Source organism: Benincasa hispida, chromosome 4 (assembly GCF_027475165.1).
Source record: "Benincasa hispida cultivar pf3 chromosome 4, pf3_genome.v1.1, whole genome shotgun sequence".
Classification (NCBI taxonomy): Eukaryota; Viridiplantae; Streptophyta; class Magnoliopsida; order Cucurbitales; family Cucurbitaceae; genus Benincasa; species Benincasa hispida.
In genome coordinates, this window is record NC_143481.1 from 43,915,640 (window position 1) to 43,987,728 (window position 72,089).

The window sequence follows — 72,089 nt, forward strand, 5'->3', positions numbered from 1 at the left end:
TATTATATATTAGATAATTTGACTAAATTAAAAGAAGTTTATGTAATTTTTCATATAATTACCTCTTTTTCAACTCTTTATTGTATACTTTGTGAACCACATGTGTGATGTACATTCAATTTAGAACGGCTCTTTTGGTTTTTTTTCACACATCTCCTGTAATTTAAAAGTAGAGTATGAGCATCAATAAAAAAAAATAACAATAAGTACAATTTTTTTTATGTACAAGAAAAAGATATTAGAATACAATCTGATATTCAGTTGACTTCCACAACTTTGAAAGATATTTTGCATCTTCTATTGTAATTCTTGGTGGAATATTTACTAAAGCTTCTGCAACTGTATCATGTTTGTACAACCATTTTTTCTTTAGACTGTCTCTCTAGGTATTATATGATCGGTGAATTTGAAGCAATACTAAAGCTTCATGACCTTCAATTTTAAATTGTTCCTACAAAAAAAAAAAAAAATGGTAGTTGTAATCTAATTATTTAGGAAGTAAATTAAAGGGGGAAAAAATATTATTTTTTCACATACCAATTTAAGTTCAAATAGTTTCCTTTTTGTTGTTGTATCAATATCTCTCGAACTTTTTACTTGTAAAGAAGTAAAGTTGACTTGTCTAGCTAAGATGGTGCTCGACTTTTAAAGACATCAACATTATCTCCAACGAGTCGTTTCTTCCTCCATTATTCTTCAAATCTAATCTCATGAGGTAGTTTAACTAGTTTGAGATTACGTGTGGGACCACGTACTTTTCTTACTCTAAAAGAAGATTCTAAAGTAAAAAGAAAGAAAAGAAGTAAGTTACTAACAAATCAAAAACAAATAATATATATTATAAAAAACATATTACCTCTATTAAGAAAATTTTCATGACTAGTAGTTGATCTAATTTCTCCTGTAAACGATGATGAAGCTTCTAAACCAACTTTAGATTTTGTTGAAGATTGTTAACCTTCAACTATTTGGTTAGATGTAGATGCAATTGTAGTATTCTCGTGACTATCTATACTATTATTGTTGTTGAATCTGCTTCTTACTTTTTTCATCCTTTACATAAATAATGAACTTGTTGGAAAAAAACAAGTTAGATAAATAACATAATAAAAATTGAGTATTAGTTTAAGAAATAAGAGACATATATTATAAAGTTAAAAAGAGATTACCTAACAGAAATGATAGACAAAAAAATTAAGAATTAAATTGCTCTATTTATGTCTTCTTCGTCATCTTCTTCTTTACAATCTTCATCTATGCAAAGGGATATTGTAATAATCACAAAATACCAAATCGGGTTTCTTCTATCTTCAAGGTAAAAAACTTGTTCAGATTGGCATGCTAATACAAATGGCTTATTTGTAGCCAATGTGTACATTATATTCACACTAGTTAGTCCATGATAATCAATTCTAATTCCTTTACCAAGACCGTTGATATTCCACCATTTGCATTTAAACAAAACGACCTTGTTTCCACCCATATATTGCAATTCAATAATATCAGGCAATACGCCAAAGTACTCTTGATCATCAGTTCCTCTCATTACTATCCCACTATTTTGTGTTTTTCTTAAATCATCACCATCCTTGATACGAAATCTAAATTCATTAACAATGTACCCTTTGTAGCATGTTTCTTCTTGTTATAGACCTCGAGATAAATCTAATAACTGTTTGTCAATTTTGTTGCTTCCATTGATATATAATTTAGTAACCTACATTGAAAATATTATCAAATTTTAAATCTAATTGTGTAGCTCAATCGTTTAGTAAACGATCTCACTCTCAACAATCTCGCGCATAGTCTATCGTATAGCTACCACGCCCATCATTTATCTCCATCATTTAGCGTTGATGCCTTATCGTCTAACACATCCGCCTATCATTTAGCTACCACGCCCATAAAAACTATAGATTAAAATCAATATGAATATGATTCATATTAAAACTATAGGTTATATGAGAGAATATAAAGTTAGTTTATATTATATATGATATAGTATAAACTATTGGTTATATTATATATGATATAATATATGGTTTGTTTTAGTTATATTGATTTTAATATAATTAAAATTAAAAAATAAAATATCTCCGAGGGAGTTATGGAAATAACTCCCACTATCTCGCATATACAGGACAATTGATAGAGGAAAAAAAAAAAGTTAGTTCATATGTGAAAAACAGAATTGAGAATTCAGTGTGCATCTTTTTCTGAAACTCTCCAAAAAATATTTTCCTTCTCCCTCACCCGAAATTAACAAGGAAATCCCACAACCCTACCTTGATTCTTACCTTGAGAGTAGTGAGGAATGCTTGATGGTAGTGTCCAAGAGAAGCACTTATATTGCTGTGTTCGTGGAAGAAGTGTTATTGAGGAAGTTCCCTGTTCGTGATCACTAGAAGAGATATACGTGAAGACTGTTTTTCCTTAAGGGTAAGTGTTCTCTCTTTCCCTTTCCTCTATGTACTAGCATGCTTAGTTTTAATGTTTATCATACCGTTCTTCTCTATTTTAACAAGTTCCAAAATCAAATACACAGATACAAAGGCGATCATTCGCTTCGGCAACGGGAATTCCATTCCTTCACATAACTCACTCAAGATTAAGGTCGAGTCACCTATGGTCATCTTGTGAAATATTAATCTCTTCTTCAATTAATGGTGTTAGAATAATCATTTTGCGGTCCGATCTTCTACAAACTCTTTGTTTATGATACCCCTACTTGCGTGTCTCCACATGAATGATTAGATCACATCGTTTGTAACACTTTATACAACTTTTTTAACAATTACAAAGTAAGTCATATCCGTAGTGTCACTAGAATAAGACACTTAACCTTGTCCATATACTACAAACCAATTAAGTTATTACTTAAACATGATCTATATGTATGTCAACCACATACATGTTTAAGTTACATAAAATAACTTCGGATTTTAATTTATTGGATTGAATTAATGCAATCTAAATATCCAATAAAATAACTAATTATTTTATTAAATAAATAATTCATATACAGATTACAAATTATGAGAACCACGAGATAGGACACCAACCCCAACACGGATTGCTTGTAAGGGCATAAAATCGGGGAGCTTTGTTGTATAAAGAACCATGAGGGGTCTAGTTATGAAACCAGAATAAGGTACTACTACTACCATTCTTTACTGTCCACTGAATGTGGTTGCTGATAAGATTTTATTGCTTGGCAGTATGAAACCAAGGAGATTTAGAGCTGTTCAAAGTACAGTTTGTGAGGATCTTATCCAGGGAAGTAGAGACATATTTAGAGCTGATCAATTTGCATAGAAGGGTTATGTTAGTAGTTTTAACTTTGTCAAGACCCAAGCCACCTCTTTCTTTGGGGAGAGTAATATAATCCCATCTAATCAAATGGAAGCTGCCATTCTTTTTGGATCCTTCTCAAAAGAAGTCGCACATCATCTTTTCGATACACTTGCAAATGGAGATAGGAGCTTTGTATATGGATAGATAATAAGTACGTAGATTACTTAGCACTACTTGGACTAAAGTGAGTCTGCCACATTTAGAAATGTACGAGTATTTCCAGCTTTCAAGTTTCCTTTCAATGTTGTCAAGTACGGGAGTCTAGAAGAAATAGGACTTGGGATTCCCTCCCAAATGCAGACCAAGTTAATGGATGGGTAGAGGAGAGCTGGTGCAACCCCATATTGATTCAGCTTGAGCCATAAAGGATTGATCGACATTAATACTCGAGATTGAGGACTTGCTTCTATTAATCTTTAGATCGGATGTTCGTTCGAATTGTAGCAAAGATCCTCAACTTTTGTGTGTCAGCAACAGAGAAGAGAAGAAGATCATCAGCAAATAGTAAATGAGTGATCTGTAGCTGATTGTCATGAAGCTTAACCATGTATAAGATTCTTATGTTGAGCTTCATTGAGAAGGCTAGGAATGGAGATAAAGGATCTCCTTGGCGGACCGCCTTTTAGCCTGAATGAGACCTCCGGGTTTGCCATTAATGAGGTTTTGGTAGTTGTCTGTAGAAATGCATGCACCAATCCATTTGATCTATGTTCATGGGAACCTTTGAGTTTTAGAATCGATAGCAGAAAATTCCAATGTACTTTATTGTAGGCTTCCTGATGTCGAGTTTGATGATTAACCCTTTTTGTTTGCTGCTCCTCCAGTGATCAACAATTTCGTTGAAAATTAAAATAGGATCAAATATCTATCTACCAAAAACAAAAGCTGCTTGTTGCATAGTAATAGTTGAAGGAAGAACATTCTTTAACCTCTCAGCAAGGATTTTTGCCAAGATTTTGTAAATATTGGTAGTTAGGCTTATAGGCTTGTAATCCTTAACACTTTGGCAATGTATCTTCTTGGGAATGAGGGTTATGTATGCAGCGTTAACGGCCTTGTTCATGATATTTTTCGAGAAAAAATCTTGGAACAAATACTTGATATCGCTTTTAAAAATGTGCCAGTATTTTTTTTAAAAAAGAAAAAAACTCCTTTGAGAAACCACTAGGGCCTGGTGTTTTCTTATTGCCCATATGCTTCATATTGCCATATAATTCTTGATCAGTGAATGGATTGAGAATGGGAATTGAATTCTCTGAGACCTAATTTACCATTGTTTCTCAATAGTTTCAAGATGTTGTCGGAGTAAAGGATCGTCAACAAGGGCATTCTAATGCGTTGTTGATTGTTATCCAAGACTTACTTTTATCTGTAAATACTGCATATTTGATTCCATCCATAAATTTTCTTTCCTATGAGTTCGAGTCAGAATGAGATTTTGCGCTTGTTGAACAGATATATCTCTCCAATCAAGATTACCAATCATCCATGAGCACACTGAGTCTCTCTGCTATCTTCTTGTGGTAGGTCCATAATTCATGGTTGATAGCAGCAAACTTGGCTTCAATAATGATTACAAAATCTAGACTATGCCAAAAGATTCCAGACCTCTAACATTCCAGGAAAGGATCTTCATTTGCAATTCAAAGTCCCCTGGTTAATCCTCTGGGGATCAGTATATGAGTAATTCTGAGGGGATATTGGAATGACGCATAAAATTTTCTCCCTGAGCCATTTAACCAATTGATCTTCAAAGTTGGAACTATCTTTCTTTGCATTAGTATTAGCCATGCTCAAAGCATTAGTATCCAATACTATTTCGTCAAATAGAACTTCCAAATTTGGTTCTATCGCTGCGTTGTGGTCTTCGGAGGAAATTCCTCCCTCAGCATCCAATTGGTTTGGGGTAGCCTCTAGGCATGATATCAGGTTATCTGCAACTTGTGGAAGGTCGCTGAGGTCGCTAATGATATCAGCTTTCATAGGATTTTAGACCGACATTTAATATCTTTATTTATTTTACAGAATTTCAATTTTTAAAATTTAGGATATTATTATGTAAGGAACTTCAAAACATATGTGTTTTTTAATACCCTACAATAGTGTGGAATTTTTATATCTGAAAAAGGACCGGTAAACATATAGTTTAATTAATTAATAAATTATTATCAATTACTCATTATTACTAATTTTAATTAATTATTAAATAGAAATATATCAATTAGACTTAATAAATTCTAACTAATATTTTTACGATTAATATTTTATGCTATCTAACCTATTTAAAATAAATTATTATTATTATGTTGATGATCAATATTCTAATTAATTTATAATAATTTAATTATTTATAGTAATTAATTTAAATTAATTAATTATGTTTAATAAATATTTAATATAAAAATATTCATTTATTTTTATTTTTATTGATTAAATAATTCTACATTTATTTGATGACTATAATAATTGGTCTCTTGTATTTAACTAAGTAATTAGTTAATTTTCGTTTCTATATACAAAATTGGTAAATTGAACATATATATTTAACTTTCAGATATTAATTGTCCTACACATCCAAACACATAACATTAATTATCCCAGACACTTAAAACCCAAACATTCAAATCTTAGATATTAATATCTATACCCATAAATAATGTCTGCGATCCAAACGAACCCTTAGGCTAGATGTGATTTGTTAGATACGTATTCCCCTGCTTAAATCCATGATCTGGGCATGTAGAGATGTTGTTTGATCAAATTTCATTATTGTCGTGGGCTAGCCCTATTTCACTTTGTTTACTAGCATTTTGAGCCGTTTAGGCTTTATCAATATTGGGTTTATCTGCCAAGACAAGACCAGGGGCTATTGTGGTATTATATAATAAAGTATGAGTTTTAAGAGAAAGAAAGTTGATATATTTCTTAGTTAGGATTTTCTTTTGTGGAGTTTCCAGGGTTTTTTTGTACGGATGACCTCATTTGGGAGGCCCAAATGAAAAATGGTCACATATAGAGAAAGTAATGGAAAGTGGCCTCCTGCTTATGTCATAAGCATGTGATTTTATTGATTCACCCCTGAGATGCACCCTACGTGCCTGCCAATACGGATTTACTCGATCCTCATGGCCCATCAATCGTTACCTGATGGCTCGTCACTAGTTCCTCGATGCATAATGAGTCGATACCCAGCTTCATGGTCACTCGATACGACTGCAATCGACACGTGTATACTCGATCTTATCCACGTCATACATAATACTCGATTACTTTATTCTCGATTCTTTTGAATTCTTCGTGTCGTCGGAACCTACTCTATAGTTAATGCTCATGTGCGAACATACATAAATTAGAAAATTTTCTGATAATATACATGATTCTTTCAAATCAATTTCTTACAATGTTAAGTAATTTTTTTTATGAACTAAGGATAAACAGAATTGAAACAAAAAAGCGAAAATCAGGATCATTTTCCCTTAAAAAAACATGGTTTCTTGACGGAGATCAAGTTATAAAGGCATTGAGATCATTTCACTATATTGTCTTACACCTCAAGTAATTAAATGTGTTTTTTCTTGCTCAATTTTTTTTTTTTTTTACTTTTCTGACGATGTACGAAACCTATGAATGTAGTAAAAAGAACGAGTGAGTGTAAGTTTGGCGCACTGAAACATGCCAGTAGCTCCCAGTAGAGCGAGCATGAGGGGAGAGAGCTATAAAACAATAAATATCGAGTTGAGAAGACTGAGTATCGAGTGACGAGCATTGAGCGTTGAGTAGCGAGTATAACGAGTATTTAACAGTTACCTATTTTCCTAACTACTCACTTTCTATATTGTTTTTCTTGAAGGATGGAGAAGTATATATTCTTATGTTATGGTGGTATATTGGATGACATAGAAGAACGCTATACTGGAGGCCGTTTTGAAGGATTTGCTAGTTCCAAGCACATTCATATATAATGAGCTGGTAAGTCTTGTATATGATATCATGCAAGCTAGTTCGACAGAGTTCAAGATTATAATGAGGGTGACATATATGATGGATATTGATTCTCCTCCAGTATGCTTAACGAACGATGCTAATGTTAAATTTCTCCTCTCAGAGTATGAAGGTACTAAACCGCAGGTATTTATAAGTCTTGAGGAAATCGAAGAAATTCATCACAGGGCAACATCTTATTACCCAGAGAGATCAGACCAACCCATGTGTGGAGGTGATGTCAATGACCATGAGTTTTGTCCATCGGGTGTCTCACTGGAAAATGACAACATCGACGTTAATATAGCGAATGTATTGCATCCGAATTTGATAATACAAGATGTTGGGATACATGTAAATGAGAATGTGATGATAGAAGAAAAAGAGGTTAGGAATGAAAAATAGACGACTCTGATTGTTTTAGGGAGTAATCCTTTTGATGTGAATGAAGAACACCCAACCAAGGTGTTTTTTAGGGAGTGGTCCTTCTATTGTGAATGAAGAACAACCAAGTCCAATTTTGTCAAATGATTTTGCCCATTTTTTTGGGAGATTGCCTCGCCAAAATCTGACCAATGTGCCATCTTGTAATAATGCCAGAACAAGGGCCTTGATCATGCAACCACAGTCGTCTATAGGGTTGGTCGATACCGTTTAAGAAGGTCAAATTTTATTCAGTAAGAATGATATGAAGATGAGGTTAAGAACAACTTTGAGTTGTGGGTTAAAAAATAAAACAAAAAATTTTATAGTGTTTGGTGTTTTACACCAGACTTGTAAGTGGGTCGTTCGAGCAATTAAAATGGACAGATATGATATTTTGAAGATCACAAAATGCATGCCTAATCACACATGCTTGATTGACGTATTGAATCATGACCAAAGGAAAGCCAGCGCATTCGTTATTAGTCACCAAATCAAGGACAAGTTCAGAATTGGTAGGGGGACAAACTGCACCATATTATTGAGGATATGCGAAATCAGTACGGTGTCAATATTAGTTATGACAAGGCATGGCGTGTGAGAGAAACTGCTTTTGCTTTTGCAATGGGGACGTGAAAGGAATCATAAGTCATATTGCATGCATATGGTCAGGCTTTGAAGATAGAAAATCCTTTAATTGTATTTGAGATCGAGCTTGAAGAATCAAAATATTTTGAATACGTGTACATGGCACTAGGTGCGAGTTTAAGAGGTATCAAGAGTTTTTGACCTGTGATCATTGTAGATGGCATTTCTTTAAAGGGTAAGTATAAGGAAACAATGATAGTTGGCATTGCAATGGACAGTAATAACCAATTGTACCCACTAGCATATGCAATTGTTGATAGTGAGAATGACCGAGCCCTGACGAACCTGAAAAAAATAATTGAAGAATGCACTAACCTCATATTCGTCTCAGACCGTGGACCAAGTATAGCTAATGTCATAGATATCATATTCCCTAATTCTTACCATGGACTTTGTACCTTCCATTTGAAAAGGAACGTGGAGAAATACTTCAAAGACGAGTCTGTTGGAAAATTGTTTCACGAAGCTTGTAGAATGTATCGAGAATCAGAGTTCAAGCGTTAGGGTCCAAATAATGAAGTATAAGAATGACTCGCTTGCTAGATATTTAAAGGATGTTGATATTCAGCGATGGGCACGCTGTTACCAGTCTGGAAACCGATATGATAACATGACCAGTAATAGTATCGATTGCTTCAATGCTATTACCAAAGAAGCAAGAGTGTTGCCAATACCTTCGTTGTTAGAATATATAAGTGGTCTACTTCAAGGTTTGTTTCATGAGTGGCAAACAATGTGGTCTAATAGTATATCGATACACTTAATGTATGCATAAGAAATAATGGGTTGAGTGTGACAAAGTTAGACGATATCGAGTAAATCTAATCGATTGTTATAGATTTCATGCCAAGGACGTTGGATTAGATGGTATAGTCAACCTTAACACTCGAGAATGTAGTTGCAAGCAATTTCAGTGATTGGAGATTCCGTATTCGCACGCTATTACTGCAGCTAGAGAGCGCAATATCAACTCGTTTGCTCTATGCAACAGATTGTATAGTGTTGATTCTCTAAAACTAGCATCTGCAGAATCAATAAACCCACCTGGTCATGTATTCGAATGGAAAAAGCCACCAGGGTATACCGAGGTAAAAATATTCCCACCGAAAAGAGTGGTACAACTTTGTAGACGAAGGGTAAATAGGATATCATCTACTGTAGAACATGCCACATTAAAGAAATGTGGACGGTGTGGCCAACCGAGACATAACAGACAAAAGTGTAATAAAACACTTGATACGTTGAAACTCAACAAACGGGCAAGGACGATGTATGGGAACCAACAAACTTCCAAACTCAAATACTTGATAATTTATTACTCTGTATATATAGATTGTTCAGGTTGTAATGAAATGACGTTTGATAAATACTCGATACACATTATCTATTACTTGATCCTTGTCACTTGAAACTTAATACGTGTTACACGTTACTCGACAATACTCGATAAACATTAACTTAATTACAGTACTCGATACACTCGGTGCATACCACTCGACAATACTTGGTGCATAATACTTGATACTTGATGCATGTTACTATATACTCGGTGTCTGTTACTCGATACTTGATACAGTTTGTATTCGGTTTGATTTACAAATAATGTCAAAATATTTTCTCCAATTTACAAATAATGTCAAAATTTACATAGATGGTATAGATTTAAAAATAATGTCAAAATTTATGTAGAGAGTTCCTAATAATAAAAAAAAAATTGATCTGCCCACAACTCGGTGCCATACTGCAACCTAAAATCATGCATCTTATCCTTTCGTAAGCTCTGCATACTCGACCTGGTCACTAAGTACTCAAAGTACTTGAGACAGAATATCCCACTGTCTAGTGTATTCCTCTGTAGTGTGCCTGTATTGACATGACTAAACTTCTAAGGACTAGGTGCAAGGTCATGCTTTGCATCATATACGCCACAGAATTGTGCCAGTGAAGGGAGAGTGAAGCATCGGGGTGCCAAGAATGTTATCAGATCCTTCAATGTGATATACTTGGGGAGTGAGTCATAGCAAAGGATACGCCCGATGTTCATGTCCACCATTAACATAATCCAATGTTGCTTGTAGTTGATTGGATTATAGATGTAATCGACATCTGCCCATCTAGGCTGATGATCAAGTACTAATCTGAGCACCTAATCGACCGACTTCTGCTCTTTGCCCAATACTTTAGTAGCTTCTCCTTTTGTTTTCCCACGTATGGCCTGGAACAAGCTATTTGATCCTTGAAGTTCAAGTAACTCTGCAAAATAGATAACAATAGGTTCAAGTGTATATCAATTATGCAAAAATGTACATTAAAATTTAAACCCTTTAAAATACATACCAATATGCCATGTGGCAATGTCATGAACCGATGAGCACATATCTCCAGCCGACTAATAAACTTCCATTGGAGAAACTTGAATAAAGAATCAAGAACCTGTAGTTTGCAAGTTAAGTCAAAGAATGGGAATAGTAACTAACAAGCATACAAATATAAGAAGAGATGTTAACTTACGTCGTTCTCAACCAAATTACTATCATGTGTTAGCTCCCGGAACAACTTTTTCATTGTGTAATTCCTCTTGAATAGGACTTCATTACCTGGCTAGTGAGAACTCATATCCATGCTGGTCAACCAGAATATGAACTCATTTATCTAGTCCTCTAGAATAGCATGTGTCGGGTCGTAGGGGACGATGTCAGTTGAATGTTGACCGAACTGAATATATTTATGCTTTTTTCCTGTCGCCCTTACGATGTCAACTGGAGAGGTGTACGCTTGTGTTTACTTTCTCTTCCTACTTGTCCGTCTCTGTTCCCCCTACCCTTCATAGGCTTGTCCTTCACCTCACGGTCGGGCTCACCCTCGCCCTTTACCATTGGCTCACCCTTCACCTTGGGCTCACCTTTAATTATGAACTTCTTCAATGTTTATGGTGGAAGCAACTGAGGATGTGGTAGGGTCAATGGGGGGAAGACTGGTACATTGGGAAGCAACATAGCAAGAGAAGTGGCAGGTAATTGGGGATGAGGGAGAGTGGTAGATTCTTTCACATATGACTTAGTGGAAAATGGAGGAATGAGGTCATTGGTCTCGGTGGTAGATAAAGGAATGAGGTCCTGGAACTCAGTGGAAGGTGGAAAAATGAGGTCATGGGACTCGATGGAAGGTGGAGGAATGGGGTCAGGGGACTTAGTGGTAAGTGGAGGAATGGGGTCCCGGGACTAGTGGTAGGTGGAGCAATAGGGTCACGGGACTCGGTGGCTGATGGAGTGGTTGGGTCACGGGACTTAGTGGAATGTGAAGGAATGGGGTCAATGGTCTCGGTGGACTCCATGCTTAAACTCTATATCATTTACCAAGTATTTTATGTCAAACACAACATGATATAGATTTACATTAGAATAAGTTTAAGATGGTATTACGCACCCGACACAATGACCACAATAGGCTGGTGATTGTTTATATGTCGGTCTGAAGGACACTCAAGTCAGATTTCACATCTTTCAAGCCTAATTGTACATCGTCCTATTTACGGTCCATCATAGTCACTCTTTGGTGTATGTCACGGAGTGATGTGCGAATGCCCACACCCCTCATGGGCTCAAAATGGATTGTAGTTGGGGGCACATGTTCGTCAGTAAGGAACTCGTGAGACTCGTTATGAGGAGGGTGAATCTTGCTTTCGTCGATAGGGAGCTTATAAAACTGATACTCTTGGAGTTCTGTCTCGTGAAACTGATATCCATGACTCTCGTATTCACTGGAGTTACTATGAGCATCCACATCATGACGTGATCCATGTGTCTCTGAAAAGCTCATTTTGACATCAATGTGCTCGTATATGGGTTGTTCATCGAGTCTAGTGTCCTTATACTGCCTCTCCCTATTGAACATGATCAATGGTGTGTGTATGATCCTTGTTTGTACAAAACAACAAACAATTTGTTAGTTATATGTGACATTCACATTAAATCCAAGTAAATTGTGATGTAATAAAGTAACCTCAGTGGACCTAAACATGTCTCGCACGATTTTTTTAGTTGCCATTGAGTATGTACACTCATTCTTTAGGAATCGAGGTACAACATGTCCATTCAGTCAGGTTGCAATTTTTTCGACAACTGTTGAAATGATCTCATATGCCCACACCTACCATAATTCATAAACAATTATAAGACAAGCAAAAGTAGTAAGTGACTTTGACACTACAATGAGTAGATCTCGTATGACCAATTAATGAATATTACCTAAAATGCATGAGGAAACCCCGATAGGTTGTACTTGACAATATAATTCTTATTGTGCTTGGACCTTTTTTAGTAGTTCTTTGCCTTACCACTAAATCCTCTTTGTAGTCCAAGTAACTTCCTCTCCCATAACACATTTCTCCAATCCAAGGAATTGAAGTAATCTAAATCCTCCACATCAATTAATAAGGTCTTGTCGACATTGGCCTTCGTCTTCTCCCTTCCCATCATACCCAATTCAGTGTAATAGACCAATGTCATCTTCATAGCATCCATGTCATTCTCAAACTCCATCTCTTTGTACACTGTCTCTAAGGTATCAATATGAATGTCTCCCACAAAATCATTCTTGAAGCACCTACTATGCAGTGACCGCCACAATCCCGTCACCAATAGGAAGTCTTCTTTTGTGAATGTTACAACCATACCATTCAAATTAAATGTCATTGCATCCTTCCTATCGTCTTCAACCTCCCTCAACAGAATGTAATGGACCAATGGACTGTTGAAAATAATGTCCATGTCCACGAATCGCCCAAATACCATCTTCCTGAAGAGGGCAAGCTTAGTGGGAGTAAGTTTCTCTTTCACTATCTTGTTAGTCGTCCCAATGTGAAAGGATATGCTAGTCGCTTGGCCTAGGAAACGATCATGGGGAGGAATCTTGAATTGTCTAGCCATATTGCACAGAATAACAAAAAATGGGGGTAAATAAAAAATCGATACACGATGCATGATACCTGATTGCTCGATACCCAATACATGCTACATTGTGTCCCTTACTCACTACATTACGTGTGACTAGATGGTCGATTATCGAGAATTTGATTTGATTTTCCACCTTCATGCATTATCCTACTCAAAACTCTAGACGGATCGAAATAAAAAAAAATATATGAAAATCGAAACGAAAGAAACTCGAAGTCCAACCAATCATGCAAGATATGAAAACATAAATGAAAACCGTGTCGGTCGAGTATTGGGTAACATGCAAGCGCATATCGAGGATCATGATGCCAAAATATAACAAAGAACGAGATAGACAAATTTACCCCTATTTTGTTATTGAAATTTAATTAAGGAAAATTTTCACTGATAAAAAAAATGTCAAACTATTTATAGAAATTAAAAAAAAAAAACACTAATAGACAGTTATAAACTTCTATTAGTTTCTATCACTTATAAACTTCTACCAGTCTCTATTACGGACAGATATTGATAGACTTCTATCAGTCTCTATAAAAGAATATTAAAATTTTGCTATTTTGTGTAAATTGTTTTGCTTATTTTTCTATTTTTGAAAATCCCCTCTAATCATTGGTTGTTTTTTTTGTTTTTTGTTTTTTTTTTTTTTTAATGATTGAGATTAGGAAAATTCCTATGCCAACTAAATATATTTACAAAATCACTAAATAATAAAAAAAGGCATGTTTGAATAACTATACTAATAAAATAACAGATTCTAATATATTGTGCAACTAATGCACATCCACGTGAAATAAAATATAGTTTGATCGTTTCTAAATAGTACACAATTTACAGATTTCTTGCAAACCAAACATAAAAGTCTGCAACATTACCGTTATACATGTCAAAGTTTGAATTCTATCTCAGATATTACTAATCCTTTCTAAATAAAATTGACATTTAAAATGTGGAAAGAAATAATATTATCAATCATATTAAAAATAAATAAATAAATAAATATGATGAATTGACGATGTAAATGTCATAATAACAATAAACACATACTAAAATAAAACACTAAACTTTTATAAATAAATTATATTTTGAAATTTGGAGTAAAGTCAACAGTACAAATTTTGGTTCAATTTGAATTACAATTTTCCAAATCTAATATTGCTTATATGATTATATAGCATTCAACAAAACATAAAGAAATTGTCATTTATTATCGATGACAAATCTTTTTTTTTTTTAAACTTGATTGAAATTCTAAAAGCAATATATATATGTGTATGTATATATATATATATATATATGTACATATATATATATATATATAAAAGTCCAATTATGAGTTACAATTAAAATTCTTCTTCAAACCAAAATTTAATATTTAGGCTTACATTTTGAACACAACTTAAAATAATTCAACTATTTCATTGTAGAAACGTGGCACATATTGTAATCAACTATAAAATTATGAAATTAAAACAATGTAAGACCCTAAATTATTTCAGAAGATATCGAACATTTTTAATCAAATAACTTGAACTTTTCCATTAAAATTAAAAATATCTTTTTAAAAAATAATAATAAAAAATTGAACATTGTGAAATCGAGTATAAATTTATCATAACGACAACATTAAATTCAATTATTTATTATTTCAAAATATGTAAAATCATGGTACACATGAAATAATGTACAACGAATGTGATTTACAATTATAATAGAAAGACTTCCCAACAAATATAATCAAAAGTTAAAATTACGTTATGCATAATTTGTTTGTTACAAATTTCCAGTTCTAAATTAAAATCTTAAATTTTTCTCTATCTTCTTCCTTCAAGAATAGGGTTTTTCTTTTTTTTGTTTTTTCATCAGTATCGCCTTTTATCTAAAACCTCTAATAAATTGTTGCAGAGCTAGAATGGAGGCGGTGGCGATTTGGGAACGGGGCACTTCGGCCAAGGATCCTTGTTCGGCTTTGCATATTTATTTCCATTTCTGGGTGCTTTAGTACACTTATCTTTACCCTCAGCATTCACACGGCGGAAGGGTTTCACCGGATAATCCCTCGTTACTGTTGACGGTGGGAGAGAGCTGTGGTCGTGACGGAATAAGAGAGGGCGTGGCAGCGGCGGAGAATAAGAACTACCGTAGCTTGTGGCGGCAGCGGCAGCTATCGACGGCGAGTTCGGAGAGAAGGATCCCATTGCCACCAAAATGGCAAAAAATAGATAAGCCAATGCTGGCGCCATGGGGTGTGGGTTTTTGTTTCTAGTTTGAGCCAAATCTCACTTCATCATCATCTCATTAAATAGACTTATTAGTCGGTAGGAATCATTTTGAAATGAAATCAGATTTACTGAAAATTGAGATTATGATATAATGTCAAAACCGGTATCAGAATAGAACGATGAAACATGAAAATGGTGGTGAAGAAGATTGGACTGAAAACGGTAAATCCAAACGTGGGCTATAAATCCGTTACATTTCAACTCCTAAACAAGTTTAATATAGATGGAACTTAGGACCTCAAAAATTCAGACAGCACATATCAATTGATATTGAACTAAATTTATTTTGGTCACTACTTTATACATTTAAACTTAGTCAAATATGTTAAATTGGAGCATCTAAAAGGTAGAATCGTTCAATTTCTCACTTTACAATGGTTCCAACTCAAAATTGGGTCAAATATCACTGGTTTATTTTGTTTAATTTATTTATTTTATTAAGGTTTCAACATTATCGAGTTTATTTAAGAGAAATTATTTTAAATAACAAATGTTTGAAAATATTTATAAATAATAGCAAAATACCACAATCTATCTGCGATAGACCATGATAGACTACTATGTCTATCATAACATAGATAGACACAAGTAGTACTCTATCGTGATTTATTACAATCTATCGCAGATAGGTTGTGATATTTTGCTATTACTTGTAAATATTTTGATTCATTTTTCTATATTTGAAAATAATTCTTTATTTTAATTCAATTAATAATGTAATAAATATTAAATTAAATTGATGTTTTCATTTTTTTTCAACCCATTTTCTTTTATCAAAACAAAATTAATTATATTATGAATACCTTTCAAGCTAATGTTTTTTTCTAAATTAATTTTTTCTCGAAATCTGTCTAACATATTGACCACACATGGTTTTCTTGGCCTCTAAGTTCTTTTAGAAATGTTGGGGTGATTTTGGACCCAATAATATAATTGGCATTTAGTGCTAATAGAAATGACAAAGTCAAGAAGAGACCGATACGGGTCAAAAATGGTAACTTACGATCTAAATGGGTATAGGAAAAGGGAGTGGCTGAAGCTAGTGTGGTCAACGTCGGCCCTAACCAAATGCCTAATAAGACATGCTTTGTGCATGGTTCGATCCAAGAGATTGTTTTAGGCCCATAATATGGCTTCAGAAAGTTGCTCGGCCTTGGCCAGTCTAAGGTCAACCCTAACCATTCATGAAACTAGGTATATCTTTTAACCTGTAGGTCATCTAATTATCTTAAGGCGACTTTGAAATCCTAGGGAATAACCTAAGTTAACTTTCTCTATAAAATACATCATTATCACTTTATATGAAGTAACTTAAACTTCTAACTTTTCTCCATTCTGTAATTTTCGTCTCTGACTTTGGTATTGAAATAATTTTTCTTTATTTTGCAGGTTCTTTCTTATCCAAATTATAAATTTACAATTGTTCTCCACGTGAAAAATTTGGTATCAACAAGAAAAGCTCATTAAAATAAATATAATATATTTATATATGAAAAGCTGACTAAAATAAATATTATGATTCTTAGTTACATAAATAAGGTCACGTTTACCGAACCATAATGAAAATTGGTGTCATCGGAATGAGATTTCATTGATGGATGAATTATAATAGGTTTGAATCGCAAACATAATTGAATTTCTTTTGATCGCGTTTACATAGAATATGTATGTATCACATTCTACTATTATCGTTGTTGTTGCTGTTTGACCTTAACAGTAACAACAACGGTAAGAGTAACAATAAATGTGACAAATTCATAATTTTTATATTATTAGAGTAAAATATTTGTAACGGTAATGATAACGGTAAATGTAATGGATACCACGTAATTTTTAACTGCAATAAGATTGAACATCTTTTATTCTTCAATGAGATTACAAATTTAAAGACGGACCTCACATCTTATTATGATTATGGAAAGTAGGTAAACAATAATAAAATTAATCAACTGAGATCCACTTATTACATTACTATTTATTGATGGATTATTTTTTAGTCGGTGTAAACATGACTTAAATGAATTAGAAAAAAAAAAAAAAAAGGAAAATGTTGGGTGGTGGTTTAGGCGGAAAATTCGATCTCAAAGTCAATATAAATAACTAATTAAAGAAAAATGTAAGTTAATATTAAGTATGTATAAGTCCAAGACTTGAGCAATACTCAAAATTGCCGTGTGCTAAGAAAAAAAACCTAAAATTTATTAGAAAATAGTCTCACCATTTTGTGGTATGTATATGTAAGTTTTGAATCATCTTTAATTTTGTAACTAAGGATTATTATTTTCTCACGCTATGGTGGAAGTTTTTTTGGTTATTTTTTCTCTTCAATTTTATTGTTTAAATTACATCCACAATACCTCTAAATTTTTTTTTAGTAGATTTCAATTATGTCTTAAACTTTCAATATTATCATCTACAATTTCATATAAGTAAATTGATATGGTGACTGTAGTAATTATTGCTCGATTGTTTGATTCATACTTTTTATTAATTAGTTACAATATCATTTTGGTCCCTATACTTTAGAGTTAGTAAAATTTTAGTCCATAAACTTTCAAACGTCTAATTTTAGTCCCCACAACTTTAAATAAATCTTATAATTAGTCCCCACTACTAGTTTATTGTGAATTTTTTCATTATTTTTATAAGCCCTCAATCTCTTTCCCCCTTGCTTAAGCTTAAAGTTAGCATGTCAATTTGAACTTAGGAAGTTTTTGGATGGAATTTGGAGAGGAAGGTGGTCTAAGAGTGGAGCATTCATTTGGAAGTGAAAGGGATGAGGAGAAAACTGCTTAAGTGTTAGTAGGAAGGACGGGCATCATGGAGATGGGTGTATAAGACTTTAAAGTTGGAATTTGGTTAAGTGTTGGTAGGAGAAGATTGTACACATGGAAGTATTGGAAGACTGGAATTTGACTAAGTATATCATTGGTAACTATGAGAGTTTTGAACCTAACTTAAATGACCAAACAGAACGCAAACAATCAGCAGAATAAATCGAAAGCAATAAAGAACGAACAACCAGATATATAGTGGTTTGACCAATTTGGTCTACATCCATTTTGAGAACAAATTTGAATCAATTTTATTACGAGCAATGAGGAATTTACAATTACAGATAATCAACAATAATCATCAATCTGTAATTTTGATACCCACTAATAACGAGAGATCCGCACACAACGTCATCTCCGAAACCGAGAACAACCCACTGAAAAACAGCCCAAGTCGAGTGCACTGCCACCCGCCTCTGATCGGTGAACACACGTGCAGCCTCACCGTCGGACACAGCCTACTGCACGTCGGAACACAATTATCGCTGCCAGACGAGAACCGAAAACCACGCCAGACCAACGTCGGACGATACCCACGCTAGACTCTCAGCCTACATGGCGAAAATTGAATCGCCGCCTCTTCGGATGCAAATGTCCACCGTCGAAACCACCGTTTCTGCCTACTGCCAGACGTGATCTTCTACTGCCACGCGTCTATCTAACTTGCCGGAAGTGTGTCTGCCACCACCCCAGCGTCTGCGTGCATCCATTTCAAAAAAATGTGGTTGCCTCTTCTTTTTCTCTTTTTGAGCTTCACTATTTTTCAGCCCTAAAGAAGAGATGGGTTTATTTATAAAATTGTCATTCGCCCATAATTACCTGAATGCCATTGGGCCTTTAATTTCACCAAAAATCCAATAAGTCCACTTAAATTCCTTGTTATTTTTCTATAAATCTCCCTCATAACAAGAATATTTAAGTGCCAAGCTGATTTTCCAAAATCCCTATCATCCAAATTTAGTATTCAACCCATCTAATAGGTATTTAAACCTATGGGCTGGAAAAACCTTGGTTAACATATCTGAAAAATTCTCAACTGTATGAACCTTGAACAGTTTAACATCTTTCTGGGCCACAACTTCTTTGATAAAATGAAATTTAACATCAATATGCTTAGACCATTCGTGATGAGATGGATTCTTTGCAAGATGAATAACACTCTGGCTATCACAACAGACGATAGGAATGAACTTCTGCGGCAATAACTCACCAACTATCCTTTTCAACCACACTACCTCTTTAACAGCTTCACCCACTGAAATATACTACTCAGTAGTAGACAAGTCAACAACTGACTGTAGAGCAACCCTCCAACTAACCACATTACCAAACAAATGAAAAATGTGACCTGATAGAGACCTTGTTTTGTCAAGGTCTGCAACGAAATCTGCATCTGTGAAGCCTTCCAATAGTGCTAATTTATCACAATCTCTGCTAAAACACAATGATCACTGACAGTACCTTTCAAATATCGAAGCACCCATTTAACTGCATTCCAATGCTCCTTCCTAGGATTTGACATAAACCTACTTATCATACTCATAGCATATCCCAAGTCCGGCCTAGTACAAATCATCAAATACATAATACTTTCAACAACATTACAATATGGAATATTAGACATCTCTAACCTTTCTTATTCAGTAATAGTATACTGAGTCGAAGAAAGCCTAAAATGAGATTCTAAGGGTGTCGAAACTGACTTACAACAAGACATATTATATTTCTCAAGCTATTTATGCACATAACTCTCTTGCGAAATGGTTAACAAATCTTTCTCCTTATCTCTTTTCACATCTATGTCTAGGATCCTTTTTAGTTCACCCAAATCTTTCATCTCAAATTCATTACTCAACCATTTCTTAAGATCACAGATTTCAGAATAATCCTTAGACACCAGGATCATATCATCTACATACAGAAGTAGATAAATATATGTACCTTTCTGAGAGAGTTTCCAGTACATGCAGGCATCATATGAGCTCCTGTGAAACCTCTGCTTCAGAATAAAGGTGTCAAACCTGATATACCACTGTCTCGGTGATTGCTTCAGTCCATAGATGGACTTGTGAAGAAGACAAACCATGTCTTCCTTCCTTTCACCTCATAGCCCTTAGGTTGAGCCATGTAGAGCACTTCCTCCAATCTCCATGAAAGAAAGTTGTGGTGATGACCATTTGTTCAACAAACATATCAAAGGAACAATAATAGATAAAATTAATCAAATGGACAAATGTCTCACCACCAGAGAGAAAATCTCATGAAACTTAACTCCCTCTTTTTGAGTGTAGCCCTTGGCTATCAGTCTAGCCTTATACTTAGGCTTACTGTCACCTCTTATACTTGGCTTGATTTTATAAATCCACTTTGACTGAATGAGTTTCTGATTAGGAGGCCTTGGAACCAATGACCATGTCTGATTCTTCTGCAATGAGAACAACTTTGCTTCTATAGCATCTTTCCATTATTCCTTTGAATCAAATATAATTTCCTCCTCAAAAGTAAGAGGCTCAACTTCAATACTGTCAACTGCACAAGTAAGAGCATAAGCAACTAAATCAGCATAACCATACCTCGTAGTAGCCTGCCTCACCCCATGAGGTCTGTCACGTGTAAGCTGATAGTTCTGTAGGTCACTACTACTTGAACTTTCTTCACCGAAAGCTCTCTTATCAATCAAAGTCCTCTGCAGTTGAGGCTGTTTACCATCAGAACTGGATGACTGATCACTGGATTCGCCTGAACTAATTGATGGTCGTGCGTTAGAATCAATTCTAACCTATGTCTCAACCTGATCAACTGTCTACTGTTTCTGTTGCTCTTTGACACAAAATGGCATCTCTGCTTCGTTAAAGATCACATCTCTACTGATAATACATTTATTTATGCTCTCTTCAAAGCACCAAAGTTTATGTCCTTTAACACCCTAAGTATAGCAAATAAACATACATTTCAATGCCCTCTTATTTAGCTTCCCTTCCTTAACATGAACATAAGCTGAACATCCAAATACTCTGAGATGATCCAAACTTGGAGCTTTTCCTGTCCATATCTCTTGAGGAGCCTTTAGGCCTAAAGTGGAAGACGAACTCTTATTAATGAGATAACAGGCTGTTTGGGCAGCTTCCCTCCAAAACTTCAAGGGTAATGAAGCATTTGTCAAAAGGCATCTCCCTCTATAATTGTTCTGTTAAACCTCTCAGCTAAACCATTCTGTCGTGGAGTGTACATAATAGTGAAATTCCTCGTAATTCCCTCAGATTAGAAAAATTTACCAAATTTGTGATTCATAAATTCTAAATCGTTGTCTGTCCTCAGATATTTATCTTCCTGCCTGTTTGGTTTCCAACCTGCTTTTTCCATTCAAGAAATTTCCCAAAAGCTTCATCCTTCTGTTTCAATGGATACATCCACATCTTCTTTGAAAAATCATCGATGATTGATATGAAGTATCTCGAACCACCCATAGAAGGTACCTTTGTAGGACCTCACAAATCTGAATGAACATAATCTAAAATTCCTTTGGTAGAATGTTTCCCTTTCCTAAACTTCACTCTGATAGACTTTTCCATTATGAAAGGTTCACAAAATGGGAGTTCAATGTCTTTAACTTCTCCAAGCAAACCTTGTTGTGAAAGAGCTTGAAGACCTCTTTCACTCACATGAGCTAGTCTGTATGCCATAACATAGACTTATCTATTTCTTTACTAGATGCAATAGCAACACTACCTAAAACTGCAGTGCCCTCCAACACATAAAGGCCATTCCTCAAGGTCCCCTTCAGCTTAACCAAAGAGCCCTTGATAACCTTCCGAACTCCATTCTCGGATTTATAGGAATAACTTGCTCTATCTAATTTTCCCAGAGAAATTAGATTTCGTTTGAGTTCTGGAACATACCTTACATTAGTAAGAATTCTAATCATTCCATTATGTGTCGCAATTCGAACTGACCCAATTTCTTTTACATCACAAGCACGATTATCACCAAACAAAACTGATCCCCCATTATTTTTCTGAAAGTCAATCAAGAAATCTCGATTAGGAGTCATGTGAAATGTGCACCCTGAATCCATAATCCAAGCATCCTGAATATCTCTACTGGACACTATCAAGACCTCTGTTGAATTATACCCATCAGTAACATTTGCTGCACTAGATTCCTCTGTATGTTTGCTGCTTGATGCTTCCTTGCTCTTATTCAAAGGGCAATTTTTCTTAAAGTATCCTTCTTTATGATATAGGAAACACTTTCTGACTTTCCCCTTTGATTTTGACCTGGATCTCGACTCTTTTCCTTTTCTGTTTTTTTTTTCTCACTTCTACCTCTGGTCATGAGTAACTTTCCATCCTTGCGTTCCTTTTTAATCTCGAGGTTTCTCGCTCTCAAGATATCCAACACTATATCCATGGACAATGAATCTCGTCCATATTTAATAGCTACCTTAATTTCTCGATACGATTCAGACAATGAATTTAGAAGAATAACTGCTTGATTTTCATCCGACATCTTTTCACCGATGTTATTAAGATCAACTATAATCTTCTGGAATTTATCTAAGTTCTCTTCTAAGCATTTACTAGAGTTTATCCTATATCCAAAAAATTTCTCTTTTAGATATTATTTATTTGGCAAGGACTTAGTCAAATAAAGACTTTCTAATTTCTTCCATAACTCCACTGTAATAGTGGCCTCATCTACTAGCCTAAGCACTCTATCTGACAGATATAGAATTATCGTCAAATAGGCCATCTCATCCATATCCTTTTTTTCAGCTTCTGTGATTGTTGGCAGAACGTTATTTTCGTCTAAGATTTTGGCTACCTTTTTTTTTTATATCAAAATAGCTCTAAACTTTTTTCTTCATAACCCGAAATCACCTTTCCCATCAAATTTAACAATTTCGAACTGTGTAGACACCGAAGCCATTTGTCAAATTAATTCCAACAAATTATCCTGAACAAAGAATATGCCAGCACACTACCACACACCCTCCTTAGATCGAATGGAGCATTGATACCACTTGTGAGAATTTTGAACCTAACTTAGATGGCCAAATAGAACGCAAGCAATCAGCAGAATAAATCAAAAGTAATAAAGAACGAACACCAAGATATATAGTGGTTCGACCAATTTGGTCTACATCCACTTTGAGAACCAACTTGAATCAATTTTATTACGAGCAATGAGAAATTTACAATTACAGATAATCAACAATAATCACCAATCTGTAATTTTTATATCCACTGATAGCAAGAGATCCGCACACGATGTCGTCTCTAAAACCGAGAACAACCTGCTGAAAAACAGCCCAAGTTGAGTGCATTGTCGCCCGCCTCTGACCGGCAAACACACTTGCAGCCTCACCGTCAGACACAACCTACTCCACGTCGAAACACAATTTTCGCCGCCAGACAAGAACGGAAAACCATGCCAGACCGACGTCGGAAGATACCCACGCTAGACTCCCAGCCTACACGGCGAAAATCGAATCGTCGCCTCGTCGGATGCAAACGTCCATCGTTGGAACCACCGCTTCTGCCTACAATCGGACGTGATCTCCTACCGCCACACGTCTATCGAACTCGCCGGAAGTATGACTGCCACCACCCTGACATCTGCGTGCGTCCACTTCAAAAAAATGCGGCTGCCTCTCCTTTTTCTTTTTTTGAGCTCACGATTTTTCAGCCCTAAAGAAGAAGGTGGGTTTATATACAAAATTGTCATTTGCCCATAATTACAATAATGCCACTGTACCTTTAATTTTACCAAAAAACCCAATAAGCCCACTTAAATTCCTTGTTATTTTTCTATAGTAACGTGCATTGGAATGAGGTTTGAACAAAATTCTGCGTCAATCTTGAGGAGTATCTACTTAGGGTTTGTGTACAACAAGTCATGACTAGGGAAGCTTGCTACATTATCATTAATGGGTATCTTGGGCGCAAGCTTTGAGGAGGTTAGCATGGAATGTCTTAAGAAGTGAGATAGTGTTGAGTAATATAACTAAGGGAAGGCTATTTGAAATACAACTTAAGGAGGGAACATCTTTTGGAGGCACCTTGGTGTTGGATGCATAACTTAAGGAGAGCAAAACCTCATATTGGACATATAATTTAGGAAGGAGTTCCATTCAAGCACAAAGATGTAGCCTCGGATGGATACTCTAAAGAGAAAGAGAAGATGCATAAAGAACATCTTTGACGCATGGCCAATGAAGCCAACTTTGAATGTCTATTCTAGGTGCAACATTGGTTGCAAACTCCCACTTGGAGGAAATGATAACTTGGACGCATAAAGGGGCACCAACACCATTTGACATTTAAGACAATAAGAAGTCTACGGAGGTTAGGACAAAGCTAAACCATGCATTTGAAGGACAAAGACCGAGGAGGATTGGAAGTTGAAAGTATGTCAATGCATGGAAGGGGAGCGTGAAGGATGAACACATGATGGTTGCTTGGAGAAGAATGTTAGGTTGACAGTTGGAAGTAAAGGGGGCTAAATTAGAGGAAATTTGACTAACTCTAAGGTGGACGTGGTTGTATTTGAAGTAGGAAAAAATTGGTGAAGACACCTCAAGGTAGAGTTGTATGCTGGACTATGCATGCTGAGAACATATAGACATGAGGGAAAGGAGGAGCTGGCGCTTGGAGGTGGGCTTTGGGCAAGTATAAATAAAGGAAAGGTGGGAGCTTGGTTCTTCCATTTCACTGGGGTAAAAATAGATTTCCTTAAGCCAAATTAAAGAGAATTGAGTGTAGAAGAGATCCCCAGACTGCCATAAAGATTAGAGGCTGAGAGGGTTGGGAAATTTTGATAAGAAGTGAAGGTCAGGTTGATGCAGAGGGGGGTTGCCCAACGCACACTGCTGTGTGCGTATCCTTGCCCATTCCTGGACACAAGCCCTGCCTCATTGCTCACGTTGTGCACGCATCATCCAAACTCGCCTAACGCATCACGTACCACATGCCCACCTAACCTGTGTTTGTCGCGCGCCCTATACTTAGGCAACCTGCCTCGCGTGCATTGTCCGTCGCATGCCATTAGGCTGCCTGCATATGGACCTGCCCACTTGCTGTCCTATACGTGCAATCAGCACCTCACGCCCATCGGCCCGCCGAATCGCATGCTCGGCCATAAGTGCTACCTATTAGGTGCCAAACATCAAGTTTATCACTAATTTTCAGTTGGTGAGTAAAGTTTGTAGCCAATGAGGTACTTTAAGGATATTTTAGTTCTAAATAAAATAAATATGGTTTCTAAGCTAATGTTAGAATAATTTATGGAAAGTTGAAAATTGGAGGAGTTGGGGATCCGGGTTGAGTCTAGGAAGACTTGGAGGTCGAGAAATCCTTGCCGGTGAATTGTGAGTAGTTTACTTTCATTACTTTGATTAATATATTAGTATAGTATGGTTTGAAAACCTACCATGATTAGTTTATGTACATTTCTAGTGGTTGAACTCTGGATTTAGATAAATATATTTTATCTGTGGTTTGCATGAAAGTAAGTTTTATAATAGAATTATTTACTATCTCTATATAATTTCTATAGAAATAATGGTTAGGATTAAAATCTCTGGATTTGGTAGTAGAACCTATAATTTATTGTGGTTGATGAAAATTTATTTCAACCACTATATAATGTACCCTGTTTGTGTTATTGTGTTTCGAACACATCTAACGGGATGTTGTCAATATGTGTACATAAGACACGAGTTGTATTGGGTACAAGGATTGTTGTTCGGAATTTGGGATGAATTTATGGGGATTTTACAATGGAAATATTGGATCATTGCATTTACATTGATTTCAAGGGTTGTTCCACTATGTTTATATTTTGGAATTAATTTGGGTATTCAATTGTTTTGTTGTGGTAATTTTCTTTAAAAAATGGTTTGAAAGGAAAAGCCTAAGTTTATATTAAAATGTCTCTCATTAGGCTTCTTAGCTCATTCTTTTTGTTTTTGTTCCTCCCTCCTCTTCTCCCCCTTTTGCGGGTAGCGAAAGAGTTCCGAGTGCCACACGAAGTCGAGGTCAACTACTCTATAGGGTTGATTTTGGTCTTAGTTTTTTTTAAAGGATTTTGGGAGTTTGGAATTTGTAAAATAAGTTGTATAGACATTAAACTTTGTTGTAATAGAATAAGATTTTTGGTTAAGTTGTTACTTAGTTTTAAAAGTTTTTGGGTAAAGCAGGTGAATGCGGATAGGAAGTATCACAAAAGGGTAGTATTTGCTCTCTTCACGCCTCCTACTAGGAGAAAGAGTTAAGCCTCAAGGGGGTATGGAAACTTTTTATTTTTTATTAACATTTTCACTATAAACTTTGAAAACATATTCACATATTGTGTTTCTTTGCATAAACATTATTTTTATTATTAACCAATTTCAATAAAAAAATTAACTTTGATGGGTTGTTTGGTTTAATATTTTAAATATGTCTAGGAATTAAGTATGCCTGAGAATAGGAAGTCTTGAAATAAGATTGTTGTAAATCAATGATGACTATATTTGATTGTATATGGGAATGTCATCAAAATATTAGGTAACAAATTAACTTTTTATTTTATTTATAAAATTAATCATGCACACCTCTATATAATTTTGATAGATGAATTGGTAAACAATAAATTCAATTCAAAATTTTGAGCAAAATTAATTATTTAACTATCAAATAATAATATTAATTAAATTATTAATTTCAAATTTTTGTAAAATGAGAAATCTATAACTAAAGTTACTTGATTACATAATTTGATGTATCAATTTGATGAATTTATATAAATATGATGTATTAATTAATAAAACAATCAAAATCAGTTTAAAAATAAAGAGAATATTTTGTAACAATGAATTATAATTAATCAATGATATATTAATAATAATTATTAAAAAATAATCTCATAAAATATTAATCATAATGATAATTAATTAACAACATATATATTTTATTAAGAAATTAATAATATTAATGCATTAGTTCTTTACTTTATTATATAACTAATTAATTAATTTATGAATCTGGAGTAGTTAAATTCAAATATTAAAATTTAAAATTTAATATAAATTTTTAAATCATAAATTTAATATTCATATATTAATTAATCTTAATAATATAAATTAAAAAATACATTCATATATTAAAAAGGGAGAGATGGGCATAAAAAAATCCACACTTTTGGATGTGTATCATCCATGGTATAAAGCTTCAAAACTTGTACCAAACAAGAAAATGTGTATCTCTTACCCATTCTCATCTCAATTCCCTCACTTTAAATGCTTCATGAGAGGCTAAATTTAAGATTAATTAAAAGTACATAGACTAAAATTGGATATTTGAGAGTACAGGAACTAAAGCATCGCAAGCAGCACCTATCTTTTTGCATCCTGAGCCACCAAAATTTCCAATCATAATTTTCCATGTGACAAATTCTCCATATTTCTTTTTTGAATTATTTATTTATTTGTTTGTTTGTGTGTAAGTGCTACGTTACTCTTTTATATAAGTTACGTTTCTCACATACTTCTCTTTTTTTTTTTTACTTTAAAGGAATACTAGGAGTCGGTGGATTAGTACAAATGCATCAAGATATCTTAACTAGATTCATACATCTATAGCACCATTATCATATTTCAAAACCAAGAGATCTATATTGATCAAAAGTGAATGGTACACGGGACAATCTAGAGAAGAGCTCGATCGAAGCAAGTAGTATAAAAGAAAGAGGCCATAAAAATGCCTTCCAATTTAGCGAAATAGTAGATACATTATAATTACAAAAAAGATGAGATTTCACACACCGTTTAGCAGCAAGATAGATAATCTCTTCCCATAGGTGAGAGTTTGGTTTCTCTACCTTTAGAAAATTCTGTTATTCATGAGCTCACACAGATGAGATTTGTTGATAGAATCCTTCTTCTCAAACTTTGTTTGAGGTGGATCAGAATGACAAGAGTATCTTCCAACGTGAACGTTTATCACGTACTTGAATATAAATTGTAGGCTTGAGAGTGATTCTTTTGTCAACCTCAAAATCAACTCTAAAACACGTCTTTAATCCCTCAAAAATTAATTGAATATTTAATTGTTCACTGTTAAATGTAATTTTCATTTCAATAAAATTGGATTTGAATCATTTTTCATAATTTTAAAAATAACAATAATTTTAACCATTTTAAAATCACTTTCAAACTTGCTCTAATTATCCACTTTTTTAAAAGGTGGAATTCAAACCTGTCCTAAAATTCTAAAGCTAGAATATATCCCATGAAAAGTATGTTCATCCCACTCCCCTCTTGAGATTTTCTAGTTATTTTTTTATAATGTGAACTCCTGTACTCATAGATAAAAAGGTGAACTAAATATATTTCATATCGAATCAATAACCAAATATAATGCATAATTTTAAAAACTAATTTTGTCTAAGATTTGACTATAACCTAAATTTAATTTTTTTTTTCTTTGCCTGACTAACACTAATAACAGGAATTTAGAAGGGGAAAAAGATTAGTCATAGAGATTTAAACCAATTCACCATAGTTATTTGATAGTTATTTGTTATTTAGAAAAGGATACCATGGGTCAGTAGGTGCATCAAGAAATATCTCTACTAGATGGAAACATTTTTAGCACCCTCATCATCTCCCAATCAAAGATATATCACACAAAGGAGGGAAAACAAGAAGTTCAAGGAGGGCTAGAGATAAGCAGGGGCGACATAGCAAAAATCAAAAGTTACAAAAAAAGTCTGAAGATTTAGGTAATGGTTGAAGGTCAATAATCTTTGAAGAGCTCGTTTCTATGAGACGAGCAATCCAATGGAGAGTAGTAGACATCTTCCAAAGGCTAGTGGTGCTTTCGTTAAAGTCTTTGAAAGTGCAAATGTTTCGCTCATTCCAAATACTCAATAAGACCATCGTTGCTGTGTTAAAGAAGATGATCCCTTTTCTGGAATCCTTTCTGATCGTACAGAGGCCTTCACATGGCTCTGGATAGAGTTATAATTTTTGTAGCAACCCAACAGATTATTCATCAATGTCCAGAGGGTAGAAGCCAAATTGCAATGAATAAAGATGTGCTCCATGGTTTCAGGACACCAATTTGGATTAAACACATGCTTTGGAAGTTTATTTTTTATGCAACACTTTCAGTGTCTATTCTTTGATGGGAGAGTCCAAATGAAAAACTTACATTTTTTTGGAAATGTTGGCCTTCCAAAAATTCTTATACATGTTTGAGCACATCAGAGAGTTGTTTTTTTGTTGTTTTGTGTGGACATAGCCTCCTTGATAGTTGATACCTTGAAGACACCATTGTTGCTTAACTTCCATATGGGCCTATCCAATCCATTTTTAGCACAATGAGCATTTAGGTGTATATTTAAATTGTTCCACTGCTTAATCTCACTCTCCCAAAGCAGTCTTCTAGGTTGAAAATCCCAATCCATGATCTCTTCATTCCACGCCTCCTTAATAGAGATATTTGGGATTCTAGATAGAGAAAAAAGCCGGGACAGAGCCTTAGACAAAGGAAATTTAATGTTCCAGCAACCTTTCCAAAAAGATGTATTTTTTCCATTGTTAATCTTCCAAGAAATTTTCTCCAATGTTTCTCAATATTTTTGTATACATATTTAGGAGTTTTGAAAACAGATAGCATGTATGTCGGTAGACTTGTAAGTGTAGATTGTACGAGGGTGAGTCTACCCCTTTGGATATATAAGAATATTAACAATTACTCATCTTCTTTTGAATTTTTTCAGACATATTATCCCAAAAGGAAGTAGTTTGTGGCTTACCACCCTACGGTGCTCCATAAATAATTGATCGGTAAGAATTGGTGCTTTATACCCCATCTTTTCGCCACAATTTCAGCACGATATCTATTCACAATAATGGCCGATGTTGTAGATTTTTCTAAATTGAAAGGCCCGTTGCCAATTGAAATGTCTTAATAATGTTCAAAACATTCATATAATACTCATCGTTATCTTCCATGAAGATTTGAATGTTGTCAGCAAAGAGTAAATAAGTAAGATGACAATGCTCCGATAAATAAACCCTTATGATCTGCTCTTGTTATCGTCCACCCTTCTCATCGTTATCTTTCACCTTAGTTATTTATTAGATGATATATTATTAAATTTATCTCCATCCATCAACTTAAGCTTTTGGTTTGAATTGACATGTTTTTATGTATAATTCATTTTTCATGTCATAGTAATTAATTAAAATGGATTGTTATTAATTTCACATCACATTCTTTCTTTGAGATTTTCATGTGGTTAAAATCTCCTCCATACTTATTTCATAAATATCCTAAAATTTGAATGATTTGATTAAGGGATTTTACCTAAAATTTTGGACAAAATTAACCTCTTCATTTTATTTTTTGAAAACTTATGCTACTATTTTGCTTTTCATTCTCATCGATCCAATTTTTGACTTTTCAAACTGGCTATTAAATTTAGCTCATGTATCATTCCCTTTGATTTCAGGAATTTTTATTTTTGAAGGATATTTTTTCCAAAAATTTGTCTAATCAATTAATTCATTTTTTACCGATTTCAAATTTGACTTGAAATTCATGATCTCCAATTTTCGATAGATTGCATTTAATGCAGAATTATGATTACAATCTTTTGTTTTCATCTCTATTTTGTTTTTATATATATAGGAGATTTATTTCAAATATATAAAATGTTATTCCAAATATATACAAGGTTTACTACGAATGTAATTAGGACAAACACATATTTATATAGGCTAGAGTACACAAAATACCCCAAACTTTATACTTTGTGTAAAAATTATACCCTTGAACTTTCAAAAATTTCAAAATACCCTTAAATTTTTACGTAAAGTTTAAAATTACCTTACCATTAGTTTTAGATGAAAACTGTTAGTGTTCTGTTTAAAAGATATCCTAAACTTTCAAAAGTTTTCAAACATACCCTTAATTTTTTTAAAAAAAAATATTCTAAAATACCCTTGTTGTTAGTATACGAACACAAACCATTAATATATTAATATACTAATTGTTATTATATATTAAAAATTCTAAAATACCCTTGTTGTCAATATATACTAATTGCCACACTCAACTCCTATCGTACAACCTTGTTAAAACCATATAAATCCTAGGATTCTCTTGGTACTTTTTCATTACTCTCTTTCTTTTTATTATATTCTATATACCTTAGCCGGATGGGGTAATTTTTTAATAAGACAACAAAAGTTAAATGGTTAACAAGAACATAGTAAGAGGAGAAGAAAGCTAGAGAAAATAGAGAAGCGTTGGGTCATAGATTGAAGTAGGAAATAAAGAGGAAATAGAATAAGGAAGTTGATGGTGTAAATAAACCGTAAGGGGGGTTCTAAATTTTTTGTTTTCTTTAAGATAAAGGGCACTGATGCAACTTTTGAAGATGTAGAGGTATTTTTCACTACAAGAATTTGGACTTGAATGTCGGTTTAAAACTAACGTTAAAGGTTTTAAAGTCGGTTGAAAACCGATAGTGAAGATCGTGTTATAAAAGGTCTTTAATGTCGGTTTTAAACCGACATTATAACTGACCAAAATTTCAGTACCAATTATCCTTAATATCGGTTGAAAATCGACATTGTACACCATCTTCAATGTCGGTTTAAAATTGACATTGTATGTCATTTTAAATGTCGGTTTTTTTACCAAATTTTTTCAATAATTGTCCCTTTTTTATGTCTCATTTTTTAAATTATCCAATCCATTTTTAATATCGGTCAAAAAGTTAAAAATCAACATTATATGTCTTGTGTTGGGTCAGAAAATGTCCGTCATCTTATTTTATTAAAAAATATATAAAAAATTGTTTATTGTAATGCATGTTTGTTATATTCTACATGGAAAGCCAATAATATTTCTCTTCCACCTATAAATACACATAACCCAAACCTAAAATATAACAATAGACACAACAATATACTCTACCACAAAACTAAATGCAAAGTTACATGCAATGTAGCACACTTCTCTAATAATTTATCAACAAACAACAAGTAGTACTTCCAATCCATTTCATAAGTACTTATCAAATATGAACAAACACACTAACCAACATTTGTATATTGATAACACACTTCCATAGAACAATAATTAAAATGATCATATTTAACACTTATACGGAACCACCCGCCTAAATATCAAACACTTCTGTAATATATATTAACAATCATTTCTCCCTTTTACAAATATCAATTAGTATTTCCATGAGTACTTATACTAAATACCTATAAACAAAAAAATTATACATAAATCTTCCAATAAAAAGATGATGGTTAGATAATAATTCCAACGATTAGTACTTCAGATTCATTCTAAACTTGCATATTTTACTGAAAACTCATCAAGATTCAGTCTAAGCTAGGATTTACATTCTATTGAGACAAAAAAAAAAAAAAAAAAAAAAAGAACAGTAAGTACATCCTTAAACAAATCGACCAACAAAACTTGACTATTGTGTTCGAATTAGGTCAATCTCTCCTTGGGTATATGCACTTTTTGTATTGAACTACAAAAGGCAAAAAAATAAAAAATAAAAATAAAAAAAAATAAAAAATAAAAAAATAAACTCAACATAAGTTTACCTCATTTATTAAATTAAAGCTAGTATATAAAAAATAAATAATTTACATACGAGGTTAGTAATGGGAGTAGTAGGATTATGCACTATTGTGTGTATATACTTTTGTACATAGTACCCGCATCCTACCAAATCTAATAGGCGGGGACACTACATGTGAAGAAGTTGAAAACAATTATTCATATGTTTGAATGAACATAATTTGTTAAAATATAAATGTAAATCTACTTTTATAGGTTTCCATGATAAAAACAAGTTTGTGATGAAAATAGATCACGTGCAAGTGTAAATACCATGAAGGAAATCACTCTTCCACTAGCTTTTACGGAAAACTGAACTTCATCATTATTCGACATTTTCTTGTTTCTAGAAAAATGCACCAATTATGCAAGTGTTCTGTTAGGACCCTCTCCTAACAAGAACAATACTTAAGAATACAGAACAAACTCAAGGACAATTCAATTATAGAAATATAGGAAAATGTATTGAATTATGCTATAACTCATAAGCAAAGTAACAAGATAAACCCTAGCCTTTCGAGAGGGCTAGACTCTCCCAAATTTCCAATTAGGAAATTTTCACATAAAATTCTTCATACCCTTATTCCCATCTCACTTCCTCTATTTATAACCAAAAGACCTAACCAATCTATTAACTATTTACTAATTTGCCATTTTATTAACCATACTAATATTCTATTAATAACTCTATTATATCTCTAACTAGGTCTCTTACACTACTTACCCCTTAAAAACACACATTGTCCTCAAGGTATGGGTTGGATAATCCCATTAAAAACCTTATATCAAAAAATTATCCATCACCTCATGCCAAAACAGACTACACAAAAGTTTACTTTAAAATCCCTTGCAGACTTGTAGAAATAAGAAAATTGGGCTTCTTCATGCAACTCTAACCCAACTATCATCTCAATCTGTTTGGTGCACATCCTTCAACGGCTGACCTCACCTATAGGCACTTCATTTGGGATTGGACGATTTTTTTTTTGTTGTCCTGATAACTCCTTTGCAATACTTTCTGCCTTGTTCGTGTCTTCGATGCTGCTCGCATTCTGCATTCCGCCTTATTACCCCTATTTTTTTTTCTTTTTCTTTTTTCATTTTCCAGTTTTTTGGGCAGCAATTGGGTTTCAATAATTTCACTTAGATTTAGCCCATAAACTAACCCAATTTTCTTCTGTAACGATTTTCCAACAACCGGTTCATGGCTATCTTTTTCTACGGGCCCATCTCCACACCATTTATAGGTGTGTTTCAATTTGAAGATCTTCCCAAATGGGCTAGGCTCATAATCCACTTGCTGCTCTAAACCCCATTCCAACTTCCTCGCCCATACATCATCTACCTCCAAAATCCCAATGCGCTTTAGATAGTTCCAGCCCATATTCAAGTACCTTTTCTGCCACTTTAACAAATGGGCCTCAATTTGTTTTTCCAACCATTTAATGCAACCCCAACCTTTCCACAAAATCTAGGCCCCAACTTCTCCATATGAACCAAGTTCCTTTAAGACAATTTGGGCCTTTTATGCAAATACAGCCCATTAAATAACTAAGAATTACCATATTAACTTTTTCTAATTCCTGGTCCCACCACCTGGCACTTACGTGGGTAGAGAATATTTTGCCTTCCTCTTCACGAAAATTGCAACTTTTTTAAGTTATTATCTCCCTCCATTATCGTCCACTATCCCTTGCCATTAACAAGGTATGCAAAATCTTCATCTTCCTCTAGTCGCCGATGACTGAATCTGTCTCTTTCCACCGTCGCGACTTATTTCTACCTTCGCCTCCATTTCCATTTTCCCACAACAAGGCTGCTGGTATACTTTCTTTTCTCCCTCGTTTCTTTTTCTTCCTCTCAACGTTTCCTCTACCGCCGGTCACGTCACGACGCCCAAGTAATTGCCGGTGTCTTCCTCCACACCTCCACCCATCGTCCTCTGTAGCTTCTTTCAACAACTTCTTCATTGTCCTAGGCCATACGATTCTTTGTCACTGGCTAAGCTTTTCGTTGAGCGTTGTTTTTTTTTTTTTTTCATTTTTCCCTTCAACTTCTTCTTCTTCTTTCTTGTGAAATTTCCACCGTCGGTATCGTTTTTGCCGCCGTCGCCTCCTTTTTCTTACCTTTGGCCAACCTTTTTGTTCCTTGACTCCCCTATTTATGCGTTTTCTTTTGTGGTTTAAGGACTTAAAGCTCACTAGCACACAAAACTTAGATCGGTGTTTCGAATTCCACCAAGTCCTTACCGCTTCTCTCCATCTTCTTCATGAATATTCTCCTCTGATTCCTCTATGTTCGATTCACCTTTCTTTTTCTCACAATATATGTGGTCATAGTAAACAGATAAATAGCCCAAGCCAGACCAGCCCATTATTAAGCCTAGAATCCTGCTATCACTGTGTCCCTTCAATGGCTCCCCATACGATTCTCTTCTCTCTTGGTTCCTCAATTTAAATTCTACTTCCTCAGTTGAGATCGGACCAAAATAACGGGCCTCAATTGTATTTGAAATAAACTCAAGCCCATTCGAAAAATTGCAGCCCTATCCACGTAATTAAGGTTAGTTAATTTTGCCTCAAATTCCCACTTTCCTACCATCTTTTGTCACGTCATTGTTTTTTTTTTCATGAATTTTATCCCTACCTTCCTCCATTATGGCCGTCTTCTTCATCTTTAACTGCATGCCTCCTTCTGTCGTCTCAAGCAACGCCGTCTCAACCATTCTATCATACGCTAATAACCATCGATGTCCGGTAGTTCAGATGGTCGTTCAACTCCGCCGTAAAGCATCCTAACCTTTTCCTCTCGCCATCGGCCTCCCCTGTTATATGTCTCCTTATCCGACCACCATAGCTTGACCTTGTCTTTGATGTTCAACGCCTCTGATCTCGTCGTTCCCCCACTATCTTCGACTTGTGCAATCGTTAGGGAGCCCTTCGGTCGTCGCCGCTTTTTCTTCTGCCTACGTCCTCGGTTTTCCGGTCATTTGCTCGCCGGATATCTCATTTTCTCACGTTTCTTCTTCCGCACACTCCTTCGCCTCTCTGAACACAGGTTTGTCGTGATGTTCTTTTTTTCACGCCATTCTTGTTCTACCCTAGTTTTCATTGAGGGCTTCTCCTTCCTTTTCTTGGCCTAATCAATCCGTTTCCCCTCATTTTTCTGGAAGTGCCCTAGGGTAGGATATTCTCTTCCAGCCACTTTTCGAACTCGTCTGGATAATTTTCGAAAAATGTTTTCCTTCTTTTCTTTGATGGTTGCTAGTCTTCTTTCTCTCTCTCTGTCTTCACATCCTTGCAGGTAATCCTTCAATGTTTGTTGCATTGATTCCATGATCTCGAACACCTCCTGTAGCCTATCATACATTGTATCTGAATCTATAGAGATATGCCCAATTAGGAAATCTTCACATAAAATTCTCAAGGACAATTCAATTATAGAAATATATGAAAATGTATAGAATTATGCTATAACTCATAAGCAAAGTAACAAGATAAGCCCTAGCCTTTCGAGAGGGCTAGACTCTCCCAAATTCCCAATTAGGAAATCTTCACATAAAATTCTCCATATTCCCACCCCACTTCCTCTATTTATAACCAAAAGACTTAACCAACCTATTAACTATTTACTAATTTGTCATTCTATTAACCATGCTAATATTCTACTAATAACTCTATTATATCTCTAACTAGGTCTCTTACATGTTCCTACACGAAATGTAGGGATAAATCCCTAATCTAAATTCCAAGTATAAGATCAAAACAAACTAAAAAATAAAAATAAATAAAATAAAATAAAAAGGTGGAGGAGAATATGCAATAGGATGTTTCAAGGGAAAATGCATATTTCCAAGTTCTTTTACTCCTCTTGTACTAAACCTCCAACAATACTAAACCTCACATCCAAAAGCCTAGCTAAGCACTTGATCTTTTACCACTCCTATAATAAACCTCCAAAATAAGCTTCAACAAAAACCAACTCAAAATCATTCAATCATTTTTCTACAGGAAAAAGTAACAAGGGATTAGAGTAGAAACAACTAAAAAAGACCCAACACTTCAATTTACAAGATGTGTCCCGCATCCAAAGAAAAATAAGAAACGGTAAATGACAGTCCAAAAACTTACTAATCTTCACCCAATAAATCAGAACTTCAGACTAAATAAATAGTTCAAAGCACCCAATAACTCAAACCAACAAATACATAACCCTAAATTTATCGTCTATAAGAATCAAATTAGAAATGGGGTAGAGTAGAAACCTCTGCATGCAAGTTTTCTGGAGGAAAAGAGAAAAATAACACCAAGTGTGGTATTGTCTAAAACTTGATCTGACATTCAAAGGATGAAGTAATGTACAACAAGTCAATGATAGAAGATAATAAATTTACACGAAACTAAGATATATCACAAATGTGAAAACCTTTCAATTTCGGCATAAAATTCACATGAATTATAGATCTCCACGATTAAGCTTATGAAAAAATACTAATCCAAAAACGTGCAGATTTCTCTCATGATGTTTCCATTTTACATCACCTTCTTTCCACAGATGACCATCCATGCTCTCTTTAGATTACCACATACTTTATTCCTAAGTGTAATCCAATAGGTGCAAGATGAGGTTCATCAAAATCCTTCATTATACTAGCGATCTCCTCAGACTTGAACTGCAATTAAGAATCCATGATAAGAAAATCAACTAGAAATCCTCTTGAAAATCAACCTTTAATTTATTACACATTGATGAGATCCATTAATCTTATCACATGAATTCAAACACAAAATCAATTAATCAGAATCCTCTTTGAAACAACATTCAATGATTTAAATTACAATACACAATCAATGAAAACCAGAGAAATCAACTTTTAATTTATTACACATTGATCAAATCCATTAATCCATCATATAAATGAATTCAAATACAAGAGGAATCGATCAGAATCCTCCTCGGATCAACATTTAATGACTTAAATTATGACAATCAGTCGATGAAAACTAGTAGTGCTAATTTTTCATCCTAACGGCTACAAGAAAATGCCATACTACACAAACAGAACAAGACAAAAGCATGCTGCCATTTTGACCATACTCTTTCATTGCAACGTCTAGAAATACCCATCCTATGAATTTAGGATACAGAACAAAACAAAGCCCACATCCGCAATGATCTCTATTTCATAAAATCCTACAAAGCCTACAGGAGTGATAATTTCAACAGTACTCTTTGCTAATTTTTGTTGGAATATTAAGTACCTGTAGGAAGAAGAATTCAAAAACTCAGATGAAAGTTTAAAAACAAAAATCATGTAGTTAAGATATATATTAAGAGCATCAATGTCATGTTGCCAAGGCCCAAGAGTACAACCTACTTAAACATCCAGAGACCATTTCATAAACTACATAACTTCACAATCTACGACATATACCTTAGAAGGATACCATCTAAACTAAGGATTGCAAATTTCACTAAATATATGAATGTTAGATGAGAAAGTGTTTATATCAGGCAAGAGTGAAATAAAAGCTACATTAAAGCTACATAGCCCAATCAATATTTGACCCATGGACATATAAGAAAAAGAGATTAATCTTAGGTTAAAATATCATTTTGGTTTATATACTTTAAAGTTGGTTTAATTTTACATCTTCTACTTTAAATTGTCCAATTTTGGTCATTGTACTTTTACAATGTTAATGGGCTTTTGGATCAAATGCTGTAAGGCCCAAAGCTCTTCTAATGGATTGATCTAAGAAAAGAAAAAAATAGATGCCAATTGTATGATGGATGAGCTGTCACGTTTTCTTGTCAGATGGTAATTATTTTCTTTCAGTTTATCTTTCTTCTCGGATCAAGTGACAGCTTTTTGATATACCTCTTTTCAGATCTCTCTCTCTATTGCTCTTTGTTCTTCGTTTCTTTCTTTTTAGGGTTATGAGTTTGAATTCAGATTCTTGACTTCAATCATGGGTAAAACAACATGCAATCTCATAAATGAAAAGAGAAGAGGAAGAAAACTCAAGGAGGTATAGTGTCTGGTGATTCCTCACCTACATCCACTCTAGAAACGATCTTCAAGCCTGTTATTCATCCTTCAAGATTACGGTTTTAGATTCCACAAAAGATGAGTATTAACGCTCAAACTCCCCCTCAAAACTTTTTATCTTCTAAGTGTATTTTCTGTTACATACTATTTATCATAGAGGTTTTGTTCCATTTATATCAGTTTATTACAGAAAACAGAAATAACAAGAGTGCTCAGTTTCTACTTGTATGATTTGTCTTTGACAGGAGCTGGAGCTTTTTGATTCACCTCAACGCATAATAAACCCAAGCAACTGAACGAAGGATGTGATTAAAATTTAAGAAGCAAAGTCCTTAGTTTATAAACTCAAAAACATCAAAGAATCAATCAGAGTAAATGTTGAAATCGTTGAAGCAAAAATTACCTTTAGTTTGCTGCCTTACTTTCCTTGTAGAGATAGAGCAAGTACCATCTAAAAGACATGAAATAGAAGAAAACTTCTACGACCCCTTTATATTCAATGGTTAGATTGAATATAACACCAATTGTTGGAACTTTGCCGGTATAGTTAAACCAATTGAGACACAAACAAAAGAAAATCTGACAAAAAATTAAAATGTTATCGAAACTTTATAAACAATAAATGAGATTGGATAACCACAAAGCATATAGATAAATTAGACCCCATAAAGAAGCTTTGTCAGTTTCAGTCACCAAATTCATTTGCATTCCAAGACAAAACTTAGGAGAATCCAGAAGAAAGAAACACAAAGTATTGATATTTGACTTTGGTATTGACTATAATAAAGGGTACTTCTCCTTTGTGTTCGACATGCTTAGTCTGGTAACATTTTTCCCGGATTAACTACAAAAAAGGAACCAATTATTTATAATTACTTATACAAATACAGAAATAACTACATAAAAGTAACTCGAGATAACTCACTGATAACTTCCTTATCCAATTACTAATAACTACTTAACTTCCATATCCAATCTATTATTAATTACATGGTGCCACCGGAGGAAGCATCTTCTTGCATAACCAACTCCTTTCCTTTGCCTTTGGTACTCTTCCTTGCATATGTGAATATAACAGGTGGTCTATCAGCCTATTAAGCAATCAAAGTGGCAATCAGAGACTAAGAATGAAAAAACCAAAAAGGAAAGATTTGTTGTAGAGTACCCAGAAATGAGATAAATCAAAAGGCTTTTCTGTTAAGTGTTAACTCCAAATTCAATCACCTAAATAAAAGGGTTGTCACTGATAAAAAAGAACTACAAAACGCAAGCAATAAATCAAACATAATCCCAAAAATCAACGACCCCAGTTAGAGAATCATTTTAATCAACATCACAAAATACTCACCCCATCTAGCCATCCCAAGAGAGAAAGAGAGAACGTACCAATAAATACAAAATGTAAAAATCGGTGAACCAGTTAACACCGAGGAACCCTCTTTCTGCGTACCTTCTCTCCAATCAAATCCTATTAACAAAACCAAATTCAAACCAGGAAAAGAAAAAATAAAAACCCATAAATCAGAGTTCCAGAAAGAACAAAAAAAAGGAAAAATTGTACGGATGACCCAATTTTAGGGTCCAAAATGTCAAATGACCAATTTTTAAAAAATAATGTCAATTGACCCTCTGCTTACGTCATCACGGAATGAGATTACAAAAATGTCCCTTTAGTCTATAGCGCTCAAACTCAACGGTTGTCCCACTCCGTTCAAAATTAGAGAAAACAAATTGTTGTACGTGCAAGTGTCGTTCATCTCGCTCTGCAAAACCATCACTGTCGTAATCGAAGTTCTCTACTGGGTTAGTGAATTTAATTTTTGTCTTCCATGTTGTGTTGCGTCTGTTTAGGTTGGTCTCGTTTGATCGGTCTTTTATTTTGGGTTTCGATGTGTTCTGCATTGGTTAAAGATGAAGAAGATATAGTTAGATGACAAGTTAGTGGACGAGTTTTGCGAGAGCTAGATGTGCTAGAGCGAGATTTGCGAGATTAGTGAGAGATAGCGAGACTTTTACAGTATATTTTGTTAGTGATTCTTTAGTACGGACCTGTTAACTGATAAATTGAATGTTCATTGAACAATGGAGAAATAATTTAAGATGTCGAAATCTTTGAAAATTCGTGAAGTTGATAGGTTTCTCGGGAAAGTAACTTGCCTGGCCCATGTTGCCAATGCCAACAAGATTGTAAAGCAGAAGCTCACCGAAAGGCAGTTAGAGATGTTTAAAAGAACAGTTTTTGGTCGATTCCTAGACATTGAACTTGTATTCAACAGCCCTCTAATCCACCATATGTTATTGAGGAAAGTGAAGAACTCAGGAATGGATTCAATCAGTTTCTTTGTTAGAGGAAAGGTCGTCACATTTTCGAAGGATGATTTTTTGTTGATCACTGGTTTGTGGCAGTCTCCTATGCGAGTTAGATGGAGTGAGGAGTCCTCACGCGAACTTTTTATCAAGTACTTTGGTAGTCGGTTGGCCTTAGACGCATTCCACTTGCATTTGTTTGAAGAAGAATACAAAGAATTGGTATTTGAAAATGATGATGATGCAGTGAAAATTACCCTAGTATACTATACATAGGTTGCAATGATGAGTAAAAACAAGCAAAAGAATGTTGTGGATCGTACCCTATTTGACGATGTTGAGGACATAGACTACTACAGCTCTCTTGATTGGGGTACAATCATTTGTCAAAGGACAATTGACTCCCTGAAGACCGCACTTAAAGACAAGGTTGGTCTATACAAGGAGAAGGTGGGGGGAAATAAAAATTATGTTGTGAAGTACTCGCTCCTGGATTTCCCCAAGCATTCCAGGTAGATGTTCCTTAACCTAACTTTATCTTTGGTTTAAAACTAACATAGTTATAAATTTGAGTTGTTTGGATTTAGGTGTGAACGTACGAGATCCTTTCGTCAATAGCAGGAAACGTTGCCACTCGAAAGAGAAAGGTAGCGATTCCTCGTATATTACAGTGGTCATGCTCCCACTCGGTGTCATTCAAAACACTCGAGAGAGACATTTTTTAGTCTGAAAATATAAGTGTAATCTATGTAGCCACAGTATGTTTATTCGGTAATTAAATGTACACTAACCATCTTACTAGATTCCTTAATGCAGACAAAAGTCAAAGAGGATCTTGTCATGTCCGCGGCTGAAAAGGAGTTTCGAGACGCCCCAATTGATAGACGGACGGTAAGACAAGCACACTCTGACACCGAGAGTTCATAGAGCTCTAGTAGTCCAAATAGTGACGGTGGTTCAGATAATAATGGTTCAGAAGGTGGGGAAGGAGAACAGAAGGGTAATTCAAAAGGTGGAGCGAGAGATGAAGAATCTGATGGGGACCAAAACATCCACCAGCCTACTTACACTCCCAATGAGGATATGTTTCATAATGTGCTGGTGGTTGGTGACGTACGTCCTGAGTTTGAGGAGGAGTGTTCTATCTTGGAGGATTCGGGCCACAAGGAGGAAGCCAATATTGAACCTGATGTATATGCCTACCTGCGGAGCATCGACAGCTTAATATCGAGCTTGGATGCCCGTGTATCGAACCTAGAGACGGATGTGAGAGACATGAAAGGCCAATTGTCAACTATTTTGTCTCTATTATAGTCGATGAAAGGTTCCACGATGCCACGAGGTCTCCCACTCCACAGACAGGCCAGGATGCCACTATATCCCCCATCCCAACTGTACGTAGGTCACCTACCCCACCTGTACGTAGGTCACCTACTGATAACGGGCATAAATGCACGTTATCATAGTGCTAAGTTATTAAACAATGTTGGATTGCGTTGATGAAAAATAATAAAATTGTGTCAATTAAGTATAAAATCTATAATATTGTGGTCGCATGCGTCAGCGCATTGGAACTATTGATTTTTGTATTTTTTTTTATGCAGAATATGCGTTAACGCATTGTAGAAATTGCGATCATAAGAATTCATCGATCGAGCGCAACTTCACTACAAGACTTTGCATTGATCGCACTCGCAAATATTCACCCAAGAAGAATCACCGCAACATGGTGGATGCATCCAGACGAAAGGACAATTAAGATCGATGGGACAGAAAGCTGATAGCAGTCAGATCTAAATAAAGTTGACAGCCGATAACGGTCACAAAGTACATCCAGCTTTATCGATGACAATTATCCGGCGCATCAGTCAGGAATTAAAGTTGTCCCATCTGTACAACTAGGAAAGAGAAGCCGCTTTTCACCTTTCGATACCCTATAAATACCAAGTGCATTCTTCAGAGAAGGGGTTAAGCAGTTGATTAGTTCACTATTTTTAATTCACGCCTCTGTCCATAGTTTTCTTTCACCTTTTTAAGGTGGACGTGAGGAAGAAGTTGTGCCGGTAAATCATTTCGGTAAACTTGAGAGAGCACCGGAAGCTACTAAGATGGAGAGAGGGCTGACTCCTGCAGAAGCGGGAATATCTTTAGTTTAGAATAGAGATTTTAGTGTAAAAAGCCTCGGTTAGCAAGAAATTGCTACCAGGCTCTCTACCTTAACTTCCATTAGCATTTTGTACTTAACTTATATATAAGAATGGAATTTCTTTCTCTATATCTGTTCCCTCTCTGTGATTCACGCACTAGTAGCTAAATTAGTTGAATGGGTTGAGAAGCATTTAGCTAGTACAACGAGGGAATCTACTCGTTAAGGCAGACGCGAGGAAGAAGTTGTGCCGGTAGATCGTTCCCACAAGCTTGGGAGAGCACCGGAAGCTACTAAGACGGAGAGAGGACCGACTCCTGCGGAAGCGGGAATATCTTAGTTCAGAATAGAGATTCAAGTGTAAAAAGCCTCGGTCAGCAAGGAATTGCTACCAGGCTCTCTACCTTAAGTTTCATTAGCATTTTGTACTTAACTTATATATAAGAATGGAATTTATTTCTCTATATCTGTTCACTTTCTGTGATTCACGCATGAGTAGCTAAATTAGTTGAATGAGTTGAGAAGCGTTTAGCTAGCACAACGAGGGAATCTTCATTCTTTGTGATTATCTTATTTATGTATGCTTCATTTGTCTATTAGAGATACTAGGGAGGGTAGTCTAAGGACAGGATCTAGACTAGGGAAGGTTAAGTCAGAATCTATGTTTGGAAGAACTAGATTAGAATGCATAAACGAGAGATGGGCGCTTAGGGATGAGCACTATTTGTTATCAACACATCGCATGCATCTTACTAATAAGATATGATTGTATGTGGTCACCTTGCTTTCACGCATAGAATAAGAGTAGAGACTTAGGAATAAGCTCTATGAACATTTTGCATGCAACACTTGCGTCCTAAATTTAGGAGCATCGCATTTACATTGGAAAATGACATGTTGTGCATGGTAGTAACATGGTCACATAGTCTAACGCATTCCCAAGTAACGCTAGCTAAAGATCTTCTCAACCCATTCATCGCATACTCATTGCATCTATCAATGCAACTTTGTTTCTCAGATCCGCCGCATTTATTTTATTTCTTTTTATCAACACAACAACAAACCAACCACCTTATTTATTTACCCAGTTACCGCAAAATTTTCATAAGAAAATTATCAACGCAAACTATTTTCATAAGTCCCTGTGATCGACCCTGGACTTACTAGAAAACTCAGGGGAATTTACACTTGAATTTTGCTGGGGAAACTTGAGTGCACAACGCAAACCCATCAACGCATTTCATCCATATTTCCATTCAATAAAATAACGCATCAAGTTTTTGGCGCAATTGCCGAGGACTTTGCCAAAATAGTTGTTAATAGTAAATTTTGTGAATTCTTTGCAGAACTCTCAATCTCTAGCGAACTACGACCCGGAGATTGAGAGAACATTTCGAAGAAGACTGGAACAGCTAACAACAACCACAATCCGATAAAGAAAAGATGGTGGAGTAGCCTAGGAATGACGTACCAAACAACAACAATGTCATTGCAAATTCAATTTTGTTGGCCAACGATCGCAATAGGCCCATTAGGGACTATGCATCGCCAAACCTCTATGATTTCTCTCCGGGAATCATGAGGTCTGCCTTAGACAGAATTAGATTTGAAATGAAACCGGTGATGCTGCAGATGATCTAGGCTGCAGGTCAATTTGGAGGAAGGCGTGGCGAGGATCCGCATGCCCACCTCCGAAGTTTTATTGAAATCTGCAATACTTTTGTGTTCCTGAATATCTCTGTTGAGGAGGTTCGACTAATGTTGTTTCCATTTTCTCTCTATGATCAGCTAGGAAATGGGCTTATTCGCTCGAACCAGGAGAGATCACTTCTTGGGAATAGGTGATGGAGAAGTTTATGAAGAAGTATTTCCCACCTACAGAGAACGCGAGACGAAGAAAGCTTATTACTAATTTTGAACAAGACATGGACAAATAGCTCAGTGATGCCTGGGTGAGGTTTAAAAGGTTGGTCCGAGATTGTCCGCATAATGGGCTGCCAGACTGTCTTTAGATGAAAATTTTCTACCACGGTTTGAATCCTGCTTCGTAGACCGCTGCCAATGCGGTAGCAGCTGGTGGTCTGCTTGACAAGACTTATGATGAGGCAAAGAATATCCTAGATTGCATCTCCAAGAATCATGAAGACTGAAGGGAGAGCGACCAGAGATTAAGACTCAAAGATTCTGATGCAAATAACGGTGCTATTGTTTCACTACAAAATTAAATGACCGTAATGATGAATTTGATTTAAGGAATGACGATCAGCAGCCCAACACCGCAAGGTGGGCAAAATCAACGCAATAAGTCAAAACATCGCTAGATGTGCGACTTGCGATGATGGGCATGCGATGGAAGATTGTCCACGAAACCCACAGTCTGTATATTTTGTAAAGAACAACCCTTTTTCCAACACTTAAAACTCCGGGTGAAAAAACCACCCAAACTTTGCTTGGAAGAATCCACAATAATACTTTCAATTTATGGCACAAAAAGAAGGGCCACCAGGATTCTTTCAATGCAGCAACGGTCAACAGAGCAACCAAGAAAGTAGCTCACAACAACCACCACAATCTTCTTCCCTAGAAGGCCTATTGAAGCAATATATAGAGAAAAATGAGACGGTGCTTCAAAGTCAGGCTACATCCATCCACAACCTTGAATTGCAAATGGGTCAGATTGAAAATGAGTTCAAAAGTAGACCACAAGGGGCACTGTCAAGTTCAACCGAGCTTCCATGCAACATAGGGGGTTTAGGTAAGGAGCAATGTCAGGTTGTGACATTGCGCAGTGGAAAGACTGTGGAGGGAGAAAAGAAGGAGCAGAACAGATCAACCTCCATCGCAGCTGAACCTGCAATTGCGGTAACTAAGAAGAAGAAAAAGAAAATAAGCAGTAGAATATGAGATTCAACCTCAAAGTCAAATGAAATAGAAACCGTGAAAGTTCGGTTACCACCTTTCCCTCAAAGGCTAAAGAAGAAGAAAAACGAAGAGGTACAGTACCAACGCTTCCTATCTTAAAGCAATTACATGTTAACATTTCTTTCAGTGAAGAGATTGAGGAAATGCCTGTCTATGCCAAGTTTCTGAAGGACAAGGTAACCAAGAAAAGAGGCACTGGAAAATTTGCCACGGTGGCATTAATGCAAAGTTTCAAATCTATTATCCCACCGAAGATGAGCAATCCCGGGAGCTTTACTAGTCCTTGCTCCATAGGAGGACTCTATATTGGGCAAGCCCTGTGTGACTTGGGGGGCCAACATAAATTTGATGTCGCTGTCAATCTTTCGACAACTAAAAATGGGGCAACTTGTGCCCACATCCGTGACTCTCCAACTGGCTGACAGATCTCTGGTTAATCTAGAGGCTAAGGTGAAGAACATGCTGATCATGATTAATAAATTTATTTTGCCAGTTGACTTCATCATCTTGGATTATGAGGCCGATAAAGATGTGCCCATCATTTTGGGGCAACCTTTCCTATCAACAGGTCGTGCTCAAATTAATGTGCACAAGGGTGAGATCACTTTGAGCATAAATGGACAAAAGCTCAAATTTAATATAATTCATGCCATGAAATTTCTTGATGAGGAAGACCTACTAGATTCGGAAGATGACGTGAATTTGATTGAAGAAGAAAAGTCTGATAAAGAGTATAAAGAAGAGGATGTTGACACATTCGTAGCTACCTGCAATGCGATCGTAGTAAAAACAAACAAAGAAGAATGATCGATCGCAACGCAATAAGCAGAGCCGAAGGAAGAAAGAAAAATAACGCAACCTTCTCTCATGGAGCCACCAACCCTTGAACTAAAAACCCTACCAACACACCTGAAGTACGCATTTCTTGGGCAAAATGAGAAGCTGTCAGTGATAATTTCCTCTGCACTTAACGCAGATCAAGAGAATGCGTTGTTGAGCATTCTCAAAAAGCATGTGCGAGCAATCGATTGGACGCTCACTGATATTAGAGGAATTAGCCCCGCGTACTACATGCACCACATTCGTCTTGAGGATGACCACAAAGAAACCATTGAGAATCAACGCAGACTTAATCGTGCGATGAAAGAGGTCGTCAAAAAGGAGATTATCAAGTGGCTGGATGCGAGCATTATCTATCCCATTGAAAATAGCACGTGGGTTAGTCCGGTGCAATGTGTGTCGAAGAAGAGCGGAATGACGGTAGTCCCCAATGAGAACAATGAATTAATACTACAGAGGACCATCACTGGATGGGACATCTGTATGGACTATCGCAAACTGAATGCGGCTACAAAGAAGGATCACTTCCTTCTGCCATTCATCGATCAAATGCTGGAAAAATTGGCAGAGAATGATTTTTACTATTTTTTGGATGGATATGCCGAGTACAACCAGATCATGATAGCTCCTGAAGACCAAAAACAGACCACATTCACCTGTCCATATGGGACATTCGCTTTCCACTGCATGCTGTTCGGCATTTGCAATGCACCAAGCACGTTCCAGAGGTGCATGATGGCAATCTTTTCAGATTTTCTTGAGGCTCAGTAGAAATATTTATGGTTGACTTCTCCGTTTATGGGAACACTTATGAAGTCTGCCTGGCCAATTTGGAGAAAATTCTAAAAAGATGTGAAGAGACGAACCTGGTGCTTAATTGGGAAAAATGTCACTTCATGGTGACAGAGGGTATAGTGTTGGGGCACAAGGTCTCTAGAGAAGGGTTGGAGGTGGACAAAGCAAAGATTGACGCAATTGAAAAGCTTCCACCTCCAACCAACGTGAAGGCAGTATGAAGCTTCCTGGGGCATGTCAGATTCTACAGACGATTCGTTAAAGACTTTTCTAAGATAGCAAGACCATTGAGTGCTTTACTAGAGGCAGACAGAAAGTTTGAATTTGACAACAATTGCCTCAACGCATTTCAAATTTTAAAGGATGCGCTGATTACCGCACCTGTCTTAATTGCACTGGAATGGACATTGTTGTTCGAAATCATGTGCGATGCAAGTGGGTATGCGATGGGAGCTGCATTAGCGCAAAAGAAGAAAACAATTTTGCACCCCATCGCATATGCGAGTAAAACCCTGAACCCTACTCAAGTTAATTACAACACCACTAAAAAAGAGCTCATGGTTGTAATTTTTATGTTGGAAAAATTCCGGGCATACTTGTTGGGAACCAAGGTACTCATTCATACTGATCACTCGAAAATCAAATATTTGATGACAAAGAAGGACGCAAAGTCAAGATTGATCAGATGGGTTCTCTTCCTTCGATAATTGATCGAAAGGGACAGAGAATCAAGTTTCGGATCACTTATCCAGACTGGAGAATCCTGAAGTTGACCGTAATGAATCTGAAGTGAGTGTCGTGTTCCTGGACGAGCAGCTGTTTTGTATAGAAGAACTGCCATGGTATGCGGACATCGTTAATTATTTGGTCTGTGAACAATATCCTGAAGATTACACCTACCATTAATGGAAGAAGCTCAAGAATGAATGCAGACACTACTATTGGGATGAGCCGAATCTGTATAAAAAAGGTACAGACCAAATCATTCGATTATGCGTACCAGATGCTGCTCAACAACGCATATTGCCACAGTGCCACGATTCACTTTATGGAGGGCACTTTGGAGGACAACGCACTGCAGCCAAAGTTTTGCAAAGTGGATTCTTTTGGCCTTCATTATTCAAGGATGCTGCTAACTACGTAATGAAATGTGATCGGTGTCAACGCACTGGCAATATTTCATGGAAGAACTCAATGCCGATGAATACTATCCTGGAGTTGGAATTATTCGACGTATGGGGGTATTGATTTCATGAGACCATTCCTTCCTTCAAACGGTAAGCACTATATTCTATTAGCTGTTGACTATGTCTCCAAGTGGGTAGAGGCAATTGCATGTGCCACAAGTGATGCGGCTGTAGTCTCCCAGTTCCTGAAGAAAAACATTTTCACACGTTTTGGCACTCCCAGTGCCATCATAAGTGATGAAAGATCACACTTTGTCAACCACAATATAAAGAAGTTGCTGCGCAAGTACAATAAACTCCACAAAGTGGCCACCGCATACCATCCGCAAACAAATGACCAAACTGAAGTATCCAATCGGGAAATTAAATCGATACTTGAGAAGGTAGTCAAACCTTTGCGAAAAGATTGGGCAATGAAGCTTGATGAGACGTTATGGGCATATTAGACCGCATTTAAAACACCAATAGGTATGTCCCCCTATGCATTGGTATTTGGCAAGGCATATCATTTGCCTTTGGAGCTAGAGTATAAGGCATTATGGGTGGTGAATTTTGATTTGGAGAAGGCCGGGGAAGCGCGGAAATTGAAACTGGTCGAGCTAGAAGAATGGAGGAACAACGCATATGAAAATGCGAAGATTTATAAAGAGCGCACCAAGTGCTAGCATGATCAACGCATATGCGGTAAGAACCTCCAAGTCGGGCAAAAAGTCTTACTCTTCAATTCGAGATTGCGACTCTTCCTGGGAAAATTAAAATCGTACTGGTCCGGTCCCTTCATCATCAAGGAAATATTTCCACGTGGTGCGGTGGAACTGATCACTGAGAATTGCAGCCGAACATTTAAAGTTAATGGATAACGGATAAAGGCTTATTGCGGAGGTGATTTTCAGCCAGACAAGGCCTCCGCAAAGTTGGAAAACCTGAACTACCCCTTACTCAACTCTTGAACATTTAACATATCGTCATTTTGCTATTATCAGTTTTTCATTTCTTAATTTCAAACAAAAAAAAAAATCTCTTGTTGTTTTGTTTAAAATCAGTTGACCCTCTCTTTGTCTGTTTACAATAATTAAGGCACAGGATTGCAGAGATATCACCAGAAGAAGTAAATGGTCTCATTACATCACCGCAATCCACAGTAGCAAAGATCGTCGTAAGGATGGATGCGTCAATACAATGCAGGTGACAACGCAAATTTGGATGTGTACTCTTCCTTATCTTTATTTCAAATTTTACGCTATCGCATTGCATTTTGCTTTTCAGAGTTTTACCATCACATCCTTTTTTATTACCATAATCATTCAACAAGTAGATAAAATTAGCAGTCTACCGCATTTTGTTCTTCGCCAAGTATGATTTCAATGATGAAAAATATCCTTTTATTTCTTTTGTATATTTTAGAGTCAACTTAAACTTAAGATAATCACCTCATAAAATATTTCTAGAAGTTAGAGGTTTGCTAGCTTTCTTTCAAAATCTCTTTACAACGCATTCTAGAACATCACATAACTTATTTTTGGCAATGGGGATATTGCCAGATTTTAAATTTAGGGGTGAGGTATTTATTTTCGACCTTGCTATATTCTATTTCTAAAAAAAAAAAAAAAAAAAAAAACATCATTTTTTAGAATAACAACTCCACTGTCAACGCAAAGGGAAAACCCATGTTGATAAGAGTTAAGTTGTGAAAGGCACTTACCCGTAGTTGGATGTCCACATGACACACGTGGGAGGAAGCCAAAATGAAAGTAAGTTACCAGGATCAACGCATAAATCGATGACCGCAACTCCAATGCCAGATTGGTATGAGTTTAGTCTGAGGAAGAGTACATTGCCCATAGTTGGATGTCTGCATGACACCCATGGGAGCAAGCCAAAACGAAGGCAATGCACTTGGATAAGCGCAAGGTTAGAAAAAAAAAATAGTAATAAAGAAAATTTTTGTGCAAGGATCAATCTTTTGTCACCCTGGTAGAAAATTTTCTTTTTAAAATAAATCATGCGATGTTCCGGAATTTAGTAAAGTCTTTTTGAAAGTTAAACTTGTAGTCCCTAGGTCTTATAAATATTTTAAGAGTAGACTTGAATAAGACTTAAGAAAATTCTAGTATATAGGATTTGAATGAAATATCCTTGAGAAATCTAGGAAAGGAACTTTGCGGTAGACTTGCTAAAAGAATCTTTAGCTTATGCTTGAGGACAAGCATTCTTTAAATTTGGGGGTGTGATAACTGGCAGAAATGCACGTTATCATAGTGCTAAGTTATCAAACAATGTTGGATTGCGTTGATGAAAAATGATAAATTGCGTCCATTAAGCATAAAATCTATAATATTGTGGTCGCGTGTGTCAGCGCATTGGAACTATTAATTTTTGTATTTTTTTTGTGCAGAATATGAGTTAACGCATTTCAGAGATTGCGATCATAGGAATTCATCAGTCGAGCACAACTTCACCGCAAGACTTTGCGTTGATCGTGCTCGCAAATATTCACCCAAGAAGAATCACCGCAACATGGTGGACGCATCCGGACGAAATGACAATTAAGATCGATGGGACAGAAAGCTAACAACAGTCGGATCAAAATTAAGTTGACAGCCGATAATGGTCACAAAGTACATCCAGCTTTATCGGTGACAATTATCCGGCGCATTAGTCAGGAATTAAAGCTGTCGCATCTGTACAACCAGGAAAGAGAAGCCGCCTTTCACCTTTTGATACCCTATAAATACCAAGTGCATTCTTCAGAGAAGGGGTAAGCAGTTGATTAGTTCACCATTTTTAGTTCACGCCTCTGTCCATAGTTTTCTTTCACCTTTTTAAGGCGAATGCGAGGAAGAAGTTATACCGGTATATCGTTTCGGCAAGCTTAAGAGAGCACAGAAAGCTACTAAGATGGAGAGAGGGCCAAATCCTGCGGAAGCGGGAATATCTTTAGTTCAGAATAGAGATTCCAGTGTAAAAAGCCTCGGTCAGCAAGAAATTGCTACCAGGCTCTCTACCTTAACTTCCATTAGCATTTTGTACTTAACTTATATATAAGAATGAAATTTCTTTCTCTATATCTGTTCACTCTCTGTGATTCACGCATGAGTAGCTAAATTAGTTGAATGGGTTGAGAAGCATTTAGCTAGCACAACGAGGGAATCTTCATTCTTTGTGATTATCTTGTTTATGCATGCTTCATTCGTCTATTAAAGATACTCGGGAGGGTAGTCTAAGGATAAGATCTAGACTTGGGAAGATCAGGTCAGAATCTAAGTTTGGAAGAATCGGATTAGAACGCATAAACGAGAGATAGACGCTTAGGGATGAGCACTATTTGTTATCAATGCATCGCATGCATCTTAGCAATAAGATATGATTGATGCGGTCACCTTGCTTTCATGCATTTTGCATAAATGCATAGGACAAGAGTAGAGACTTAGGAATAAGCTCTATGGACATTTTGCATGCAACACTTGCGTCCAAGATTTAGGAGCATCGCATTTATATTGGAAAATGACTTGTTGTGCATGGTAGTAACGTGGTCACATAGTCTGACACATTCCCAAGTAACGCTAGCTAAAGATCTTCTCAACCCGTTCATCGCATACTCATTGCATCTATCAACGCAACTTTGTTTTTCAGATCTGCCGCATTTATTTTATTTCTTTTTATCAATACAACAACAAACCAACCACCTTTTTTATTTACCCGGTTACCGTAAAATTTTCATAAGAAAATTATCAACGCAAACTATTTTCACAAGTCCCTTTGATCGACCCTGGACTTACCAGGAAACTCAGGGGAATTTACACATAAATTTCGCTGGGGAAACTTGAGTGCACAACTCAAACTCATCAACGCATTTCATCCATATTTCCATTCAATAAAATAACACATCACCTACCCCACCTCCACCTCCACCTAGGTCACCTACACGACCTCCACCTAAGTCACCTACCCCACCTCCACCTAAGTCATCTACCGCACCTCCACCGATCCCACCTCCACCTTCATCTGTACAGCTTGATATCACGACCTCTTCTAACATCCTACATCTCGATTCACAGGTATGATCATTATATGATTAAAAAATTTCTTTCTTCATATTTGTTATTCAACATGTTCAGCATTTTGTTATATTTTTGTAGGTTATGGTCGAGAGTAGAAAAACAACACGTAAAAGGAAGGCCGTTGATAAGTACACACCTCCCATTTAACCAAAGAAGAAAATAACAAAAGAGAAGGAAGTTAAGGTTCAACTTCCTTTGGATCGTCCAAATATTAAGTACCCTCTCCCTGGGGTACCAACGATGCAGTTTAAAGCGATGATCCAATACTCCTTGGAGCATGAGGTTCCAACGGCTACATTAAAGGAAATGGTGAACTGGATTGCCGATGAGAACACGGACAACGAGGTTCAAGAAAATGCAGTTCAGCCATTATCCAAAACTTTTTTCCAAGAGTTAACTGAACCAAGTTCATGGGTTGAGTGTGACGTAAGTTTACGATCCTTGTCCTTTTTACCAAGTACATACAGTTATAAACCCTCTTATAATGTATATCTTGTTCTTGATGTAGACCCTAAATATCATTTTTAAGTTCATGAAAGAAAAATTCTATAGGTGACCAGACATGTGTATGGCTCGCTTCACCATCCTGCCAATTAGAATAACGGTAACCATTTACTGCACTTTTGAATAGGAATACATTGGTTGACTATTATGTGTTTTAATGTTCTTTTCGTTGTGTAGAGTCATCTAAATTCTCGAGATGGGGTCTACAAACATATCAAGAATAAGTCGACCTTGGAAGCTACCGTAGCATGGACGGATGAGATGTTACCGGATTATGTCATGGGTAAATTTTATGTCAAGTGGTCAGATGTGGACTTCATATACATGGCAACAAACATTGATCAACATTGGATGTTGGTAGCATTCGATCTAAATAGAGGTCAGTTGTTCGTAGTTGATTCACTGCCTTCCATGACATCGAAGAAGAAGCTGGAGTCTTTCCTTGAACCGTTGACTTACACCCTATCTTCGCTTCTTCACTACTGTGACCTGAAATATTTGAAGTCGGACATCGAAACTATTGACTAGTAATGACCCATCTGTAATAACTCAGGATAAGATGACTGACTATAGGATGCAATTGGCATGTCAATTGTGGACGAACACTCCATATTATTGACGTACATGTATATTATGTATATTATTGATGTAATTTAGCTTTTACTAACATGTTATTTAAATTGTTAATGTAGAACTACTATGAATACATAAGATTCATTCATGAATAGCGAACAAGTTAAATTAAACATAGATAAGCGAGACATCTGAAGAGATTCATTAAGCCAACAAGTTAAATTAAATTATAAGTAATCAGAATTTAATTTAAGTTTAATTTAAGTAATCAAACTTTAAAAGGGATTAAATTAATTTAAATTAAACTTATAAAACAGATTAAATTGTTAGTGGAAAACTACCATGAATATAGAAGAAGATTCATTCATGAATAGCCAATAAGTTAAATTAAACTTAGATAAGCGAGACATCTGAAAGGATTCATTAATTACGCTTATAAATGGATTTATTGCCAACAGGTTAAATTAAAAGCGAGATGAGCGACAGCGAGATGTGCTAGAGCGAGACGAGTGTAAGCGAGATGAGCGACAGCGAGATGAGCGAAAGCAAGATGAGCAAAATCGAAATGCGTGAGAGCAAGATGCGCGAGAGCGAGATGAGTGAGAGCAAAAAATTTCTAGAATGGTTCAAGAATAGCCAAACTCTAGTAATCAAACTTATAAAGCGAGATTTCTGAAGAGATTCATGAATAGTCAAACTCTAATAATCAAACTCATAAGCGATACATTAGAAGTTTCGTGAATGACAAGTGGCACATAAAAAATTACAGTTTTGAGGATTAAAGTGGCACATAGAATGTTACAGTTACATGGACAAGTGGCGATTAGACAATTACAAAGACAAGTGGCACATAGACAACTACAACCGACAGACATTTGAATCATTTGTATTAGAGTCAATGGGTTGCCCGGTCGTCAGCAGTTCACTGCAGTTTTTCCGATTATGCTCGTAGTTTCCACACTCACCTACCACATTTTATTTGTCTGCGTTGTTCTCCTCTTGATGGTATTCTTTGTACTCTTCGCCGCCCGACCTGTACCACTCTTCTAGGAGGTGCAATATGCTTTTTCACATTTCCCGGAGGTCTCTTCCATTCATATATGTGACTGAGTGGATTTACAGGCTCTGCATAAGCAGCCATGAGGGAGTGAATGCTATAGAATGGACTGCACTAACCATGGATGTGGATGTTTCTTTCTTGTGCAGCCACAATCACATGCGAACATGAGATACCGAGTGAGTGAAATTCATTGCATGTGCATTCCTTCGTATGGAGGTTCACAATACCGTCCAATCGATTGTCCCGCACATGGATCCTATAACAATCAATCGGCTCAACTCGATATCGTCTGCCTTTGTCACACTCAGTTGCTAATCGGTTTTCACAGTAGTCCGAGTGTGACGTCGTTCGAGATGTCCAATAATTCTCTGTTCATAAAACCATGACTAGATGAGGCCTAGAACGTGTTCCAACAAGCACATTATGGGCAGCTGTCGATATTCTTTGGTCAATGAATTGAAACATTCTACACTATTGGACGTCATGTTATTGTATCTTCGTTCTGTTTGGTAAACATGTGCCCACCTTTCAAGACCAATATCCTTCAAATATCTCGATACTACACCATTTCGAAGAGTACGTAGTTGGTCCCAGTGTGCTTGGAACTCTGACATGCGAGATGCCCTGGCTGCATCCTTGAACATCCCAACAATCGTGTTGTCCTTAAAGTTCGAAAGAATATTATTTTCTAAGTGGTAGGTGCATAATCCATGAAATGTTGTGGGAAAAACTGCATGAATGGCATTGCCAATAGATACTTCTCGATCGAACACAAATACCAAGTTAGGGGGTTCTCCAATGGCATACTTCAAGTTTGACATAAACCATTTCCAAGCTCGATCAGTTTCATTGTCCACTATAGCATATGCTAGGTGGTAAACTTGGTTGTTGCCATCCATGGAGACACCGACCAACATGGTTCCTTTGTATTTTCCTTTCAGATGCGATCCATCAACAATTATCACCGGCCGACAACTTGAAAAATCTCTAATACAAGGTCCTAATGCCATAAACATATACTTGAAATGGACATCATTTTCAAGTTCGATTTCAAACCTTGTACCTAGATTCTCCATCTTTAACTCTTCACCATATGCATGTAGAACAGCGTAAGACTCTTCTAGAGTACCCTTGGCGAGAGCATAAGCGATTTCCCTTGTACGGAACGCCTTATCGTAACTTATGTTTACGCCATACTCTCTCCTCATATCCTCGACAATGTGACGAGGTTTATAAACACGTCCTATGCCTGTAAACTTGTCTTTGATTAGTTCACCAACTACCGCAGTCGTTGCTTATCTATGGTCATGATTTAAAATTCCAATAGAACATGTGTGCGACCGCATATACTTCGTGATCTTAAATATGTCATGCCCTGGAATTTTAACTGCATGAAGGCTCCACTTACAATTATCCTCTATACATTCAACAGTGAACAAAGACTTAATTGACTTCTTTACCTTATATTCAAAATTATTATTTATGCACATAATAGACAATCTCATTTTTAAATCACTCTTACTCAAAAAAAAATTTGACCAACTTCCACATCTGTATCAGATGAAGAGGTGTCAGGCATAATCAATTCCCCTCTACGACATGAAGACATGGAATTCAATCTTCCTGATCTCTCAGTAACAGCCACTGCAGGTCTATGCACCTCTGAAGGACCACAGTTCATAGAATTTAATCCTTCTGATCTCTCATTATCGACCATGAAAGGATCACGCTGATAACTGGCAGAAATACCAGTTATTATAAGCCTTTTATTTAAAATCATGAGGGCTAATAAGTAGAAAATGCGGTGATAATACTCAATATTTGCAAAAAATTGAGTTTTGCGTCGATTAGCACATAAATCCTCACTAACCCCAATATTATGCGTTACTCAAAGCCAAAGTGTCTATTTTTGTAGCTATCGCAGGAATCAAACGCATGCGTTTGAAATAAGCAATCACAGAAAAATACATACGCTAAAGTCAGGCAATCGCAAAGACAAACGCATGCGCTGAAAGTTGGATCGCATGCGTCCATCGCATAGAAGTTGCAGTGATCGAATGCATCCATCACACGAAAGTTGTGGTGATCAAGCGGATGTGGTGATCATTTGGGAATTGCGGCCACGGAGTGACAAACATAATAGAAGGACGATCGCAAGATGGGTAGAACGCATTGATGCTTCAGCTGAATCAAGCTCGAACGCATACCTTAGGAGTATCAACGAGATAAGACGATATGACTTTACCCATACCGCGACAAAAGCATCAGTGAGCCATAACACAATCATGATAGCTATCGGCGTTTAAACTCTATAAATAGCCTTTGGACCTTCATTTCAAGACATCCAAACTTTTGCCTCAGAGAAGAGGTTTGCAATCACATATGAAAGCTTGAACAAGATTTTCAGTGAGAATTCTTCACCTCCACAAACCAGACCGAGTGACGACCGAAGTTTTTGCTGGAGATAGAGCTCGAAAGAGACATCTCCACCATTCACCCATGGTACCACCGGCATCCTTGACGCAGAGTCCTTCATTTCTCTTCTAACCTCTGTATTGTATTACATTTTAGCTTAAGATATTAAGACAATTTGAAATCAATGCATCTCTGACTCCTTCAATGCCATCTTCTTCATCATCTTTATCTCTATCATTATTTATCTTCAGCATTTATTTATCAAAGGCGATCACATACTTAGTCGTGTAGCCTAGAGATAGGACGCATAGTGAGTTAATCCTCTTTGCTTGGTGAAAGGCTATAGCAACGCTTGTCTATGGGTTGTTGCATTGCTTGTCTATAAGTTAAATAGTCGCGTCTAGCTACCTGAGAAGATAAGAGATGGAGCGCACTAAAGCAAAGTATGCATTGTTCCTAGAGATAGGCACAATCTTATGCTCGACGCAACTATGCACTATAGAGATATAGTCATGCGGCTGACCACCGAGAGGTGTGCGATGCGTTAGTGTGATGAGTTGGGATTACTCAGACGATTTAAGATAATAAACATTATTATTCGTTAACGGTTGTTGTGTATCTACCAATTCTCATCGCAAGTCTCCTATCGTTCTATCTATTTAGTTAGAAGTAGGAGTAGTGTGTATATCCATTAAGCTTCTTCTTTTTATTTTTATTCATCGCCTCAAACGCATTGCTTCACCAGCATTATTGAGTGACAAGTCCCTGTGTTCGACCTCAGATTACTCGAAAAACTTGCGTTTGTGTTATACTTGGCGCGAGCGTAAGAAAACTTGTGATAGGAACGCATGGTCATTGCACACTAGATTAACGCATTTTCACTTTGATGCATGACCTCTGATGCATGGGCGTAAATGCATAGCTTAAGCCATGTCTAACGCATGATTGCTTGCACAAGCCCATCTGTCCCTAATAATTTTCCTTCTAACAAGCTGAAGGACCACAATCAATAAAATTCAAGCCTGTTGATCTCTCATTACCAGGAACAGTTCTGTTACATTGAGTTTCTCTTTCCAAGTCCACTGCACGAATGCTGTCTATTGATAATGTTAATGGTTGAGTGTTCATAGACAATGGGATATCACTCTCTTCTCGATTAAGTTTATATTGTTCCTCGTATTGTCTATCTACACCTATACGATCATCACTTATATTCACATTTTCATCGTGGTATGATTTTAGTGTTACATATATTTGAATTGTAGAAAGATCGTCCCGGCAAAGAACGAAGTCAACATCACCATCATTTCGTATGTAGTGTGGAGGGGCTTCAAAGTCAAGCTTATATTTAACTCTCATAACAACATCAAACTCTGAGCAACTTACATTTGCAATCCTGTAAACGTGAGCTTTAAGTTCTTCATACTTCAAGGTAATAGGCACAACGATTCCTGTTAGCTCGCCTCCAACATACAAATTTTGGTTCTCATCCCAATGACCTCCGTATCGAATTAGTACACACTTTTGTGTCATCCTACAAAGCAAGAGAACATTTTTTATTAAGCAGATAGTAATACACATGGATCTCTCTCGCTGTCGCTCTCGCGCCTCTCGCTCTCTTGTCTCTCGCTCTCGCACTTCTCACTGTCGCTCAAGCCCACTATCTCGATGTCGCTCAAGCTTACTCTCTCGCTGTCGCTTAATATTGCTCTCTCCACCTTTCTCTTTGTCTCTCTTTCTCACACCCTTTTCGTTATGCTATTTTACAATGTCTATACATACCTGTTTTGAGACCACATTTCTACAAACACCAATGAGACTAAGTTCAAGAAAAGTCTGTTCCGTTCTGAAACCCCGTTCTGAAAACTCCGTTTGGTTCAGAAAAACTCCACTCTGGAAAACCTCATTCAATAAATCTCCGTTCAACAAAATGACAGTTCAAATGAAGTTTAGATTTTAAAGAATATACTATTTTTGTGTTAACCATTTTAAGTTGTAGACAGATTTCGTGAAAATTGTCAAATCAATCGTACAGTGATAAACAATCATATCACGATGTAAGATGATTAGACAACGAGAGCGAAAGGGTTATCAGAGGCAATTTTTGTAATCTCATCCCGTGATAACGTAAGCAGAGGGTCAATTGACATTATTTTTTAAAAATGAGTCATTTGACATTTTGGACCCTAAAATTGGGTCATCCGTACAATTTTCCCTATGATCATTATCAACGAAAGAGGGTTGTTTTCATTGTGGAACTGCCAAAGCCATTTGCAAAGCAAGACAAAGTTAGGGTCCTCTATATCTTGTGTAATTAGCCCATTTTTTTTTCTTTTGGAGACGGTTGATCATCTTATTACGTGTCTGTTTTGACCCCATTGTTATCCCTCTAAAGAAATTTTCTCCAATGTTTCTCAATATTTTTGTATACAGATTTAAGAGCTTTGAAAACAGATAGCATGTATGTCGGTAGGCTTGTAAGTGTAGATTATACGAGTGTGAGTCTGCCCCCTTTGGATATATAAGAATATTTCCAATTACTCATCTTCTTTTGAATTTTTCGAGACATATTATCCCAAAAGGAAGTAGTTTGTGGCTATCACCCAGCGGAGCTCCAAAATAATTGATCGATAAGAATTTGTGCTTTGTACCCCATCTTTTTGCCACAATTTCAACATGGTCTCTATTCTCAATAATGGTCGATATTGTAGATTTGTCTAAATTGATGTTTATGCCCAATTCCAATTGGAATGTCTTAATAATGTTCAAAACATTCATCAAATACTCATCGTTATCTTCCACGAAGATTATAATGTTTTCAGCAAAGAGTAAATGGGTAAGATGACAATGCTCGGATAAATAAACCCCTCTGATCTGTCCTTGTTATCGTCCACCCTACTCATCGTTATCTTTCACCCTAGTTATTTATTAGATGATATATTATTAAATTTATCTCCATCCATCAACTTAAGCTTTTGATTTGAATTGACATGTTTTTATGTATAATTCTTTTTTCATGTTATAGTAATTAATTAAAATGGATTGTTATTAATTTCACATCCACATTCTTTCTTTGAGATTTTCATGTGGTTAAAATCTTCTCCACACCTTATTTCATAAATATTCTAAAAATTTGAATTATTTCATTAAGGGATTTTACCTAAAATTTTGGACAAAATTAACCTTTTCATTTTATTTTTGGGAAACTTATACTACTATTTTGTTTTTCATTTTCATCAGTTTGATTTTTGACTTTTTAAATTGGCATGTATTAAATTTAGCTTATATTCGATGAAGGCAAGATTTGTCATAATATCATTCCTTTGATTTTAGGAATTTTTATTTTTGAAGTATATTTTTTCCAATCAGTTAAAAATTTGTCTAATGAATTACATATTTTCATTTTTTTTTTTTTACAGATTTCGAATGTGACTTGAAATTCATGATCCCAATTTTCGGTGGATTGCATTTAATGCAGAATTATGATTACAACCTTTTGTTTTCATCTTTGTTTTGTTTTATATATATATATGCAAAGTTTATTTCAAATATAATATATACGAGGTTTATTACAAATGTAGTTAGGACAAACACAGATTTATATAGACATGAATATACAAAATACCCCAAATTTGATACTTTATGTCAAAAATATACTTTGAACTTTCAAAAATTTCAAAATACTCTTAAACTTTTACGTAAAGTTTAAAATTACCTTACCATTATTTTGGATAGAATCTGTTAGTGTTATGTTTAAAAAATATTCCTAAACTTTCAAAAGTTTCAAAATATACCCTTAATTTTTTTTTTTTTTTTAAAAAAAAGCCTTAAAAATTACCGTTGTTAGTATATGAACACAAACTATTAATACTAATTGACACATTCAACTACTACCGTACAACGTTCTTGAACCATATAAATCCTAATATTCCCTCGATACTTCTCCATTACTCTCTTTCTTTTTGTTATAATCTATATATCTCAGCTAAATAGTGTAATTTTTTAATGGGACGACAAAAGTTAAACGGTTAACAAGAACATAGTAAGAGGAGAACAAAACTAGAGAAAATAAAGAAGTATTAGGTCATATATTGAAGTAGGGAATAAAGAGGAAATAGAATAAGGAGGTGGGGGTGTAAATTGTTGAGTGAAAGAACAGACATGTTGTTGAGGTTGGAGTATCCATGCTTGCCCATTCCTTTATTCCACACCTCTCCTTGCCAACAAATCTCCCTATGAAACCCTATACAATAAGCTTCCAGATTTATCGGCAATGTCTTTGATCTTTGCGAGGTACTGAGACACACTGGTGTCATCCTTTCTTATTTCTGAAGCTGAGATCGCAATCCAATAATCCGAGCTATTGAAGACGACTCATAAACTGTTCGAAGTGCTTCCTCAATCTCCAATGCTGATTCGTAGTCGACGATTTCCCCCATTTTATCTTCATTGAGGGAGGAGTAAAACCATCTCATAATAGTGCAATTGTACTTCTACCAATAAGAGAAATGAGTATTGATATGTGTCTGCTGAGGATCGAGGTACTTAGGGGGCTGGGGATAAGTGCCGTCAATAAAACTTTCAAGGTCGTGGCCCATGATCAAGTTGAGAAGCTGATTTTTCCAGAGAAGATAGTTGAAATCATTGAGTTTGACAATAAAGGAAAGTTTGCTACTAGAGATTGTGGGGATGGAAATGTGGAGAACAGATTAAGGGGTACCTGAGTTGGAAGAGGCACCAAAAACTTGATGACGGAAATTTAGATTACCAAATCGTCAAGGACTTGATAACTAAAATTAAGTGAACGCAATATGCGATGCATGTTCTAAATGTATGTGTTGATTATCATGCGTCGGTGGTCATGCATTGGAGTGAACTATGTGTTAATGAATGTATACGATGACCATGCATTCCTGTCACAAGTTTTCTTGTGCTCACACCAAGTATAACGCGAACGCAAGTTTCTCGGGTGATCCGAGGTCGAACTCAGGGACTTGAAGCTAGATGTATGCAGTAATGTGTATGCGATGTTGAATAAAAGAATGGATGAGAGGTTTTAAGCTAACACTACTCCTACTCTTAAGTAACAGACAACACAATGAGAAGTATGAATGAGAGGTAGAAACACATCAACTGTTGACGCGTAGTAAATGCATGGAAAAATAGATAAAATGGGAGGATGTCTTCACTGCAACATTGAGCTTGACCGAAAGAGAAACCTCAACCAACGCAAGCTATGTGATCATGATACACACACTTGAGCCTAATTCTAGGACGTATGCGATGTATATGCGATAGTGCCAAGAAGCCTATATCTAAACCTCCATAACCTACTCACGTGCTCTCGCCGCATGAACGTAATAGCCGCATACCACCGTATCCTACTTTTGGACGCATGCAATATCCTATCCGTAAGGTGCATACTCTGTGTAATAGCAAACTGAGCTTATCTCTAAGTTCCCTATTCTTGCTTATGCGTTCCAATCCGCTCTCTCGAGTCTTAGATTTTGATTTTAGAGTACTCTCTCAAGTATGCCTAAATGATGAATGATGCACTCATAAGACAAGGTAACCGCATAAACTTGGCTGACGCAAGATTATTCCTATCTCTAGTGAACAATAGCTAACATTGCTTGATGCGACCAACCACTTATTCTCTCGGACAGTTAGTTGTTGCTGACTTTACTCATAGACAAGCGTTGCGTCCGCCTATAGACAGACGTTGCTACAGCTTCACACTAAGCACATAAGGTTTGCTCACACACTCATACAACGCACACCTCTCGGTGGTTTACTACATGCTTCATATCTCTAATCCACATGACTAAGTATGCGATACTCTAGTAATCTCACTAAGTGATGCAATGAAAGTTAAGGATGCTAAGTAAAGAAAGATGGAGATGGAATCGAAGGAAACACAGAAATGCATTGAACACATAATGTATTATTTCCTTAATTCCAAAATTTAATATAATACAATACAAGAAAAAGAAGAGAAAATGAAATGACCAATTGGAAGCATTGTCTTGCTTCCAACAGATGTGTGTCAAGGCTGCCGGTGTTGCCATGGAAGGGCGGTGGAGCTGACTCTCTCGAGATCTAGCTTCGGTCGAAGGCTCCGGTTGTCACTCAGAATGGAGGAAGGGGATGAAGAACTCTCAAGCTTTCTTCTCACGCATTTGTCGTGATCATAGGAATAACCCTGGATGATCTGAAATTCTGCTCATCGGCTTCTATATATAAAGCTTGGATCACCGACAACATTTATGGACTGCTCTGCTTCTGACATTCGTGGTGCATTAGTCCTTTTCTGAATCTCTGCTGCTAACGGTTTGGTAGGTGAAATGTCAACATCATCTTTTGGTTTTCCCAAGATATGTGTTGACGCGTTCATTTCACAAACCTTACATTGATCCCTCTGTTATGTGTTATCGTGTAGCCCCAATCGTGCAGTGACCGCATTCGCTTAATACCGCAACTCTACACGATGACCGCAATCTCTTGATGATTGCAATTCCTATGCAATGGACGCATGCGGCTGATCACTGCAACACCCATGCGTTGATCGTATGCGTTCGCCTTTGCGATGGAGAGTTTCTCCACATGCGGTCGTCTATGCGGTAGTCCGGCTTCTGTGTTTGCGTCCACTTCCTGCGTTAGCTACAAAAATAGACATTTGAATGCATGATAATGCATAAAAATGGGTTAGCCGAGATTCTCAATGTTGAACGTCACAAGCTCTTTTTCTCATGAATTACTAACATAATTGCCGTATATTCTGCTTAACAGGCCTCATAATTCTAAATAAAAGGCCTAAGATGACATATATTTCTGCATGTCATCAAGGATGATGGGTGGGAAAACCAGTATACTGAGGGTAAAGGGGCGGTGGTGGAGGGCCATATTGGGGAGGATATGGAAATGTTGGTTGGAGGTGGAACCGTTGAATGAATATCTGGATTTGATGTCACCGGTAGAGTAGAGTCTTCTTCAGATGTTCCTCGTCATGAAGAAAGGAATAGGATGCTTAAAGCTCTGATACCATATAAGAAAACGAAGAGGCTAAAAGTAGAAGACGAAGAGACAAACGAGAGAAAAAGAAATCTGCTAAACGATAGGCTCTACACGATAAAGTTTTGCTATCGTATAGGTGTTATTTATTAATGTATAAGGAGCCATTTGGCATAAGAACATAGGCTGAGCATAACAACCATGAGAGAGAAGAATAAAAATAACAGCCAAATAGTGAAATTTGAACGCTGAAGAAAAACCGAGGGAAAACGGGAAAAATGCATTTAACAACCAAGCGTTGAACGTCTCTTTTATCATAAATAAATAGTAAAAGTGTTTTTAAATTTTTTTGTTTTCTTGAAGATAAAAGGCTCTAATGCAATTTTTGAAGGTTTAGAGGCATTTTTACAACGAGATATTCATGATTTTTATCCACAAATTAAGAGTAAGTCTAGACTTTTCTTTAACGCATTTTTTACACTTTTGAAGAGTTCAAGGGCTTTCCTTTTTTATAATTTTTCCTACAATATATATACCATATTTTAATTTTAGTCTTCTTTTTATTGAAATATATATTCCACATTCTTTATCATGTATAGTTATGTATATAAACAAAGACAGATGACATCCTTAGATTATTTGAAATAAACTCATATATATTTGAAATTGAAAACAAAATGAAGAAGCAAACTTCATATATTAGAGTACTGTAGCCCACGTGACTTTCATGATCAAGTTATTGATGATTGTCAGATTGAACATTAGGATAGTGAATGAAATTATCTGATCTCGACAGTGTTGATGATGATCAATGGCCATCGTTCGATTCGATCGAGGAGGAACGTGGTGATGATTAAGATGAAGGTTTTGACAATTCCAATGGCAATGAGCAAGTAATTTTGTATCGGGGGAGATGATAGAACTTTGGAAAGTAGAAGTACAAATGGTTAAATGAATATATTTTTTGAGAAGGAAAAGATGAATAAAAATTTTTAATTGGGATTTGATAGACTAAAAGGTTGCATTCTTTTTGGGCACCTGTTTTTCCAAATAATGTACAAATATTTTGGGCAATAAAACGCACAAATAAATTATTCGAGAAAGACATCCATTATAAATACCATCTCAAAAGTTGAATAATTCATTCTTTAAACTAGCGGTTTAGATGTTTCTTGGATATGTATATTAAATATCTAGAATTTAAATATTTGAGTTTAAAATGTATGATATAGTTAATGTCTTTATTTGGATTTGTAGAATAATAATGTTGGAATTTAAATGAATGTGTTTGATTTACCAATTTTATATATAGAAACTAAAACTTAATAATTATTTATCGAGATAATGGAACAAATAATGTAGTCATAATTAAATTTAATTAATTAATATATTGTTATGTTCATTAATTATTTAATCACTTAAAATATCAATAAATCAACATTTCTATATTATTTAAATTATTTTATTTAAGTAATAAAAATAATTAAGTAAACATAAATTAATTAGACTATTAAGAATTAATAATAAAATGTTATATTAAATAGTAAGATAACATAAAATATCAATGATAAATAAAATTAATAGTAATGATTAAGGGGGATTTTTAAATATAAAAACCTGGGCCAAAATAATTACAATTTGTAGCAAAAAAAAACCTAGGGAAAGTTGCAGCCCAACCAAAGCCCAAAAATGGTGTGAAATACCAAAAAAGTCTCGCCCGATTTTTCCTCTTCAGCCAATTTTTCCCTCTAACATTTCATCTTCTTCTTCAGCCCGACTTTGTTCACTCTTCTTCTTCTTCTTTTTCTTCTTCTTCTTCCATCACGCTGCTTCACGTCGACTTGGTTATTTCCCATCACGCTGCTTCACAACGCTTCTTCGATCGAAGTTGATTGATCTTCCCCAACATTTCTCTATTTAGGTCAATTTCATGTTACTATTATTTTAGGTTGTTGAAGCTACAAGAAAAGGAAAACGTACAAAGTTTAAACCAAATATGAAGGATATCATACCGAGAGTTGCATGAGTGTGTTCAGATCGCTCCGATTTCACAGTGACTAAAACACAAAAGATATACATTCAACATAAACAGTTATGCATATAAACCTAATTATTGGCATGTTCAGAATACAATAAATAACAGGGAAAAGGGTTCATACCAATTGAAGACTCTCTTCGCACTTCTGAACCCCAAGCAGCGGAATCCCTTCAACGAATGTACCAATACCTGGCTGTATGTCGACTGCAACAGCACGATCAGTTCAAAAAAGAACACAACAGCGACGACGACACCACCACCAGTGAAACCTGGGTATCCTCGGAGTCAAAAACCTAAAGAGTGGGTTTTGGTGAGTTTGGTAGAGGACAAAGGATAACGCGTCGTGTAGACGATAAGCAAGTGGGAGACAAACTGTGCTATCGTATAGCAAAAATGCTTATCGTGTAGAAGAGCTACACAATCGTGTATGAAAGGCTAAATGATCGTTTAGAAAAAATGTATGCGATCATTTAGAGAAATCGTGAGGCAAACGATCGTTTAGACGGACGAGCTTCTATTGTATAGGCTCTCGCGATCGTATTCACGAATTCTTTTAGGCGCAGATGAAAAAATGAATGCACTCTCTGAAAAATGAAAATGATTTTCATTTTTAATCCGCCGGTTACCATAACCATCACAGCTCGCTACCCACGTCCGAACATGGATAAATTAGTTAATTATCATATAATTAATTAATAAATATAATCATATTATATTTATATCCTATAGTTTGATATCACATATCTACTATAGCATTTTCTTCTCTACTTGATATAAATCATATTTATATCTAATTTCCTCCATATTAATGTATCTCATACATTTAGCCAATTATATCATATATAATTAACCAGTCTAATTATATCATATATAATTGAACTTCCTCTTGTCAATTTGAACATTTCAAATTAACCCAAACACTAGTTCTCGACTTTATCCAAGGTACCCAGGTGACCTAATGGACTTGTGGCTCGAAGCTCCAACAGTATATTAATAGCTGACTAAACTCTTTAGTCACGAGATCCAACATCTGTTAACTGTCAGTGATTCCACTAAAGAACAACAGCTGAACTCTTCTTACCACAGATATATTTTTGTATCCATCGGATATAACCAATCATGAGTACGATGACCCTTCACAGATGCTCGTAAGTACAGCTGGGCCAATTTACCATTTTGTTCTTGTAGTTACATCTCACTTCTTAAGTACCACTGATTTCTCTAATGAACAATACAACATAGTCCAACTATGTATGAACACCTCTCGAACCAAGAGAAGGTGTGTGGCGCCACATCGTTCAAGCCCCAAAATTAGCCCTTAAGGGAGCTATCAAATCAGACGAATACCCAAAATGGTAGGTTTGAATCGGCGACCTGGTCACTCGCACCCATACATATCAAAGGACCGCCCTCAATGGCAGGAGTTCCCAACTCACTTAGGATTGAGGTCATGTTACCTATGGTCATCCTAGTGAAGTGAAGTCTCTGTCATGAACGGTTATATAACGAGACGTTAACACTTTGTGGTCGGTCTTATACAAACTCTTTGTATAGGACGCCTCCGCTCGCATGTCCTCAACAAGAATGATTAGGATGTCACAATACTTGTAACCATTCCACAAAGTGGGTCGCGTCCGTAGAGTTACCAGGATAAGGTTTCCCTCCTATATAAATATACTGCAAACCATTTTGGTTATCACTTAAGACATGATCTACTTGTATGTCATCACATACATGCTTGAGTCACATACAGATAACCAGGGATTTTATGTTTATTGGTTTGTGGTAAAGAAAATAAAATAAATAACCGAGCCAAAAACAAGATGTGAAGTAAATATCATATATTAACATCACAGGTGTTCGTATATACTGTTTACAAACTACAGGATACGAGACTTTAGGCCATCAACCCCAACACGAATGTCTATTAGGTACATCATGAATTCTATCGTTGATAGATAATGATAGAAGTCTATAAATGTCTGTTAGTGATGGTCTATTAAAAAAGAACATGATTGTAGGCTCAATCTCACTTGGGAAAAGAACTGCTCACTAAGTTCTAATACGACTTGTTATCCTAGACGATTATGATCTTCACGTTCACAATCACAAAACACTTAGATTTAACGTTCAATAACAATTCAAGAGTCAGGGAAGGTAGTATGTTGAGGCTTGAAATTCTTCTGTCGTTTACCACATAACAACTCGATCGTATAGACGAAGCTCCAAGAACTAAATGATAGTCAATTATGTAAACAATTGAATGAAGCGCTAGACGATTGTGTAGACGACAGTTGACTCAGGCTAGACGATCGTGTAGATGACAGCTGATGAGTTAAACGATCGTATAGACGATTGGATGCGGAGCTAAATTATTGAGTACATGATGCAATATGAACTACATAATCGTGTAAACGATACTTTAGTAAAATCTAAACGATCGTAGAGTTAGAAAGAAAAGACACAGGAGTGTAAGTGGTTCGGCTAAAGGCCTACTTCTACTGTGCATGTTGAAGAATGAGTTGTTGAGGAAGAAACTTAAGAAAAAAGTTGACCACCATTTTTTGTTTAAGTTATTTAAAAAAGTTTAAGCAGTCATTTGGAGAATTTTTACAAGAGTTTGGATGTTGATATTGTCAATTTTCTTATCTCAAACTTGTTTTTAGTTTGACATAAATATATTTAAACTACTATCAGTGTCTATCAATGTTTAAATATATATTATATACTTTTGAAGTCTATCAATTCCATAGTTTACTGATAGATATTGATAGGATTCTATCACTGTCTATCAACTCTCAACTAAATTACTATAATGTTTCTAGTTTTGATGTCAAAAAATGAATCAACCATGAATAATCTTAATATTGCAACAACTTTTACATAAAAAATGAAATAAATACATAAATTTTAATAACCAAACTGATGTACTGTATGAGATGGTAAAAAAGAAACATTGACATTCAAATTGACTATTAGACAAGTTCAATATGAATATCCATGATCAATTCATCAAGTATCTTCATTTTTCAGAATAGCAGTGATATACACTAATTGAAAGATATCAATAGATATCAACACAATGGTATATCAGTGTGTATAAATGATAGACACTGATAGAAATCTATCAATGTCCGTCAGTATATATCAGTATATATTAGTGTTTGTATAAATGGGTATATCACATATTTCAATCTAAAAAAGGATATAAACAAAGAAATATTGTTAGTGATGGTAAGCTCAATGATAGAGTTGATATTATCATGAATTCTATCATTCATAGACAATGATAGAAGTTTATAAATGTCTGTTAGTGATGGTTTATTAAAAAAGAACATGATTGTAAGATCCATCTCACTTAGGGAAAGCACTGCTCACTGAGCTCTGATACTACTTGTTGTCCCAGATGACTATGATCTTCACGTTCACAATCATAAAACACTCAGATTTAATGGTCAGTAATAATTCAAGAGTCAAGGGAGGTAATATGTTGAGGCTTGAAATTCTTCTCTCATTGACCAAATGGCAGCTCGATCGTGTAGACAAAGCTCCAAGAACTAAACGATAGTTCAATTATGTAAACGATTGGATTAAATGCTAGACGATCGTGTAGACGATAATTGATTGGAGCTAGATGATTGAGTAGACGAAAGTTGATGAACTAAACGATCGTATAGAAGATTGGATGCGAAGCTAAACTATTGCGTACACGATGCGATAGGTACTACACGATCGTATAAACGATACTTTAGTAAATTCTAAACGATCTTAGTGTCTATCAATGTTTAAATACAATTTGTAGCAAAAAAACCTAAGCAAAGTTGCAGCCTAATCAAAGCCCAATTTTTACATAAAAAATGAAATGAAAGGGGGATTTTCCCTCCAACATTTCATCTCCTTTTTCGACCCGACTTCGTTCACTCTTCTTCTTCTTCTTTTCCTTCTTCTTCTTCCATCACGCTGCTTCACGTCGACTTGGTTATTTTTCATCATGGTGCTTCATGACGCTTCTTCGATTGAAGTTGATTGATCTTTCCCAACATTTTTCTATTTAGATCATTTTCTTCAATTGACATTGTTCACTTTTTTTTTTTCCCTCTATTTACGTCCCTTTTTCATCCGCTGTCTTGGTCCTCTTCTTCTTCTTCCTAATCCTTCTGATGCTTCTTCTACCACTATATCAACAACAAATGGTATAACTCTTTTCTTTTTGTGTTTATAGTTATTTAGTCTGATTTCGTTTACTGGTAATATTTATTAACCCTAAATTTTGTGTACAGATGGTAAGGAACATCAGAAGGAAGATTGTTAAAGAAGAAATATCATCAAATAAACAAAAGAAGACAAAAACTCCAAAGGGAGAAAAAGAGAAACTAAAATTAAAGGTATAAACAACTTTGATAAACATTGATAGGGGTATATCAATATCTATCAGTGATATGAACATTTTCTCATATATTTTATGTTATCTATCATTCATACCATGTTTAGTTGGGGCCACTTACAGTTGGTGTTATGATATTTCTTTTATAGATAGATAGTGTTTTTATCATTCATAGGCTACTTACAACTGTCATGCTTTAGTATATAAAGAGACAATAGACAATGATAGAATTCAGATTTTCATAAATGTCTATCGATGATAGACAGTGATGGACTTCTATCACTGTCTATCGATGATAGATGGTTATAGACACTATCACTGTTTTATCACATTTCATGATATACAATACACAGTGATTGAAGTCTATCACATTCTATCAGTGGGATAGAAAGTAATAGAATTCAGATTTCCATCACTGTCTATGGATGATAGACAGTGATAGAAGTCATTAAATGACAATAGTGAGTGATACTTTATGATAGAATATATATATATATATATATATATATATATATCACTTGTTTATTGCTGATACTTGTATGTTTAAATAGGTGGAACAAGAACATGAACATCAAACAATAATGCAAGACCAGAACAAGCATTTGAAGATAACAATATGCATCTCATTTAATGTAATACAAATTATTAAAACCAATTAGATGATAGGAATTTAAA

The 72,089-nt window shown here is 35.7% G+C and overlaps 2 protein-coding genes and 2 long non-coding RNA genes across 4 annotated transcripts; 1 reads left to right on the plus strand and 3 right to left on the minus strand.

Moving 5' to 3' along the window:
• Nucleotides 1-12,722: 12,722 nt before the first annotated feature.
• Nucleotides 12,723-13,334, minus strand: LOC120076213 (uncharacterized). The gene has a single exon (XM_039029979.1). The coding sequence runs from the start codon at nucleotides 13,332-13,334 to the stop codon at nucleotides 12,723-12,725; it is 612 nt and encodes a 203-aa protein (XP_038885907.1).
• Nucleotides 13,335-37,436: 24,102 nt separating this feature from the next.
• On the minus strand, nucleotides 37,437-39,711 carry LOC150036736 (uncharacterized). Its single transcript, XR_016528919.1, has 2 exons — nucleotides 39,575-39,711; nucleotides 37,437-37,791 (listed from the first exon to the last, which is right to left on the minus strand). It is a non-coding gene; the product is annotated as an uncharacterized LOC150036736 (long non-coding RNA).
• Nucleotides 39,712-39,935: 224 nt separating this feature from the next.
• LOC120075328 (uncharacterized) lies at nucleotides 39,936-54,445 on the plus strand. The gene is made up of 8 exons (XR_016528918.1): nucleotides 39,936-41,990; nucleotides 42,066-42,125; nucleotides 42,295-42,369; nucleotides 50,446-50,553; nucleotides 51,764-53,426; nucleotides 53,525-53,855; nucleotides 53,938-54,033; nucleotides 54,111-54,445. It is a non-coding gene; the product is annotated as an uncharacterized LOC120075328 (long non-coding RNA).
• A 1,507-nt stretch (nucleotides 54,446-55,952) lies between these two features.
• LOC120076214 (protein FAR-RED ELONGATED HYPOCOTYL 3-like) lies at nucleotides 55,953-57,853 on the minus strand. Its single transcript, XM_039029980.2, has 3 exons — nucleotides 57,774-57,853; nucleotides 57,106-57,302; nucleotides 55,953-56,815 (listed from the first exon to the last, which is right to left on the minus strand). Exons 1-3 carry the CDS (start codon nucleotides 57,851-57,853, stop codon nucleotides 55,953-55,955), a joined length of 1,140 nt encoding a protein of 379 aa, XP_038885908.2.
• Nucleotides 57,854-72,089: the final 14,236 nt, after the last annotated feature.

Bases quoted from the DNA above. Each gene is read 5' to 3' on its own strand.
- LOC120076213 (XM_039029979.1), bottom strand. From the start codon at position 13,334: ATGGCTAGACAATTCAAGATTCCTCCCCATGATCGTTTCCTAGGCCAA.
- LOC120076214 (XM_039029980.2), bottom strand. From the start codon at position 57,853: ATGATTGTGTTATGGCTCACTGATGCTTTTGTCGCGGTATGGGTAAAG. The intron at 57,303-57,773 runs GTATGCGTTCGA...TATTTCTGCCAG, and splicing joins ATCTCGTTGATACTCCTAAG to TTATCAGCGTGATCCTTTCA. The intron at 56,816-57,105 runs GTCAAATTTTTT...ACAAGTTTACAG, and splicing joins TGATACAGATGTGGAAGTTG to GCATAGGACGTGTTTATAAA.